Genomic DNA, 71062 nt, shown 5'->3' on the forward strand with positions numbered 1-71062 from the left:
CGCCACCATGCCTGGCTTGATACTCCTTTTTTTGTTAGTTTGTTTTTGCTTTCTGAGGCAGGGTTTCTCTGTGTATCCCTGGCTGTCCTGGAGCTCATATTGTAGACCAGGCTGGCCTCAAACCCACAGAGATCTACCTACCTCTACCTTTCAAGCATGCTACCAATTGGGACTCTTTAAAGTAGTAAATGCAAGGCCAGCCTGGTCTACAAAGCAAGTCCAGGACAGTCAAGGCTACACAGAGAAACTGTCTCAAAAAACCAAAGAAAGAAAGAAAGTAGTAAATGCTGGAGGCTCAGCTGTTGTTCTTGCAGAAGACATGGGTTTAATTCCCAGCATCCATATGGTAGCCCACAACTATCTCTAACTCCAGTTCCAGGAGACCCAACACCCTCTTCTGACCTCCATGGGCACCAGGTACACACATGGTGCACAGACATATGTGCAGGCAAAACTTTCTTATACATAAAGTAATCTAAAAAGTTTTTTTTTTTTGTTTTTTTGAGACAGGGTTTCCCTGTGTAGCCTTGGCTATCCTAGACTTGCTTTGTAGACCAGGCTGGCCTCGAACTCACAGTAATCTGCCTGCCTCTGCCTCTCGAGTGCTGGGATTAAAGGCGAGCACTACCACACCCAGTAAAAGTTTGTTTTTTAAAAATTTATCTTTTGTTGTTGTTTGTTTTTTTGAGACAGGGTTTCTCTGTGTAGCCTTGGCTGTCCTAGACTAATTTTGTAGACCAGGCTGGCCTCGAACTCACAGCGATCTGCCTGCCTCTGCCTCTCGAGTGCTGGGATTAAAGGTGTGCGCCACCACTGCCTGGCTAAAAGTTTGTTTTTAAAATAGTAAATAAACTTGTTACAATTGTGCTGATTTTGGCTATTAGGAGCCTGGCAGATGGGTGTCTGACTTTGAGAGCAGTTCAGTTTACACACTGAGTTCTATGCCCACCCAGGGTTACACAGTGAGTCTGTCTCAGAAACATCAACAAGATATATATGTATATATAAATATATATATATATATGCACACACATATAATTCTCTCTCTCTCTCTTTCTCTCCCCCTTTCCCCCACACATAATATCCTGGCCAACCAAGAGAGGTGGCTCACTAGTTAGGCGTTCCCACTGCTCTTGCAGAGGACCTTAGATTGGTTTCCACATCCATGTCAGGTGACTGTCCCTAGCTCCCAGGTCTCTAACCCTGCGCTTTTAGTCTTTCCCTGGGAGACACAACACAAGCATCTGCTCATCCCAGAAATGGAGTCATTGACAGACCAAAGTAAGAATTACACCAATGCCCAGCTTGGTGAACCATTGCGTTTTATTGGGGTTCTTTATAAGAACATGGGATAAGGGTTACTTACAGAAGCAGAAATGACAGAAGCCTTCACCCTAGCACAGGTGTCTGGAGCACACTGCACAACCTGCAGGCAGCTCAGCAGATGGGAGCGTCCTTTCCAGGTGCCTCCTCTAGGCAGCACGGCTGGTCCGAGAGGGACACTCAGCAGACTGCTGAGTGTTGCAATCTCTGAAGAAACTGCTACACATCATACATGACATAGTTTACACCTTTAAGTCAGGCGTGGTGGCGCATGCCTGTAACGCAGCACTGGGGAGGCAGAGGCAGGCAGATTGCTGTGAGGTCAAGGCCAGCCTGGTCTACAAAGTGAGTCCAGGACAGCCAAGACAGAGAAATCCTGTCTTGAAAAACAAAAAACAAAACAAAACAAACAAATAAAAACCCCCAAAAAACCCTGCCTCTAAAAACAAAACAAAACAAAACAAACAAAAAACCCAAACAACAACAACAACAACAACAAACAAAACCCAAACAAAACAAAACAACCCAAACCCAACCCAAAACTTGATTTTTACATCATGTACTTATTAATATGTGTGTGACTTCCACTTACAGGGGCCCAGGGGGTCCGGATGCGAGCTACCCCTGGATCTACAATACTCTGGGTGTACCCACTGAGTCACCTTCTCAGCCTTCTTGGTTTTGTTTTTTTTAACTTTTTGGTTGTTTTGGCTCACACTTGATCCTGGCTGCTTGAGAGGCTGAGGCAGGAGTGCTGTGAGTTCAAGGCCCGCTACACAGGGAAATCCAGGCCAGATTTGGCTGAACAGTAAGATCTATTTTTTTGTTGTTGTTTTTTGTTCATTGTTTTTGGTTTTTGATTTTTCGAGACAGGGTTTCTCTATGTAGCTTTGGCTGTCTTGGACTCACTTTGTAGTCTGGGCTGGACTCACAGCAATCTACCTGCCTCTGCCTCCCGAGTGCTGGGATTAAAGGTGTGCGCCACCATGTCCAGCTGGCCCTGACTTCTTGATCCCTCTGCTAGGATGACAGGCTTGCACCAGCACACTCAGTTCGCTTGGTGCTGGGGATAGAACCCAGAGCTTCCTGAATGCTAGGCAAGCACTCCACCAGCCAGCTGAGCATGTCCCCAGGCCCAAGTGTTCCCTGAAAGGGGGGGGGGTGCTCCTGTCCTAGCTGGTCCACAGGATGGGATGCTGTGAAATTGAGATGATGGATCAGGAGATCCAAGGTCTGAAGAGGAAGCAAAGGGACAGAGAACGTGCTCACAGATGAGATGCTCTCAGGATAAAAACCATACGCAGCACTTCTGCTGCACGGGAACTTTCCATTGCTTTCTCCTTTCCTTTCTTTTTGATATTTTGGTGTGTTTTTCCTGCTAAAAAACCTCATTAAAAAACAGCTGCCAACAACCCTCCCCCCTCCCCAGGATATACCCCATAAAATTAGGCACCTATGGGGCTGGAGAGATGGCTAAAAGGTTAAGAGCATTTCTTGTTCCAGGGCAGTGGTGACACACGCCTTTAATCCCAGCACTTGGGAGGCAGAGGCTGTGGATCCCTGAGTTTGAGGCCAGCCTGTTCTGCAGAGAGTTCTAGGACAGCTAGGGCTACACAGAGAAATCCTGACTAAAAAAAAAACCAAAAACCAAAACCCAAAACCAAACAAACAAAAGAATGGGGCGGGGAGGGCAGAGAAGAATGCTGTTGCTCTTCAGAGGACCAGAGCCCCTTCCCAGCACCCACACTGAGCATCTCACAACTGCCTGCAACTCCAGTTCCAGAGGCTCTCTTCTCACTTCCTGCTCTCTGTGGGTACCTGAACACGCCACACACACACACACACACACACACACACACACACAGTCACACACACACACACACACACCCCAAGACCCAGAGTATATATATCCCAGGCATGTGCTGGCATTTTTTCCTTAAAGCGTTTTTTGTTTGGTTGGTTTGGTTTTTCATTACAGGGTTTTTCTGTGTAGCCCTGGCTATCCTGGACTCGCTTTGTAGACCAGGCTGGCCTTGAACTCACAGTGATCCACCTGCCTCTGCCTCCTGAGTGCTAGGATTAAAGGCGTGCGCCACCACTACCTGGCTTTTTCCTTAAAGCTTTTATTTCTGTGTATCTGTGTAAGTGCATGCATATATAGGCGGTGGGAATTGAACTCTGGTCCTCTGGAAGAGCAGTAGGTACTTTTCCCCCCCTGAGACAGGGTTTCTCTGTGTAGCCTGGACTCACTTTGTAGACCAGGCTGGCCTCGAACTCACAGCAATCTGCCTGCCTCTGCCTCCTATGTGCTGGGATTAAAGGTGTGCCCTAGGAAGCACTCATAACTGTTGAGCCATCTCTCTAACTCCAGCAACATGTGCTTAGAAGGACAACTGTTCAGATCTCTTCAGGCTTCCTCCATCTGCCTGGCCCTGTGGGTCCTGGATTTAGCACCATTAGCACCTGAGAACTTACTCCCCAAAGCCTGAATACACTTGGGCAATGTCTCTAGGGTGGAGTCTGTACATGTGGTCTCCGGAATTCCAGCTGCTGGCAGCTGTCTATCCTAGTCCATGTTATATCACAGGGTCTCTGGAAGGGACCCATGGCAGTCACAAGGCTGACCAGATGACCTACTTCAAACAGGCCAGGGATGATAAAGACTCTGAGGACAGCGTCCTTGTCATTTCTCTTATTTTTCTTGAGGCTCAAACGGAGCTGGCTCAAACTTCTTTCTGATTTGTGTCAATAGATTTTACCTCAGCTTCCAAGACTGGACCTCTGGGCAGTCAGTCAGGATACAGTGAGTGTAGGCCAACCCATCCTACTGGCTCAGACAATAAATCAACTCAGGTAGTTTGCTCAATAAGAGGGGAGCCGCTTCTTCGGGTAGTGAATGGGAGGCACCTCACAAACAGGTGTCTGCGTAGAATGAAGGTGATCCTTAGGTGGGGGACATAAGACCCCATGCTGTTGCTGACATCACTCAGAGGCCCCCCTGGCAGAGCCAACTGCTGTCTCCTAGAGCTTGAGCCTAGCTAGTTACCTGCAGGGAAGGTCCCGTTATCTGAGATGCAGGGCTCAGAAGGATGATTCAGTGGCTAAAGACACTTACTGAGTAAGCGCAGTTCCTGAGTTTGCTCTCTGGCACCCAGGAAAAGGACACCAATCATTTTATGACTTCAAGGACCATAGTGTGCAGGTTGAAACATTTGGGTCAACACTACTAAAGGAAGTCAACTTTCCTGGAAAGGGCTCGGAACTGGAGCCCAGCTGGGCTTGCAAGCCATCTCCAGTGCCACCTACCCCAGCCGCGATAGTTCAACCTTTCAACCTTCCAGAATCAAGCAGACAGGTTTCATAGAAGCCTAGACCAGTCTGACTGTCCTTTATACTTTTTTCTTTCCTCAAATGAGACAAGGTCTTTGTATGCCAGGACTTCAAAGTCACTGAGACATGCCTCTGCCTTGGTGGATCACTGTGAGTTCAAGGCCAGCCTGGTCTACAAAGCGAGTCCAGGATAGCCAGGGCTACACAGAGAAACCCTGTAATGAAAAACCAAACCAAACAAACAAAGGGCTCAGACTTTAAGACTTCATCATACTAGGCTGGATTTCCTATTAAACAGAGCAGGGCTCAGGTTTTCAGCCCTCAGCACACAGTAAAAGCTGGCAACAGTACAGGCTGGGAAAGTGGTGCAGCAAATACAGTCTGTGGAGAGAAGCACACGGCTGGATCGGGATGGAGGGAGGAAAGCAGGCCAGCTGACAAGAAGCACGTGCAAGGGTTATGGATGGGAAGTTGCCCAGAAAGGAGCGATTGGAGCAATTGGCGTAGGATGTGGGACTTGGAGATAAAGGGTCATCAAGGAGGTTAGGATCTGCCCTGCCCCAGGTGAAAGGAGGCTTATTTAAAATACAACAGGTGTCTGTGTCTTTTGGTTTTCTGAGACAAGGTTTCTCTGGGTAGCCTTGGCTGTCCTGTATTTTCCTTGTAGACCAGGCTGGCCTCGAACTCACAGCAATTCATGTACCTCCAGAGTGCTGGGACTGATTGAAGGCCTGCGTCACCACATCCCGCTCATAGTTACAGGCTTTAATAATAAACATTATTAGTCATATTTTCTACAAAACACTTTGAACCTTGCATTCAGCCACTGGGACTCTACCTTTGAGAAGTCAAGTGTAACTCAGTGTCTCATAGTCCCAGGAATGTCTTTCAGAAGGTATGCTTCCAGTTTTTAGGAACACCTCTCTCCTAACTGGAAGCCAGGGTGGAACCTCTCCAGGATCTGACTATGGATGCGTCTTGGAGGCTGCCCTCCTCCAGCTCCAAGGCAGGAGAGCTTTCTGACTTCCAGACGGCTGGCCTAAGGACACAGCTGTTACAGAGCCCTAGCTGAGGCCTTTATTTCCACCACATTATTAGCCCCCTTTCCCAAAAGGTAACTAGTCTATCGGGGTATACATCTTTCTTCACTAAGACCTAAGGGTACATACGACTGTAAACTGCAAACACATGTGACATGGTCTCCTGAAGGTCAGATGCTGCACTGGAGAGGGGGAGGGATCGCATGAACATCATATCCGAATGCAAGAAAACTATAGTGATGGTGGCTTCTGTTTCTGTGCTTCTTGTACTTTCAAAGTAGGACCTAAGGATTCCCAGGATATTTCCACTACCTTTTACTTTCCAGCCATTCTCAACAAATTCCTGTCCACACTGCACACTACAGTAACTCTTGGCCTTAAGTTTAAGTTGTAGCATATGAAAAGCAGCCAAATGATTACTTGCCAGGCCTTCAGGATAGAACTGGGTGCCATCTGAAGCCAGCCAGCCATTTTAACACTTACGGCAGGGCTGGAGAGATGGCTCAGAGGTTAAGAGCACTGACTGCTCTTCCAGAGATCCTGAGTTCAATTCCCAACAACCACATGGTGACTCACAACCATCTATGTGATCTAATGCCTCTTCTGGCCTGCAGGTGTATGTACATGTAGGCAGAATACTGTACATATAATAATAAATAAATCTTAAAAACAAAACAAAACAACAACAACAAAAAAAACAGGCTCCAAGCCAGCCATGGCAGCTCACACCAGGGCACCACCTTAAGGCAATTCCTAATTGCTATGCTGGAATGGTGTCATAGGCAGTCTTCTCCCTTTATAGTTTTTCGGATTTTCCACATTTCCCACACCAATGCTGTATTGAACCAGGCTTCCAGCTTGGCGGGGGGGGGGGGGGGGCGGCGTTTAGAAAGTTAGTGGGTAGAACCAACCACTGCATGACATAATCTTATGTAAAGCTCAGTCAACTTTAAGGTTTTTCGCCAGGCGGATCTGAGTTCCAGGACAGCCTGGTCTACAAAGAGTCCTGGACAGCTGAGGCTACACAAAGAAACCCTATCTTGAAAACGTAACAAAACAAAACAAAAACGAATAACCAAACACCCCCAAAGCAAAAAACAAAAAAGCCCCCCAAAATATGCACCCCCATCACTTCAGGTCTTGGCTCCATTCCAAGGTCGGCATCTGGCAGTGAGGAAGAGGCAGAGGAAGGGCTCTGTTGTTCAAGGGAGAGATCACGTAACAAGTACCCAGAACGAGCAATTCTTTAGGTCTGTTGGCTGGTAAATTCCCATCTAAGGTACATTGATGTGCCTGGATTTAAACTGTTGGACTAGTCTTCCTTTTATGCCCCTAATGACAATGATGGGGGATGTGCAGAGAGAAACAATCATGAGCTAAAACTTAAAAGCCACAGAAAATTTCAAGTGCGAAAAGGCAAGGACCTCCAGCAGTAAGATTTTGAGAGAAAAAACAAAGCAAGACTCTGTGTAGACTTTGAGAGCCAGCTGCTGTGGCACACACCTTTAATCCCAGCACTCGGAGAGGCAGAGGCAGGATCTCTGAGTTTGAGGGTTCCAGAGAAATCCTGTCTTGAAAAACCTTAAAAAAAATTTTTTTTTTTAAGTTTTGAAAAATCTATAGAACCCTAGAGTTCCAGGCAGTTTCTGAAGTGTAAGGTGGCAGGCTGTATGGTTGAGCTGAGTGTCAGAGCCAGGCCAAAACAAACAGGAGCAATGAGGTTCTTTCAAAATGGCTTTTATTGAGACACTTCAGAGAGATTTCCAGTTGGGAACTCATTTCCACGGTGGCTAAAACCCTTTTGGTGCTGAGGGTTCACATCCATCCATTTGGCAAAGGAGCACCCTGACTGCTCAGATGTCCAGGCAGCACAAGCCCTACGTTGCTTCTCTGCTATCTGGACCAGTTTCATTAGTGGTCTTTGCATATCTTAGGTTAAATCTCCGTGAGTGGGGAGGTGGCTTCAGTATCAGCTGGTGTTTCTGCCTGGGTGGGTACGTGGAGATAAAATGGTCTTCTGGACCACAGCTGCTGTGCACATATCCTGGCAACTGATTGATTTAAAAAGGCTCCAAGCCATCAGTCATAGAGGAGGGAGGAGTAAGGGGAAAATGGGAGGGAGGGAGGAATGGGAGGATACAAGGGATGGGATAACAATTGAGATGTAATATGAATAATAAAATCTATTAAAAAAAAAAAAAAAAGGCTCCAAGCCAGCCATGGCAGCTCACACTAGAACTGAACCTTTTCCTTTACCGTTTTCAAGTCAGCAAACAGGTCTTTTCTCGAAAGAGGCTCAGGAGTGCTGAAGAGATGTTGCCTTCAGGAGGTGAACTATCTACCTCAGCATGGAGAAGTTCCACCCTACATGCATCCTTACCCCATTCTGCAATTATCCTGTTCTCAGAAATTTCTGCCCAGTAAATCTACCAGCTCCTCCAGTGCCAAGTGCCCCAAATGTGCGTGCTCTCCAGTCTTTCTCTTCAGAGCAAAATGCTCACAGGACTCTAAAGGCAGAGCAGCTGCCTGTTTGGTACAGCTGTGGCCGCAGGCAGGAATGAACAGTACACAAGGAAGACAGATCACCAGGGGCCAACGTGTTTATATCCTTCACCATGACATTTACATAGAGACCCAGGCTCTGCTCCATATCAAAAGGGGAACTGAAAACCTCAAGAATGTTCACTTTTGCAGCAAAAAGGCAACATACACACGCATGAAAACAACTTGCAGCAGGTGCCTGGAGAGAAAGCATGCTTTAGGCTAATGACAGGCTGTGAATTTCCACAAGTTTTCTTCGTGATCGTGGCTTCCATCTCTGCTCAGCGTGCTGTGGCATCTAACAGCAAACGATGTAATGGGCACACAGGACTATCGTGTAATAAAAGCAAATATTTACATTAAGCACAATACAGCAATTTATTTAGATGCTTAAAATGAATACAAAGGGAAATAAAGACCACAAAATCATACATACTACAACAGTGTGTCATATATTAGATGGTATAAATGAATACACCCAGTGGTGCTCAACTAAAGAGGAAACTAAATATCCCAAACGCAGCACCCAACTGTGCTTGCTGCTGACACAACACTCTTACAGATCTAAAAGGTGTCAAAATTAGTAGCTGTAAAATCAATTCTTGCATGTTACTTTAGCTTAAAAGGTCTCAGAAAGATCTGAAATACCATTTTTGACAACTGTAATGTCAAGGATACTCAGAACAAGAAAAAAATTCTATGATACAGGAGAGTCCAGATATATATCTTATGTTGCTGGCCTCTGTTGCAAGATTGTACAAGGTTATGTGCAAAAACTAAGTCTGTCCAAAGGTCCGTACTATCGCAGGGTCAAGCTTCTGCTAGGTAAACTAGATATAGCATTTATCACACAGCAAGGGCAACACTAGAAACCATCTATGACGGGCACACAGTAACAGTGTCATAAGCATCACTTGAAGTCTAAAAGACTGTACAAATATACATTTCAATTATTCAGAATGAATACATGAAAAAAGGTCCATGTTCCCAAGTCTACTAGACACACCTGACTGGTAGCTGTGTATGCCCGCCCTGTACTACTCTTGTGAACCAAGGTAAGGCTTTCCCGGGACATCCAACCCAACATCTTACTGAAGGAAACAAACACTGGGAAGGCAGGTAGGTAATGAACTACTTCTCCCTGTGTGTATTCACACCTCATTACTGAGTCTACCAGAGAAGGGTTTGAAACAAGGTCAACCAATCACATGTCATAGACTTAGAAATAACCACTGGGACTGTAGTGGTCACATGTCCCCACAAGCCTGCTGACTGATCAGTCCTTGCAAGGTAGTGCCAGTTAGAAGACAGCTTTGCAGTCAGACTGGAAGGAGAGCAGAAGTCCAGGATGCAACATGGCCCATGTGCCGTGGCTTGCCAGGCTCTCAGGCTTGCTGGCTGCTCAGTTTCACTCCAGTCAAGCTGCCATGCATAGGATCAGCAACTCCATCAGTCATGCTATCAAACTGCTCCCCATCCTCACTGTCAATTGTGCTATTCTGCCACTCAATCTGTGGGTTTGGTAAGCGCTCTGCATTCTCCGATGCATTTTCCCACTGTGACTGGTCCTTGGACCAAAACCCTTCAACTTTTCCATAGGAACTATTCTTCCATTTCAACTGCTCTGTGTCATCTTGCACCGTAGCCTTTTTTTGGGCAGCTGGCTTACTGCTCCTTGCATCTTCACTCTGGGAAGACTCATCAGACCAGGTTCCTGGTTTGATTTCACATGCATTATCCTCGAAGTCTGAGATCTGCTGGGAGCCAGGTCCACTCTCAGATGGCGAAGCTCCATCTTTCCACTCAACTACATCATCTTGGTCAACCTCACTATCAGAGGCGTCATGCATTAGTTTGGTTGGTTCCTCAGTCAAATGGATGGTTTCGTATTTCGAACCATCCTCCTCCTCTTTTTGGTCTGGCTTCTCCGATTCCAAAGCATCCTCAGGAATTACCTTCGGTACATGCTCCTCCGGATTACTACTAGGAATTTTAGGCTCAACTTCAAAGACAGGGTCAAAAGGGCTGCCACTTCCATTGGATTCTTCTTCTAAGTGTTCAAAACTATCTGAGAAGCTGTCATCTTCTTTCCCAAGGCTAAGCTTTTTGTCAACAGTCTTGCTAGCATTGACTCTTGAGTCCTTCTCATCATGATTTTCAAATAGCCACTCAGCATCAAAATCCATCTCGTGTTTGACTTTATTTAACTCTTTCATGTTAAAACCTAGCAACACCCCAGGCTTGTACTTCTCACAGTCACGGACACACTTCTTCCTTTTGTTACTGAAATGGGAAGCAATGTCGCTCTTCCACAGCCATAGGCTGGCGGCCAACTTCTCAATTTCTCTCCTGGTGGGATAGGGCTGTTTGTTGAAGTATTTTGTGAGAAAGCTTTTCCTAGCTTCGTAAGAATCATCTTCATGTCCCTTGGGGTCTAAAGCTAAAACAACAGGCTCTTCAGGCTTCTCTTCAAAGCAGCTGGGGGAATCACTATCGTCTTCCATCTTTCGCTTTTTTAGCAATGGAAACTCCACTTGCTCGTAGGTGCGCTTCACAGGGGCCAGGCCTGGAGACTGATTGAGCCGAGAAGGTGCGTTTGTCTTGTCCTGGCCATTCTGTGTCTTTCCAACGCCCCTGCAGTGGACTAGATGCAGGGTGATTGTTGAGGCTGTCATGTTGCTAGTGTACACACCAAGGCAATGGATACATTTGTAAGTTAGCTTTTTCTCAACTGGATGAACTGTCTGAATAACCTGGTGTCTTTCTCGTAAATGATGTGCAAGTGCATCAGATATGGGTCCTTTTAGGATTGAAAAGCAAAGAGGGCAAAGGGTTTTCCCAACATCTTTTTTATAGGGCACTGCAGCTTGAGGTGAACTTTTAACAGGGACATCTGCCTTTTCCTGAACTTTTGGTTGTGGCTTTGGAGGAACCGGGGCATTATTTTGGGCATGGTAAGCCACTGATTCAGCTGGGGCATCCCTCAGGTTGTATGTGGTTACCAGGAGATGAATATTGGTGTGACTGCCCTGTTGCAATGTCAAATCAAAACTCAAAGTCGAATCCGTCTTAGGCCCCATCTCTTCATCAATGTGAACCATTCGCATGTGTGCTGCCATCTTTTCCACATCATTGAAGGTTGAACGGCAATATGGACAAGACAGACCGTGAATTAACATATGGTTGAGTAGGGTATCTGTGGGCAAATAGCGATTACAGTAGAGGCATTTGCTAGTAAAATTGTGTATTTTCATAATGTAGTTAGCTACTGCTGGGACTTTCTCAGCTTTATGTTCCTTTTCGAAGTGAACACTGTAGACGTTCTCAGGAAAAAGCTCATTACAGATTGTACATATTTTCCACTTCTGAGTGGCACAATGGTTGCTTGGAGGAGGGCCCGTGGCTGCTGGTGGAGGTTTAGAACTGGACTGACCCAATACTCTAGACGCCTGTGACTGAGACGCAGAGGGAGACTTCACCTGGCCTGAGGGTAGAGAGGAGGTGTTGGCAGTCTGCAGGGAGTACCTGGCTGCTGCCGGGGGCCTCTGCTCAGCACCTAGCCCGTAGGACCTCCCATTTCCACTCGGAAGTAACTGTTTCACAGACTGAGACTGCTGAGGGATGGAAATTGGAGCATTGCCACCGAGACCCAGCCGCACCGATTGGCCAACACCATAGCTCTGGCCCACAGGCTTGACTCCATAGTTGTTTTGCTGTAGGTGAACATTGGACATCATGTTGACTCCTGTCGAATTTAAGTTGGGCTTTGGTATTGACAATCGATTCACCATCTGCTGTGATGGCAAAGACCGGACATTTCCAGAAGCAAGAGAACCACCGATTCTTGGTGGGAGTCCCATGCCCTTTTTCTCTTGAGGCTTGGGAGCAATCAGCATCAAGGGTTTGGCTCGGGGAACTACAACATTTGTGTGCCCGATCATGGCAGTGACCTGATAGCCTATTCTTTCATGGTCCTCAATGACATGCTGCACCAAAGCTTCGTAGGACTTGGGCATGAAAAGGCATCGCTTGCAGTGGATGTTACACTCTTCCCGGGCATTTGCACCTAGTGGCACTGCACCGTTGAGTGACTTTTCTCCTGCCTTTGCTATGTAGGGCGCTGCCACGTGCTGAAAATGTTCCCTGTAGATGTGCTTCCTGACGATCTCATAAAGAGGGTCTCGGTAAGTGCACTTCTTGCAGTAATACACGGCTTGCTCTACATTGTCAGCCTGCTTAGGTTTAAGGCCATCGTTTTTGTTTTTATCTTTGAAAGTGCTGAGGCTGCTACTTGGGGCGCTGGAGTTTGGAGCATGAAATATTTTAATGTGTGTTTCCAAAGTCTTTTTATCTGCATTGAAGGTACAATAAGGGCAATTAAGGAGAATCCTATTTTCAAAGTCTTCACTATGGACATTCCGGAAATGACTTTTGTAGGCAGAGAAGAACTTTGAGGAAAATGGACAAGCACTGCAGCAAAAAGGTTTTGTCCGATAGTCCTAAAAAACAAACGAAACAAAAGAGAACAGAAATGGGCATGAGAAGGCCACACTCAAGGCAGGCAGCCACCGGCCCAGGCACTCCCCCACACATTCCCAGAAACTCTGCCAGGCAATGAGTTTTGGAGGTTTCTCCTGCAGGAAAATTAAGAGAAAAACTCAAATCCATGTTTGAATAAAATATCTTTATTTGTGTCCCTGTAAATTAAAACTCAGTGCTATGTTCTTGCTAAATCTTTAAAACTTGATAGTTTATTTGCTTGCAGGTTTCAGAGGAAAGGCAAAGGCAGGGAGGGGGGGGAAAGCTATCTGGTCTTGGGGGCACACATCTTTAATCCCAGCACTTGGGAGGCAGAGGCAGGTCTATCTCTGTGAGCTTGAGGCCAGCCTGGTCTACAAAGTGAGTCCAGGACAGCCAAGGCTACACAGAGAAACTCTGTCTCAAGCCTCTCACCCCTAACCCACGCCAAAGCTTCAAGAAAACCGTTTTTTTCTCAGTAAAAACAAGAATCAACTATGTAAACCCTCATTTTGTGAATGAGTGATGAGTTTATTAGGCTTCAGACACAGGAGCTCACAGGCACCACTGCTGCAGTGCACAGACCTTTATGAGCACAGTGTATTTAGACCTCCTGTGGACCAAGAGACTCCAGATTGCAAACACTGGCTTCTTTCTAGTTCTTCTCCTGCAGAGCAACTCCACAAAGGCCAAAGAGGGCTGGAGGGCCGGCCGAGCATGGCTGTTTTCAAAGAGGCCCTGGGTGTGATTCCCAGCAACTGCAAGGCAGCTCATGACCATCCCACTGCAGTTCCAGGGTATCGGGTACTCTCTTCTAACCCTTGAGGGCACCAAGCACATACAAGGCACAGAAATACACATTGAAGCAAAACACACATTACAAAAATTTTGAAAAACATTTCCTTAAAAATTTCCAATGAAAAGCCAGGCATGGTTGTGCACACCTTTAGTCCCAGCACTTGGGAAGCAGAGGCAGGTAGAATCCTGAGTTTGAGGCCAGCCTGGTCTACATAGTGAGTTTCAGAACAGCCATAGCTACACAGATAAACTGCCAAGAAGCCAACAAACAAATGGCCAATGAAATAGCAGCTGCCCTAACCTTTTAGACAGAAGGCAAAAATCTTCAGAAGCCACTGTGTACCACAGAGCAAACTGACAGTAAAGATCAACCTTCAGAATAATGACCAAAACAGGTAAATATATATGTGATAAAAGATGATCATTTTTCACTAACTGTTTGGAACCAAAAGGAGACTCTCTCTGATCCCTCCAATCTCCTCAGATGGTGTAGTGGTACATGCCTTTAATCCCAGTGCTGAGGAGGCAGAGACAGGTATATCTCCAAGTTCTAGTAGAGCCAAAGTTACAGAGACCTTATCTTCAAACCCAAAGCTTTCTCTAGGAAAGCTTTCTCATGTAAGAACGCAGCTCAACACTATTCCCAGGGCATAAGTAGAGTTCAAAAGTAAAATTACAGAATTAGCTCAGGCGTGGTGGCACAACCTTTAATCCCAGCACTTGGGAGGCAGAGGCAGGAGGATCTATGTGAGTTTGAGGCCAGCCCGGTCTACAAAGAGAAACCCTCTTAACAACAACAAGAGTGTAGCTTTTCTCTAGAAGACAAGAGCAGCAATAGAGACAGGACAGCAGGCAGGTGGCCACATACAATGCTGGAGAGCACTGCTTAGATACGGAAGCAGGAAGGCACCATGGAGGGACACTCGTGCGCCACAGTCAACCCAGCTAGTTCAGCTTTCTTTTTTTTTTTTCTCAGAATAGCTGTTTTCTTGATACAACATCTTATTTACTCAAGCTGGCCTCAACCTTGTTATGAAGGATGCCCCTGGCCTTTTGACCCTGCCTCCAACTCCCAAGCTCTGGAATTAGAGTTGTGTACTACCGTATCTGGTCTATGTGGTTGGTGTTGGAGATTAAATCCAGGGCTTTGTGCAGGACAAGGAGTACTCCAACTGCTGAGCTCCAATCTTAGTTCCAACTTCATAAATGTTAAGAAACAAAATTTCTGCTTGTCAAGAAAAAAAAAATTCTGCTTGTCCTGTATACTTGAAGTTTCAGTCCAGGAACAACAAACTTTTCAGGTTTTACTACCACTCGGGAAAATGAGATCTGTAATTATACACTTTCCATATCAGGCCATTGCCTGGACAGAATTGCCACTATGAAAGGCTTGAGGGGAAATGGGGATACTTGGGATATCTCCTATGAGACTTACCTGATTTTTTGTAAGTGAAGGGTCCCACAGTCCTACATCCTCCCATGTAGTGTTTTTCAAATAAAAGTCATTAGGTTCAAACTGTTTAAAATCCTAGAAAACAGTGAGAAAAATTTACAAAAACATAGTGGTATCAACCCCAGCCTGATCTGATACATAGATTCTACCTCTTTAACCAGCATGGAGGTCCAAGAGAGTCAACCCACTGAGAACTAATGCAGTGGTACTGAAGACCTCAGCACATATGAAGGCACATGGCCAGGTCTCTAAGAAAATGCTGCAAGAGCAGATGGAAGGTTCCAGTCCCACAGCAGCTCCAAGTCACAGGTCACAACACTGGATGGAGGGATGTGTGCCAATAACCTTATAGGAGGTAAGTGTCTAGTTTGGTGGCATAAATAAATGGAAGGAGGGAGGTGAATCTGGAAAATTCAGACTTACAAACCTAGAAAGTAAGCAACATGCCGTTCAATTTATACTCTAATGTAAAATTGCAATGTTCCCCCTTCATGACTAAGAAGAAAGTAGGGGAACGGTTCACAGCTGTAGGTGGAAAGTTAAATGTGTGCAAACTTCAGAGTATGTAATGAATGGGTCTAGTGGGAGGAGCAAACCCAGTACAGGACAGGAAAGACACCTGGTTATTTGCATATTTATCTAGGAAGGATCACCCCGCGCCCCCAATACAGATCCATGTGAATCTGAAGGGCAGAAGAGTCACCTCCACCCCGGGAATAAACCATTAGAAGTCCACTTTTGAGAAGCTTCAGTTTCTAGGGCACACCTCTGACTACTCTTAGTGGGATTCAGGAGAAGAGAACTTGCTCCACGAATGAATGTACACCAATTCCACCCCTGACCTGTGTCTTCAGCACTGTTTCACGCCAAGCACTGTGCCAGGTTGTGGGATAAATGGCCACACAAGGCCAACTTTGGCCTGGTCAGGAGGAACCTAAAGTCTGTTGGGGAAATAGCTTTAAACACTTCAATGGGAAGCTGTGTCCAACTAATTGTAAGACCCGGGAGGAGCAAGGAGATCAGAAAAAGGAGGAGATGCCTCTATCTATCCTATGGGGCTTGAAAGGCTCAGAAACAGTCTGGAAAAGCCAAACTGTTACACGAGGGTAAGATAAGTCTTTGATGGGCCAGAAGGCTGACAAATGCTCAAACCCTAAGGAAAGAGATGACAAACACCCAAACAACCGTGCCCCAAACGTCAGGTCAACTGAACACTCAGGCCTATCAGAAGGAATCAGGCTCTGCTGTCCCCACTGCCCACTCCCTAGCTGTGAGCCCGATCACTGCTTTCCCAATTCCTCTTCCGTAGACTGGAGACAAGACTTCCTAGAGCCCCCTGAAGGTTACTAAAGGACAAAGCTCACATACAGTTTCTAAAGCACCTCGTGCAGTGTCTGACCCATGTATATTTTCCATGCTGCAACTGTTTTTGGCTCAGGATGCAAAGATGAACTTGCTTTTGGGAAAATGCAGTAAGCCTACCAAGTGAGAAGGCTTTGGTGAAGCTGATGGTACAGTTAAAGTTCACACGCTCACCTAACAGTGAACCATTTTTGCCCAGGACACAGTAATGGATCAGAAGCTGAGTTACATTAAAATTAAAAATGGCATGCTACTTACTTCTATATGTTCTTTACAGTATTCCAACCCAATGTCACTAAGTATTTTTTTCACAGTTTTCCGGGCTTTTCTTAAACTGCCAAGATTGTTGACAGGAAGTTGGAACATAGTTTCTATTGGAAAAAAAGATTTAAGTCAAAGTCAAAACATATACAACTTGGTAAAGTCACTAATTCACTGATGACAGGATCCCAAGCCCTAGCACCATCAGTTGAGAGGATGTCCTCATCTAGTATGTGGACACTTAGAGCAGGGGGGCAAAGGTGAGGGCTTGTCGGCTTTCCCTATTTTATAAGAGGACATTTTATACCGAGAGTCTAGGCAGGCAAGTCTGATTAGGCTGTAACAACCCATTAAGAGATGAATTTGAAGCTGGAGAATGAGGGCAACAATATCAATTAGCTATCTCAAACCAAATGAAGCATGCTGCTCTCCTTTTTTCTCCTTGTGATATTGATCCTATGAACCTGGAAGACCACTTAGAACTTCACAGTACCACACAGCTTCAGGGCAACGCAATGGCACTCTCAGAGAAGCAACAGAACATTCAATGACTGTTTCTGTTTCTTCCTCAAACCAAAGTCCAAATGGTGGTGGGACTTGCTCTTTGGGTGGCAACACATCAAGCCACAGAATAAACACTTGGATGAGGAGAGCCATGTTTGTGACATCAGAGGACATGTGACTGCTGTAGGCTTTCTAAGATCCTTTAAAAAATATCCCTGTGGATATGCATGCGCTTGTGCCTAAGGGAATCAAAAAGCTGCCGGTCACAAACACATTAAAGGTAGAAATGTAGATCCATTTTCCCAAAACTTCTTAAAAACAAAGGTACTTATGTTTAAGAAAACTGAATTGGTCAAGTTTGAGGTGAGATTTTTTTTTTGAATGTGATCTTGTTTTGACAATAATGTAAGTCGAACATAATATTGCAGAATAAAGTAGCTCTAAGAGCAAAGACAGGAAAAAAAAACAAAAAAACACCAAACTTCCCCCCAAAACAAACCAAACAACAACAACAACAACAACAACAACAACAAAAAGACAAGAAACAAAACAACAACAACAACAACAAAAACTCAATACCAAAGCACCAGCAACTGGGATATGACAAATCTGTTTCTTAAATGTAATTGTCACCTTAACTGGCTGTCCAAGACTCAATGTGTGGATGTTCCCATTAAGTCACAAGTCCCTAACACCCTATTACAACGTGTCAAAGTTTAGCTGGGTCTCCAACATCAAAACATTTACTGGGAAGGAACTCAGCACTTCTCAGCTCATCACTCTGCAGATGAACTCCTGTGAGCTAAAGGCCTGCGCCTAGAGTGGCCCTCTTGGGGGGAGGGGGCTGCGCTCGGCAAACCATTCCTCTCCCAGCCTTACAACAAACCAAGCAATAAGGTTTCACTACAATACTATGCATGTTTGAATTACTCCACATGACATGAAAAAGGAGTCAAAGGCCCTCTGGTTTTCCGTAGGCCACCACCTGCTAAGTATTAAGGGTCAGGCTGGGCTAGGTGGTAATCCATCTATCCTAGCACTCAGGAGGATAATGCAGGAGGCTCATGAGTGACTGCTCACCTATACCCTAAATGAAGTAAGCCCTGTAAAGGGACGCCTTCACTCAAAAACAGGAAAGGCAAGTTCAAGTCAGTAACTGGCTCCAGGATTCAACAATGTCACCCACCAGATTTGTTTGTTTGTTTGAGACAGGGTTTCTCTGTGTAGCCTTGGCTGTCCTGGACTCACTCTGTAGACCAGGCTGGCCTCGAACTCAGATAGATCTGTCTGCCTCTGCCTCTCAAGTGCTGCTGGGATTAAAGGCCTGTACCACAACCGCCCAGCACCCGCCCCCACCCTGCACCACAGGGTTTCTGTGTAGTCCTGGACTAGCTTTGTGGACCAGGCTGGCCTTGAACTCATAGAGATCCACCTGCCTCTGGCTCCTGTGCTGGGGTTAAACACCTGCGCCACCATGTCCAGCTCCAGATTTTTTGTTTAAATATTATACTGCCTCTAGCCTCACAACCCCTCTGAACTAGAAACCTCAACAAAGAGAGAGAAAAATAAAGCACCCAGCAGTGCAGAGGAACAGGGGTGGACGGGTTATGTCCCTCCCCCATCCTTTGGTCACCAAATTCCTCTGCTGGCAGTTTCTAACAGGTCCTTGCTGAGATCTCCTTTCAACACATGGCACAAAAAAAGGCAAATTGTCCAACTTAATGGAACTGTCCTCTTGTTCAACAATCACTTCCAGGACACCTAAGCTTTGCAGGTCATGATGCTGGGAGCACACAGTAGGGCCCCAGGCAGCAGGTTTTATACAGTGTTGCTGTCCAGCCTCAGTTGGAAACCACTCCTGACACAAATGATGTGTTGAGGTGAGGACTCAGGCAGGCAACCTGTTTCAGCTCTGCAGACACTGATTAATACACAACTGTTCACATGCTCCAAACATGGCTGTCAGGTGTGCTGGGAAGCAGAGAGGGAAAGATGCCTGAGGCAGTAAAACAGGACTTTCTCTGAGACTCCTAACTCCTAAGGGATGAAATATTGACACAGAGGAGTATTATACTTACTACAAGCTTAGGTGATATAACTGGGCAGCTTCTCAGCTTTCTAACCCAACAATCTCAGCCCATAACCTCTCCATCTTAGTCCCAGCACCTACTTCCTCCATATCTGCTGGTGACTCCTTCCCCACGATTCCTATCTGCCTTTGCTACGGGCTGTTCAGCTCTTTAATAAACCAATCAAAAGGCGAGGGGAGTGTTTGTTTACAAAGTATGATGCAGCCATAGGACTAACAGTACCAAAGTCGGGCCTGTGTTCAGCTCTCTGCTGGGACAGAAACCAGCATTTGAGTATCACAAAGACAATCTGTACAAAGTACAAAAAGATCACCCCAACAAGGTAGCATTCTCCTCATTGTGCCCACATCCCTTTCTAGACACACAAGCAAATGTGCTTAAGCTTTGTTGCAACCAAAAGTCTTGGTAGAATCAAATGGGCAGGGGGATACAGAAAAGAAGTGAGTGAGTCAAAAGGAAAAAATGGGATTGATTAGAAAGAAGTTTGTCCAAACATTTAGTAATTCTACAAAAATCCCCTGACCTCTACAACCAAAACTAAAACACAATATGGAAAGAAGTCAATTGGTAAATTCTAAAGTAATATCAGGAGCCCTCAACACAAGTGCCTTATTCACAGCCATGCACAATGGGAAAAGTTCCAGCCAGGCTGACCGCCAGCTCTGAGAGACCCACTTGCTTCTGTCCCTGCCTCCTGGGCTCTAGACTAAGGCATGGGCAACCAAGCAATCCTAGCTCACAATCAACCTTTGAAGAAGACTTAGATTAATTCTGAATGAGTGAGTCACACCTTATTCTCAATCACACTCACACCTAAGGAGGAGGGTAGGAAAATCACAGTTTAACCCAGGCCAAACTCCTACTTTCGTGTTTTCTTAGGAAATGAGAGTCCAATGGCTGCAATGAAAATCTGATTTATCTAGACCCCAAGGCTAAAGATGAATCAAAACTATGTATACAGTATGCCTGATCCCCTCTGCCCTTCAGATACCAAACCCAATTACTTCAAGCAACAAGAGGGTAAATAGAAAATAGCCCAGCTCTATGTCAAATGTTTACAGGGGCAAAAACCACAATGCACTGTCAGCACTTGACAATACTGAGCAGACCCTGTGAGCCCAGAGACTAACTGAGCCAGTCTGCCTCACACCTCATGTCCCAGACTCATTCAGAGGCTGAGTAGGCTCTTACGAGGACCCCAACAATGACAGCGACAGTTCAGGAGCTCAAGGAAAGTACCAGTGAGGTTTGTCTATGTTAGTGTTCCTGCAGAGCTATGAGGTCAGGATGGCACCATTGACCCCTATTTTAGAACTATAAAAGATCAAACAATAAAACCCAGGCAAGGGTTGTTAATTCCACAGTAAAGCAGCTGTCTGCCATCCAGGAAGCCAAGGTTTTGAGTCCTGTATCTCAAAAACAAAACAAACAAAAACCAAAACACACAAACACTTCCACCAAGTAAAACAAACAGAAATGAAGGAAAGCTTTTGGAAACTTTGAGCATAGAAAAACACAAAACAACAAAAAATCCTCAAATCAACTTGTCCAGGTTAGACTAAAGCCACTCAGGACACAATAGTGCCCTTAAAGGTAAAGCCACCTTGCTTCAGTATGCACTCCTCCTTGATGTTTCTAGATCTCTACTGAACTCGTTCCAAACGCAACAGTAAATAGGATAGCCAGCTAACCACAAGCATCTATTTCTGCCACTTCCCAAAACTATTTAGGAACCAAAATCTGAGCATGTACCAAATGACAGCTAATGAATATATTACTTACAGGAGTGACGTAACACTTTGGGTTTAAAAGACCAATCTAGCACCACAGGAAGCACCAACAAAAAAACAAAAGAAGGTTTCTTCTTCATGCAACGCCAAATACAACAGAAGGCATTTGGTCTAAATCAGTGGTTTTTAAACAGTTAATATTTTCTTGACACAAGGTCTCATATACGCAAGGCTGGACTCGAACTGAGCCTTTTGCCTTCATGTTGCAAGTCCTAGGATCACAGGCCTAAGCCATCCTCCCCATGCATTTTTCTTTTTGCCAAAGTAGCAGGCGATCCTCCTATATCTGCATTTGTACTTTGCTAGAACCTTTTGTTCAGTAAGCCATCTTTTCAAGAGGCTTCTTTCAGTCTGGAAGTGACCACTTACATACTCTGCCATGAGGAAGCAGCTAACCCTTTCTTCCTGTCATGGTGGGAAGGGGCCCTTCAGGATCCCCAAAGAAGGGCTGTCTCTGTCTCTCCTCCCGCCACCCCCCCCCCCCCAACCACCATGATGCTAATTCTGGCTGCCCAGGGCAAAATGCTTTGGATTAGATAAAACTACAACAAAACAGAAGAAAATGAAGTCTAAGGGCTGGAGAGACGGCTCAGACAGAGCAATGGCTACTTTTCAAAAGGACTGGATTCAAGAGGCTGGATTCTTAGCACCTACATGACAGTTCACAACTGTCTGTAATCCCAGTTCCAGGGGATTGGATATCCTCTTTGAGTTTGTAAGGCCACTAGTCATGATATAGTGCAGACAATATGCAAAGTATCCCATATATGCTGGGTGGTGGTGGTGCACGCCTTTATTTTTTTTTTTTTTTTGGTTTTTTGAGACAGGGTTTCTCTGTGTAGTCTTGGCTGTCCTGGACTCGCTTTGTAGACCAGGCTGGCCTCGAACTCACAGCGATCCGCCTGCCTCTGCCTCCCGAGTGCTGGGATTAAAGGCATGCGCCACCACGCCCGGCTCGGTGCACGCCTTTAATTACAGTACTTGGGAGGCAGGGGCAGGTGGATCGCTAGGAGTTTTTGAGACCAGCCTGGTCTACAAAGCGAGTCTACGACAGCCAAGGTTACTCACAGAGAAACCCTGTCTTGAAAAACAAAACAAAATATCCCATACATAAAGTAAAAATAAAACTGAAGGAAAAAAAAAAATCAGGTCTAGGGCCAACCAACTTTAGTGGGTAAAAAGGGACACTTACCATTAAAGCTGGTGACGTGATTAATCCCAGCATTCAGGCAGAGTTCAAAGCCAGCCTGGTCTACAAAGCAAGTCTAGGACAGCCAAGGTTACAAAGAAAAACCAAAACCAAAACAACCAGCCAACCAAAACCAAACCTACATACCTACCAAACAAATAAACAAAACCCCCAAACTCCTGGTGACTTAAAAGTTCAATTCTTGGGACCCACATGATGGAAAAGAAAACAATTGATTCCTACAGGCAAGTCTCTGACCTCCACACATGTACCACGGCACCCCCAACCCCACAAACAAATGCATCTGAGCAAATGATGACACAAATGTACTGTTTTCAGAACCACTGTCAACATCAAGCCTTTAAATTAAAGACATTTCCCCCTTTCCCCAAGTTTTCTCCCTCTCCCACCTAACTATGATCAATTATTTTTGCCATCTCCTCAGTGATCTTCAAGTCATTCGTCAATGGATAGGCTACAGTTTGTCAATCTCCCTGGTTGGCCCTGTGTGAACTGATGCCACATCCTGGATGTGACAAATGCAGGGGACAGAGAAGCAACATTAATTCTGGACATTATTTTTAAATTAATGCTAAAGTGTGCATGTATTTGTTGGAAAGCATTTCACACTCCATACAGACAAGAGCATGCCAGAACGCCACCAGCACAGGGGAAATGGTCTGAAACTCAAGAGCCCAGTCAAGAAAGAGATCAATAATCTGCACACAGCTGAAGTAAGCCAGATGACCCCACAACACCCAGAGGAGAAACAAAGACTCAGCTGAGAGGACAAGGCACACTCTCACCTTAGCTCCGATGCTAGTGGCCACTAACTAACCACACTGAAGGTTCTTTTCCTTTTTTTTTGTTTTTTTTTTTGTTTTTTTTAAAGGAAAGCTGGGTGTGGTGGCACACACTTGTGATCCCAGCACTGAGGGAGGCAGAGGTAGTCTGGTGGTGGCGCATGCCTTTAGTCCCAGCACTTGAGAGGCAGAGGCAGGCGGATCGCTGTGAGTTCTAGGCCAGCCTGGTCTACAAAGCGAGTCCAGGATAGTCAAGGCTACACAGAGAAACCCTGTCTGAAAAACCAAGAAAAAACCAAAACAAACAAACAGAAACCAAACCAAAACAACAAAAAGAAAAAAGAAGGAAGATAAAAAAATTAAATGTGGGCACACACGTGTAGGTCAGAAAACTTTTAATAGTTCTCAGATGGGCATGGTGGTGCAAGCCTTTAATCCCAGCAGTCGGGAGTCAGAGACAGGCAGATCACTGTGACTTCCACGGCAGTCAGAGCTACACAGAGAAACCCTGTCTTGAAAAACCATGGAGGGAAAAAATTAAGAGTTCTTTACCATGTACATCTTAGGAATGAGCCATCTTATGGACACTAAAGAATCTTTTTATTCAATTTGCAATGCTATTGTTACACAAACAGAAATGGTATTCCTGACAGCTTTTTTCTGCTGGCTAAAATCCAACGTTCTATGCAAGACGAACAAGCACTCTACTACTGAGCATTACACCCTTTCCCCCAAGTACATGATAGCTTTTCTCTTTCTTTTTCTTTCTTTTGAGACAGAGTTTCTTTGTGTACCCCTGGATGTCCTGGAACTCACTCTGTAGAACAGGCTGGCCTTCAGCTCAGAGATCTGCACATACAGACACACATTAAAAAACAAAACAACAATTTAAGGTCAACAGTAACTATGAAGTATAATATACGTATATGCATAGCCCTGACTGGTCTTCTACTCAGAGACTGACACCCTCTGCCTCCTGAGTGCTAGTCCTAGAGGCATACACCAACACTGAAAGGCTGAAGGAGATAGGGCTTCTCTGTGCTGTCCCGAAACTCACTCTGTAGACAAGAGACAATTTTTAAAAGCAGTTGGTGTTCAAAATCAGGGGAATTTATCACTGATGAGTCTTAGCCAAAATGATGATTACTGTACCTGTTAAGATTTTCTAGACTAGGAGCTAGGTGTGATGGCAGTTCCAGCACTTGGGAGGCAGAAGAAAGCAGATCTCTGTGAGTTCAAGGCTATACACAGAGAAAACTCAAAAAAGGAAAAAAGATTTTCTAGACTAGCATGAGTCTCTAGAGCAAGTTCCTGGATGCAATCTAGATGATCTTGGCATACTTCCAGAACATTCTAGACACTGTTAGTGAGTTACTTAGTGGTAATACAGTAAGTGGAACCTATCTGGGTGGCCCCAAAACTTTTAAGCACTAAAACAAACCCCAAAGAACCAAAACAAAACAAAAAACCCCCAAACCAACCCATAAATTTATTAGATAGCTTTCTTGGCAAACTGGCTCCACTTCTAGAAGACAAGAGCTGTGCAGTGTATCATTAACAACGAAGTCTTAATGGACTCTGCTTCAGATGACAGATTACAAGTTCAACTGCACTTTTGTTTGGCTAAATTGAGCATGTGACATTGCACAGAGGACCTTCAGAAAAATCCCATGTATTAACTTTAAATTTTGCATTTCAGCCTGGCATGGTGGTGCATGGCTTTAATCCTAGCCCCCAGGAGGCAAAGGCAAGCAGATTCCTGAGAGTTCAAGGCTAGTCCATAACAGCCAAGGCTACACAGAGAAACCCTGTCTCTAAACCAAACCAAACCAAACCAAACCAACCACAAAAGCCTTTCACTTCTTTCTGGTAGTTTTAAGAGTTTAATGCCGGGCTGGAGAAAGGGCTCAGAGGTTAAGAGCACTGGCTGCTCTTCTAGAGGCTGAGTTCAATTCCCAGCAACCACATGGTGGCTCACATTCATCTGTAATGGGATCGGATGCCCTCTTCTGGTGAAGACAGATTACTCATATACATTAAAATAAATATATTTTTAAAAGTTTAATGTCAATTGAAGAGACATTTTAGGCAAAGGCAAACTAGAACATTCTCAAAAAGGGAAGAGAACCCGACAGTTGCTGTACAGCATTTAGGTTACCAAGAAACTTCCTAAAGATCAACAGCGTGTTTCTCATATCACCAACTACCAAAATTATAAAGATAATCTATGATTTAGCAGCTTTCATTCTAAATGCTCACCACAGAAAATTCAGAAACATGGCCGAACATACTGATGCAACTGAGAGAGAGAGATAGAGATACAGAGAGAGATGATTTGTGTCTATGCACTGCTAGCCTAACATGCTATCTTTCAGGCATTTTTTTTTTTTTTTTAAATTCCAACACTGGAGTCAACAAAGATCTTAAGATGGTGATTCTTGGGGCTGGAGAGTAGTTTTAAGAGTTTAATGTCGGGCTGGAGAGAGGGCTCAGAGGTTAAGAGCACTGACTGCTCTTCCAACGGGCTGGAGTTCAATTCCCAGCACCCACACGGCAGCTCATAACTCCAAGATCTGACACCTTCATACAGACATACATACAGGCAAAACACCAATGCACATTTAAAAAAAAAAAAAAAAAAAAAAAGTGGTTCTCATCCTTCCTAATGCTGCAACCCTTTAATACAGTTCCTAATATTGTGGTAGCTTCCCAACCATAAAAGTATTTCATTGCTACTTTGTAACTGTAATTTTGCTACTGTTAGGAATCTTAAGGTAAACATCTGATCCATAGGATATCTGATATGCAACCCCGCTGGGGTCTCAACCCACAGGTTGAGAACCAGTGTCTTAAGGTATAAGGCACTATTTTTCTTATTTAAGATAAATGATGTCCATTAAAAAGGAAATTGTTGGCCTCTTCACCATCTATATCACTGGCTGCCACAAAGCAGGGGCTCAAAACACAGACTGAATAAGGCCCTGTGCATGTAAGGCTCACCATAGGACAGCCACAAACACCAACAGCAAAATGTGTGCTATGTCAGGTATGTCACAAAAACCTTCAGATGTAGCTGCTGATGGGGCCTGGCTCCAAGTTAGCAATTATGGCCATGGTGCCAGTAGCAGTGAAGCCAAGCTCTAGCAAGTCCTGTACTGGATTCAAATAGCCACCATGTAAAGGCAAAGTTGGAAAAGTAGGTTGATAAGGTAGGGGCACTGAATGTAAAGCTACGGTCTGTGATGACTACTTGCAGGAGTAGAAAGAAGTCATACACACAGACAGACACACCAATATGGGTGCGTGTGATTACACTGAGACACACCAGCAAGGACCACCACACTAAGTTATATTCCTGAGACCTGAGAAGTGGCAGTTTAAAGCTATGTTAGTAGATTTTTATTCTGGCTGTGTGTTTATTTAGAAAGGTCTGAAGACATCAAGACTCACTCTTCTCTGAAAGGTCTGTGAAGCCACCAGTACCTTAGGTGTGAAGTAGACAGCGGGGCTCAGCAAAGGAAGGGAACAGAACCATTCCAGGAGCACAACTTATAGCCAAATTTAAAAAATGCTTTCTTTTTCTTGAGACAGTTTCACTACATATCCCTGGCTGTCCTGGAACTTACTTTGTAGACCAGACTAGGCTCAAAATCTCAGAAATCTACACAACTATGCTGAGATTAAAGATACACTTGTCTTCAATTAAAAGACAGTTGTATTCACAGACCAAAACATACCTGTTTTGATATATAGACTTCACTGTCAAACTTCTTGAGAGGTAGGGTTGTCAGTAAAGCTGCTATTTGCTAGAAAAGATGGTAAAATGCAGTGAGTGACTGAGAATCTACCCAGGAGTAAACAGACCTGTGCTGAGTCCCTTGCTTTCCCACAGACCAGCTAGCTTTGTGACCCTCAAGTCTTGTTACTTAGCCTCTAGAAGTGTATTTCCTTGTGTGTTATGGGGGGCCTGAGAGATGGCTCTACCAGGACTCAAGTTTGGATCCCAGCACTTATGGAATTCAATGTGCTCTTCAAGATTCCAAAGGTATCCACACACATGTAGCATATACTCACATAGACATACAAACACATTAAAAATAAACAAATCTAAATTTTAGCACACACCTTCATTCTAGCAAGTGGATCTTTGTGAGTTCAAGGCCAGCCAAAACTACAGTGAGACCCTGTATCAAAAGAAAACTATAGGATCCCACCGTCCAAATGTCAGGATTAAGCCAGGTAATGAGTCAATGCCAATGCAGCTCTCATTATTTCCTGAAGCCAGATCTAATGACCTTGTAGAAAGCTTAGGTTATCTTTTTCCTGAGAACCAGCTGTAGTTGCCATGGTAACATCTTTCCATATAAGTATAATGTGCATCTGTACTCACAGACACACTGGAGTGGTTTTAGCAGTAATTTATGTACACTTAGTTGAGCCATTCAAATTAGCACACTCTAGTCTTTATGTAAATTCAGTGGCACTTCAAGTATTTATCTTATGGGACTCTTGCAAATACATCACACCTAAACGAGCAACTTGTGTTTTGAGACAGGGCTTCTCTGTGTGGCCTTGGCTGTTCTGGACTCACTTTGTAGACCAGGTTGGCCTCAAACTCACAGTGATCTGCCTCTGCCTCCCCAGTGCTGCGATCAAAGGCACATGCCACCACGCCCAACTTGAGTAACTTTTAAGACTCATATTCCTACTCCCATGTCCAAGGAACAAGGGTGAAAGCTGAGACACGAGAGGTCTGACCCCGTAACTCTACAACAATTTAAAAGCTCTTATTGTACTTGAAAAGATGATGTCTTGGTGCTATCATCTTTAAAAAGAAAATAGGGATGAGGACACGTGTAAAAGATAACTAGATTCAGAGTACATGATGAGGAAGGCACTTCTCAATCCATCTCATCGTAAACATGACTATACAAGGCAGGGACACACACTAAGAGTGAACAGCTTCTTGTGAAAGAGCCATTTTCTGTCAGTCAAGTATGGTGGACAATCTGGCTTAAAAGGAATCTTAAAAAAAAAAAAAAAAGCAAAGCAAAGCAAAGCATCCTTGTATCTCAATGCTGTGTTATTTTAACCCAAAATGAGAAATTATTTTCTGCACCATCCTTTTTTTGGGGGGTTGTTTTGTTTTTACAAGACAGATTTCTCTGTGTAGCTCTGACTGTCCTGGACTCACTCTGTAAACCAGACCAGGTTAGCCCTGAACTCAGAGATCCGCTTGCCTCTGCCTCCAGAGTGCAGGGATTAAACCTGTACGCCACCATGCCCGGCTTCTGCACCATTTTTTTTTTCTTCTTTTTTTAACTTCTTTTTTTGGTTTTTTGAGACAGGGTTTCTTTGTGTAGCCTTGGCTGTCCTGGACTTGCTTTGTAGGCCAGGCTGGCCTCAAACTCAGAGATCCTCTGTCTCCTGAGTGCTGGCACCATGCCCAGCAAATAAATATTCTTAAAAGTGTCCCAAGCACAGGTCCAGACATCTGTAGAGACCGTGGCTCACTGTACCGCTTACTGTACATAGTAGAGTCCTGATTTCTTTATTTAAAAAAACAAAAACGGAAAACGAAGACAGCACTGACAGAATGGTTTCTAAAACCAAACTGATGAGGTATTAGATTTATCAACCCCCCACCTAAGACAGGGTTTGTCTGTGTGGCCCTGGCTGTCCTGGACTCTCTGTAGACCAAGCTGTCTGTGAACTCAGATCCACCTCCCTTTGCCTCGAGTGCTGGGCTGAGACATTAATCTTTTACTTGTCCTTTCTGGTCATGTATTCAAGTGTGTGTGTGTGTCTGTGTGGTATGTGCTTTAGCGCATGTGCCTGTAGAGGCCAGAAAACGATGCTGGACACTATGGAGATAGAGGTGGTTTGGAGCCACTTGACATGGGTGCTAGGAATTTCAGTTCTCTACAGGACATATTCTTAACCACTGAACAATCTCTCCAACCCCAATCTTTTTTTTTTTTTTTTTAAAGACAAGGTTTCTTTGTGTAGCCCCGAACTCATAGCCATCTACCTACTTCTGCCTCCCCAGTGCCGGGATCAAAGGCGTGTGCCACCACTCCTGTCTCCAGCCCCAATCTTAATACTCTAAAATTGAGTAACAGTTATCCCTACCAAAGGCTCCTAGCCAAGTCACATGAAAAGTGACACGTAAGTCAACAACAACAGGCACCAATAACAAATCTACACTCTAGCCTAAAGAGAAAGTATCAAGATGTGTTAAGACTCAGCTTCCCCTTCTACAGCTATCTCCAAAGTCCTTTATGCATGCCTCTTATCTCCCAAAGGTATTTCTGGCACAGTGCTGGTCCTCTTTCCAGGCTCCATGATTGTTCTACCATCTGTCTCGGAGGAGAAAGAAGAGGCAAAGGATTGCAGTCACACACACTAAGATGAAGGATCTTGAATAGGACAGTCTTTATTTTGCATTTTTCACTGTCAAGGACAAGAATGTGACTCATATTCTGAGACCACCCCCTCTACCCCATACATCCTCTGTGCAATCAAGTTGATGAAGCCACCCCTACTTTTAGGGAACAGGCCAATATAGGGATGTCTTTCTTTGTAAAGGGACTAAATACAGTCTTAGTAAAAACTGGAAAAGAAAGGCAGGTGTAAGGAGTACTAAGACACCAGAAACAAAGGAGGAAAAACTAAACTCCTATCTCAGCAAGGAACAAAAGCCCATGGCCACAAATGCTAAGACATGGATGGCTTACTTACATGGCATTTCCACACTCAAGATAGGAAATGTCAATTTGCCAGCAAGTTCAATAACCCTGCTGAAGCACCCATTTGGTTAGGTAGCATTAGCTTATACTGGCTTCAAAACCACATGTCCATATTGACAGCCTGAAAAGCACACAAACTCCACTAAGTGATGACACTAGCTGCAGGGGCAGCAATACCACAAGTTTATGTAATAGCAACAAAATGTCAAGTTCTTTGAGTCTCACTAACACTATGCCCATTAGGAAGCAATTTTCTCCCTACATGTCTCCTGGGCAGGCCAATGAAAACTGAAGTCTTACTGAAAAGTATTTTACCTTCCAAAAGGTACAAGAGGTTTTATACCATTCATATTTTGAAGTTCTTTACAGACAAGATGAACAAAAAGCTTACTGTAAAAGTCATGGTCACTATGGGAAAATAACAACCTTCTAATAATAAGGAAATGAAAAAAATTTCTTTAATATCATGGTAAAAGTTACCATAAACTATATTTCTAAATATTTTATTTGTATTGACTGTAACAATCATTCTCAACTCTTAAAAAACAAACAACCAAATGGGCGGATAAGAACACATCCATACACACCCAGTTAATTAAGTTCAAAATCTCAGGGCTTCAACCACAATAAAGCAACATCCGAACAACAACAAAAAGATACCACTTAAATTTTCAAGTTTTTAAATTTTTTAACCTACCAATATTAGTTCTTACTTCTTCACTTATAATAAACTAGCTATTTCTCAAGTTGCAAATTTCCCCAACTCAATTGGTAGAGCAGACACCAGCATTAAGATAATTAATCAGAGTATAATTCTGAACACTTCTGCTTTCCAAAGACTGAATTCTTTTTACGATTTAAGAAATGTGCTACAAGGAACTTTTTTTTTTGAGACAGGGTTTCCCTGTGTAGCCTTGGCTGTCCTAGACTCACTTTGTAGACCAGGCTGGCCTCGAATTCACAGAGATCTGTCTGCCTCTGCTTCCCAAGTGCTGGGATTAAAGGTGTGCGCTACCACACCCAGCTTGGAAGTTAACAATTTTATATGTGGTATATTGTATATATCTACACTTTCAGTAATTACTTATTGATCATTTACTTTAAACCTTTGTGGAAACAAAACATGTTCAACATTGTGAAATTAAAATGCTACCAGAATTTTTTTCCAAACTCTGGTTTAAGAATAAAAGAAAAGTTCTAAGAAAAATCAGTTCACAGTGAGTGTTTCCTACATAAGGTCTTTAGAAAACTAAGGATCTGGTTATTTTCAATGTCTAATAGACTATTACAACAGTAGTCAGAAGAAAAACTTTCAACAAATCAAGATAAGAAGGTTAACTAAACAGAACACCCACTTCCCTACTCCAGTTAACCAAGGTTGTTAAAGAATTCTAGTTCATATGCTACAAACCTCAGCTTTCACTGGGCTAGAGATGTCTAGGCTGTTAAGTGCGTTGGCTGCTCCTGCAGAGGACCAAATTTGGTTCCCAGCACCCACTGGGCAGCTCAGAACCATCTACACTCTCTTTTGGTCTCCACAGGCACTGCATGTACACAATGCACTTCCACACATACACATACAGTAAAAGCAAATTTCCACTTTCAAATTCAACTGTGCCTACCCTCCCCTTTCTGTACCAAACCCATTTAACTGTTGAAACTGCAGAGTATACACATTCTCACAGCCCACAAAGTTCCCTGAAGAAAAATGATCACCACCATAAGGATACCAGCTAACACTGTCATTTCATGGATTAGAATGAACAAAAGCACATTTGCAAGCTCTACTTCAAATAGGAAATTGTCCTGATACTGTTCACTTTAAGAATTAGGTAACTATCAAACAGATCATAGGTCAAAGTTTATACATCTGACAAATACTAATACCATAGCATTTCAAGACTACAAACAATCCTACTTGTATTTAATACTGGATTGTGTAAATACTAAAAATATATAAATAAAAAACCGTGAATCCAATGCAGTCTCTTAGAGCAATACTGGTACCAAGGTGCCTTTTTACTCAGCAAAATGTTACTTGGTAACAATTTAACAAAAAAACAACCAAAACAACAACAAATCTTAAAGCATCAAATGGTTAACTATGTATCTTTGTATCTTGCACCCCATAAGTATGTCTAAGATGTTTGTAACAGTAGGATAAAGTATCCACAGGTGTCAACACCCACTGTCAATCTTCCCAAGCAAGAACAAGTGTGTGGCGAGGCACTTTCCAATCAAACCCAGGGACTCCAACCAGGCTAGTCACATCTCTGCCAATGATCTCATTCATCCAGCCCCCTCTAATCAAGTAATTAAGGCTTTCAGAAGCTTAGTCTTGAGTTAGACTTAAAAACTTTATGCTCAATAGTGCAGAATGCAAATGATTATAACACTATCAACTATAAATCTTTTTCTAAAAAGATACATTTCTTAAATGTTCAGAACCCACCTAGTGCAACCAGCTCTAACCAGTTCCTTGAGGGATGTGGCTAGGCTGAAATCTTTGAAATATAAGTTTTGCTGGTGACCAAGAAGACGAAGTCTCTGGCTTCCCTGATGCTGCAGTCCCCATCCTCCAAAAAGATATACCCACCGGTGTGAATTGACAATGTAGTCCAAAGAGCAAGGCAGGGAACGGAGTCCAGATCCTCAAAATGGCAGTACAGGGAATAACCACTAGGCCACCTATCAGTTCAGTACAAAAAGTGCAACCCTGTGCATCACGGTGTAAAAGTTGGGGCCTAGGTTTCGTACTGTGCATCTCACACCTATGGAAATAACAACAGGAGTAAAATCTACAGAAATCAACAGACCCTAAGAAAGTGGGTGCGCACACAAGACTGGTGTCAACACTTGCAAAGGCAGTTGGCTACTAACATTGTATTTCTGGAAGGCTGAAGTTGGAAGGCAACACAATTTTGCAACCAACTCTATTAAGTTTGACAAAGAAGTCAATGGGGACCTGGTGTTTACCAACAAAGCCTTGCAAATCATGACAACCATCTCTCATGGCTCTCAAAATCACCACCCCAAAAAACTTCTCAAGAATGACACTTCACTCTCAAAAGAGTTGGAGAGATTTGGACTGACCAGTGATACCCCAAGCCCATTCTTTTCATGTTTAAACAGCACCCCCCCCACCTGGCCTAGGAAAGAGATACTGATACACTCAAACCTTAAGGTGGAAGGATTCTTGAGAAAAGGAACTCATGGCCCAAAGATGTGCACCGAGGTGACTGATCAGCAATCTAGAGTCTGAGGGTGACTACTTTTGAAAAGTAAAAAAGACAACTTTCCAAACGGAAAGGTGGTGTTCTTAAATAAAATCTCTCTCCAGACTCACTTAATCCTTCGCCATGTTGCTGTCAGCTCACCAAGTGCAAGTCTTGCTGGGCCCATTTTCACATGGTCTGTAGAAGGCGCTGTTAAGCACATCCTGTTCTAGTTCTGGGGCCCTTCCCCCCTCTGCAGCCTTACCCAGTGCAGAGAATGCGCCCCCTACTGACTCCAACACTCATTGCCTTTAACCGACTTGGCTGCGGTGCATTTTGGGTGGGGGCTGGTATTTTCTTCATGGCCATAAACCAGAAGCAACAATGCAGATTTATAAAGAAACTGCAGAAAGCTATCCAACAGACACCCCCCACTCCACACCCCACTGTGAAGGTTCAAGACACAGGCACAAGAAGCATCAGGGATGGGAACTGGGCGTTTGGGGCTGGACAGCATGAAAATGGCTAACACAGGAAACAGTTTGGTTCTTTTTCCCTCCTAAGCCTTTGTCTGTGAAATGGGGTTATGATAAGAACTGTCCAGAGGAACTGGTGACTACAAGAACACTAAGAAGACACTTGGGGTGTGTGGCAGGGAGTGAGGCTAAAATGGTTATTAGACTTCAGAGCCCTATCTTGGACAGAAGAGGAAGAGAAGCAATCGCGCCTTTTCTGGCAGACAGGCATCCAGGTTGGGGTGGGGGAGGAAAAGGACAGGCAGCCCAGAGGAAAGAAGAGGTGAGTAAGAGGGTGCTCAAAGAACTACTCCCCATTCATTGCATTCGGGGGAAAAATCTTTTCGCGGTTTTCTGGATTTCCATTTTCTGACTGCAAAGTTGGGGACCAGAAAGCTCTGAAGAGGCAGTGCTGACCAGGCAGCGGAGATTGAGAGAGCAGGGCTGGTGAAGGACTGTGCTGGTTAGGGTGGGAGGGAAGCTGGCATGTTGTTGGGGAGTCACAGACTTTCACTCCATGCCATGCACGCTCCCCGCCCCCCAGGCCTTCCCCACCACCCCGAAGTCTAGGGTGGGCAGACCTGGCAGAAGGGTGGTTCCGGAGACTGCGGGCGTGCGTGTATGTGTGTGGGGGGGGCATTAGTTCTGGGGATGAGAGAGCGGGGTTCTGCTGGGGGCGGGGTGGGTGCGGGAAGATGCCACCAGTCGCAAAAGCCCTGGGTGGCCCGCGGCCTCCCGAGGCGAAGGGGGTCGGGCTGCAGGAGGGCAGCGGCCCGTTCAGAGCAGTGTGTGCGTGCGGAGCACAATGACCGCGCCCGGGACCTGCGGCGGGCAGGGCAGGCTTACCTTGGCTCGGCCTCGAGGCGTGCGCGGGGCCGGCGTGCTGCGGTGCCCGGCGGCGGGCGGACGGCGGCACGGCGATGGCGGCGAGGACGCGCCCGGGGCCTCGTCGCGCTCGGGCTCCGGCTCGAGCCGCGGCCGCGGCTGCTGCCGGGGGGCGCGGCGGACGCTGCAGAGCGGCGGGCGGCGGCGCGAGCAGTGCAGACAAAGGAGGGGCGGAGGGCGTGGGGCCGCGGCTTCACCGTCGCGGGCGGGCGGCGACAGCCGCGCGGCTTCTCCGCGGCGGGGACCGAGAGAGGGAGCTGTGTCAGAGGAGACGCCAAATCCCCCCGAGCGCGGCGTGGAGGGGGAGGGGGCCAAGATGGCGGCGAGCGGGGGGCGGGGGCTCAGCTCATGGGTCCCGGAGGCGGCGGGTAGACCGGGCCGGCGGTGGCGGCGGCTGCGGCGGGCGGGGGAGGGGGTTGGTCCCGCGTCTCCCCTCAGTAGACAATACAAGCGCCTCGGAGCAAGTCCCCGAACCTGCCCTAGCCAAAATGGCGGCCGAGAAAGAGCGGAAGTGACGTAAGCTGCTAATTAGCATAAGAGGACTCATTGTCCAGCTAAGCAGGGGGGGTGGGGGGGCCAGCACCCCCTGCCCGGCGACCCCCCAGGGAGTGCTCTCGGGTTCTCAGCAGCGCCGACCTCTACTCTCCTTACGGGAGGGTGCCCCTAGCACCCCCAGCCTTGCCTGGGGAAGATTATATAATCCCCACTGAGAGGAGCTCTCGCGAGAACTTGGAGGATTTGCCATTGACCCACTAGGAGGCGCCGTGGATAATGGCCGCAGTGCGCTCCTGGGTGCCTTCCTCTGGCCGCAGCGCCGCTGGCGGAGGCAGAAGCAGCGGGCCGCAGCACGCCCCGACAATCAGTCAGGTGGCTGTGCTGGGGATCCCTGCGCGGGCCCATCTGGGGCCTGGACTATATCTGGCAGGAGGATGAGCGGGCTGTCCCGAAGCTCCACGTGCTCACAGTGTGTGCTTTCACAGGCTGGGAGGCAAGGCGAAGGGCTGAGCCTGATGCCTCCGCCTCCTGCCTTAAATGAGGTGTGATGCCCTCGTGCTTCACACATTCTCTTGAGATGACATAGCTCTGAGGCCATGTCAGCTCTTCCAGCGGATTGAGATAATAGATGGACAGGGGCTTATCTTTACAGTTCTGTTGTTCCTCGAACTCAAGACAACTCTTCCAAGTCATCAGATGGCCACTTCTCCTTGACTTTAAAAAAAAAAAAAAAAAAAAAAAAAAAGGATTTGTAGAGTTGAGGCCATTGGACTGGCAATGCCTAAAGATAAGTACCTGGGAGGTAGAGGCAGGTGAGTTTGAGGCCAGCCTGGTCTACATAGAGTTCCAGGACAGCCAGGGCTATTACACAGAAAAATCCTGTCTCAAAACAAAACAAAAATTCTGGCACTCACCCTCTGTAGTCCTAGTGTTCTCACAATTGAGACAAGTGACAGCACAGGCACTATTGGCTTTGTAACTCTGGATCAGCCCCAACCACCATACTATGTCCACATCAACACCCTTGGGTCCACTTTAAACGAATAGTAGTTACCCTAGAGTATATGGATTGCTAAGTGCTCTGAAAAGCAGCAAGTGAAGTTGTGAAGGGTTGGCCACCCTCCCCCCACCCCCAATATGGGGCTGCTACAAGCTTGAAAGGATCTGATAAACTATGTACAGCTTATATACAAAGTTTGGTTAGGAAGTTGAACAAACCTTCATGTGATACTATTCTTTTCCATTATTACAATATGCATTTGAATGATTAATCAATACCTCAATGGAAATCAAGGAATAGAGCGTGCTTAAAAAGAGAGCGGCTGGGAGCAAGGCCTTCAAAGGACTAGAGATTTAGTTTACATTATGCAGAAGACAGGCAAAGGGAATATGAAACAGGCCAAGTAAGTTCATCTCTAGTTTTCTTCTGTCACTCAGATTTCACAGTGATAACAGAGGCATGAAGAACATCTGGATTTCATCACTGCCTTCACTTTGAAGCACAGAAGGTGCTGGATTCAGATGGAGAAGCTTTTTTTAAAATGCATGTTTATGTCACCAGATTTAGCACAAAAATGCAACTTAAAAATTAGGCAACATCCTTCTCTATATGACTTCTGAATGGTGGTGTCCACTGCTCAAGACATGCCCCGTGACACTCCAACAGCGACTGGCTGCACAAGGCTAAGTACTGAGGTAAGAGAAGATGAAAAGACCACAGTTCTCTGTTCCAGTGAGGTGTGAGGCAGCAGTGCTGTGTCTACAGTGACCTCTCGGAGGGGCCTACTGAACTTCTGCTCCATGTACTTGACACTGAAAACTTAATGCTGGATTTCAGGAGGACAGACAGATTGTTCAGCACTCAAAAATCAATTTGAGAATATTATAGGATAACTGGCTTAAGACAAAATTTATTGGACACTAATAAATTATCTAGTTATTATAGATGAAGAAGTCACTTCGCCATGGGCACTCTACAGGTTTTGGGAACACAATCATACCCTTATTGGAAGGTTATTGCAACTATGGGTCCAGCTATTAGTCCCTGGCAAGGCTTCAGTACTCAGAAATAAATGAAGGTTTTATCTAATGTTTATCTTGTTACAATTAGCCAGAAGGATGGAAACAAAAATTTAAGATTTCAATTTCCTTAGCGGTCAAAGTAAGATAATGTAAAACAGGAAAACAAGTATACAGGCTGAGGGTGTGTGATGGTGCACACCCATAATCCTAGCACTAGCAAGGTAAAGGAAAGCGAGCAAGTAATGCAAGAGTAGCCTCAGCTACAGAGTAAGCAGGAAGTCAACCCGGGTTATATGATACCCAGACTGTTCACTAAATGTGATGCTGCAGTAAGTTAGAGGCACATGCCTCTTCTCTTTTCTTACAAAGGGCAGCTAGATCTCAGGTATTTACTCAAAACCTAAAACATACTACATGTCTGAAAGCTATGGTATAGATAATAATTCACTGACTTTTAAGAGTTAGAGAAGGTTGGTAAATGGAGTATTTGTCCAGCTGCGTGGAGCAACTTATCCTTCATTTTAAGAAGCAGAACATTTCTTTGGATGGAGAAAAATTGTATAGAATTTTTTTGTCATGGTGACGACAAGTTTGTTGAGGTATTGAAATAATGTAAAAAAGCATTTTAAGGTAAAATACATTTCTTTCCAACATGTTATTGCTCAAAAGGAAAAAACAAAACAACACAATAGCTATGTGCCAACAATTGCCAAGCTGTTTTTCAACTCACAAAGTATACTTTGCTTTAATTGGAAGAGCATTCTCACCAGGCTAGCTCTTTTAAGTCTGCGTGCAGTGAGCACTGCCTTATCTAGGATCAGAAATCTGAGCTATACTTTAAGGTCAGAGATTTTATTTCTTTTCATACATGAACTGCGCTTTGTAAATTAACATTCCCTTTCTAACATCTAGGTATAAAGAACTAACCATCTAGTTTTATGGAGAATTTCCTATTCTTTCTCACAAGAAACTCATATCTAATAAAAGCAGCAACATTGTATGGAAAACCTATACATTTATTTGTAGTTATTAATACAGTACAATGTACATGAAAATTGAGGACATTGCTCATCAAACCAAGAACTTTATATTTTATATTGAAATATAAAATGGAGTTTCTCCAGAGAAAAGACCCATATGAAATGCACCTTACCTTTGGCTCATGTGTTAAGGAAACATTTGACAAAAACCAGTGACCCAGGCTTCTCTTACTTTTAATTGAAATGAACACGGTAAGCATAAATGAATAATTTCTTTTATGTAGTAGCAAAGAGAGTCAATAATCCTTTCAGGAAAGAGACTATTTCATTTCCTCCCAACTTGGATTCACCATAAACTCGATCCACAAATGATATTGGAACCTGGTTAAAATATACATATACATTAAAGTCAGTCTTCAAACAATGACGACAACAAAGGCAGCATGCTCAGACTACAGTACAGTACAGTCCCAATACAAGAGCAAAGCCTCAACCCACAGCACCAGGCCTACATACACACTGACAATCACATTAAAGTAATTGTCTTTGGACACATTTATTATCTCAAAGCCAGTCATCTGAATCAAATCTACCACTGTATGGAAATCATCACCTGAACATTATGTTAGTCCATTCAAATCTAAGGTTGTATTTCCAGTTAAAGTGATTTTTCACTTTTTTCTTCCTTCAGTTTGTTACATTTAATGTCATAGTGGAGTTAAATTACAAACCACTGTTCATAAGTGAAGAGGCATTCTGGGAGGCAGGTATTTTCTTGCTGTGAGTGTTTGGCATTACATGTGGGGTCATCTTTAATTACTCACCACTCAGCCTGGGTTCTGTACCCCTGAACATTTACAAAGAAGAAAACTGGCCAAGTGCTAATCCGAAGAAAGAAGTCTGAGGTGCCAGAAACCTCATTATTTACAAGGAAACATGGTTCAGTATAAATCACAGTAGGCCAAATACTCTCATTTGAGTGTTCACCTTTTAGTGTGTGGACATTGCAAATCATTGCAGGTCTAAGACCCTGCTAACTCAGCAGCTGGGAAAGCTGGGCTTGTGTAAACTGCCTCCCTTTCTTGGTAGTAGGACATAGGACTTAGCTCACCTCACCAATGGTGTAATTCAACTGTCTTGCTCGAACAATCATCTCCATCTGAAAGACATAGCCTTTGGACATACATTTTTCTATTAACTTCTGTAGAACGTCTTTTCGGTATAATCTGTAAGAAAACAGAGTATTTAAGAACATGTGGATGCCGGTCTGTGTACGTATGTCCTGAACTTTGAGAACTCGCTGGTTTCCAGAATCTGTAACTCTTGGTAGTTACTGTTTACAGACAAGTTCTCAGAGCTTGAGCATGTATTTTGGCCATGAAATACATGCTAAGAGCTAGGAATAATCTTGAAAATGAGTTTAGAATCTTCTTGAGATTTCTATTATCAGAAGTTATAAGAATATGGCAAATTAGCTCCCTGATACACAAGTACTTTTGGTTTTGAATTAGCCTTTGAACCAGACATGATGGAATGGCAGAACTGACAAATAACATGATGGTGACAAGCAGCCCAGCCGTTAACAGGCACCTACTGCTTGACAGCATGGGGTAAGGTCCTGAAGACAGTTAGGTCATTCAGGGAAACAGCTGTTAAGACTATGGAGCGCTAGTTAGACCAGGACAAGGTATCACAGGATGGAGACCCTCCTTCTGACTTCTATGAACTGAAGTTACAGGCACTTGTGGTAGGCAAATCTACCTTGTCAAGCACACCTCCCCAGTCAAGCACATGGCTCACTCAGTTTAAAAAGTAAGGTGGGAAAGGTGAATGGGGAATCCAAAACTTTTGTTCAGGAAATCCAAGCAGCAGCAGGAGTCAATTTTTAGAAGGAGATTTATTTATTTAAAACAGCGGGTAGGAAGACTATGATTTCCTTTTAAATTGAGTGTATTAGTCTATGTCTGTCTGCCTGCCTAACCACCGCCCCCTCTACCCCCTCCCCTCCCATATGTGTGTTAGGAATCATTTTCTCTCCTTCTATCATGGGTTCCAGGGATATGACTCAGGTTGTCAGCATTCGTCTCTACCCACTGACCTGGCCTTTTTTATTATGTGTATGTACACTTCTAAGCTAGAAGTGGAAATCTGGCACAGCTATATTTTCATGACCAATGGACGTTATGGCAAAGGTGTTATTTATCTGGAACTCAATTCTTCTTCCAAACTTTTACTGAGGCTCTTGTAACTTTATATATATAATTTTTTTTTTTTTTTTTGGACGACACAGGGTTTCTGTGTAGCCTTTAGACCAGGCTGGCTTTGACCTCAAGAGATCTATCTGCCTCTGCCTTCCTAGTGTTAGGATTAAAGGCCTGTGCCACCACTGCCTGGCTATTTTTAGCTTTTTAAATGTGGGTAAAACCAATAGCACAGACTCATTTATAGTGAGAAGAAGGTAACTGAAAAGCAGAAATAGTAAGGAACTTGGAGGGTGCTATGGCTGAGATATGCTCATTCTCTTCTTCAGAGCAGTAGGAGCAGCCATTTTCCCAGTGGCAGCCAAGCCCAGCACTGAAGTGAACAAGCAAGCCAAAGCCCTGCATTTGACTTGGAAAGCAAGAGTCTAACATAATGCCTTTCACAGGGTTCTCGGGAGCTTTAGCTTGCTGATCATCAGTATGGGAGTGTGACTAAGTCAGTGTGGAAGAAAAGTAGCTCTTTATGGGGGGTGGGGGACGCTGAGACAGTATCTGTGTAGCCCTGGCTGTCCTGCAACTTACGATGTAGACCAGGCTGGCCTCAAACTCAGATATCCCGCCTGTGTCTGTCTCCTGAGTGCTGGGATTAACATGCCCTGCTGGGAAAGCCACTCTCTTTTAACAGCCTCTTAATACAAGGAGTCTAGGAAAAAGTTCCAGATACAGAAACACCATACCTGAAGCTTCCTGTTAAGTCCGATGCTCCTGGTCTCAGCAAAATCTGAGTTAAAAAGTTGGCCCCACGACTGCCAAATTAATCAGATTTTCTTTATTAAATATAAAACAAGAGAAACATATACAAGAACATAATGTAAAAATACTAGTCATTAATAAATGTGATACAAATTTCACACACACACACACACACACACACACTAATTCTCTAGAGCAGATAGTGAAATGAGGCCTGACACTTTTCAGAAAATAGGCAATTTTCATTCTTTGCAAATGAATAGAGAAGAGACCTGAAAGTAACCATCTTGTCAAACTTTGCTAAGAAACAAGGGCGGTTCAGCTAGTAGAGTGCTTACCCAGCATGTACAAGGGCCTGAGTTTAGTGATTGACTGGGCCACATGAGACACCGTGTGTGTGTGTGTGTGTGTGTGTGTGTGTGTGTGTGTGTGTGTATGTGTGTGTGTGTGTGTGTGTGTATGCGCACGCACACACATACTTCAAACCAATTTAGCTAAGAAGAAAAAGCCAGTCATTTAAACCTATACATTCTTTGGCAGAGAGACAAGGGATTTGATAAGAAATGTGTTCTTCAGATGTCAGCAGACAGATCAACTGTCCACTTAGCAGGGTGGTCCAAGGCTCCAGTGCTGGGTAGCCCCAGGAGGCTGAAGCAGGAGGATCACACACACCTGGCCAGCCGGGGGAGGAGACTGTCTGTAGGAAAGCAGTAGCAGGGGAGTAGGGGAGTGCTTCAGGTGTGGGTGTCTGGAACCTGAGTCTGCTTTCCTACTGTAACAAAACATTACACACTGGTGTAAACTGGAAATGTATTCTAGTTTCAGAAGGTGCAAGACAAGTGAGAATGGGGGTGGGGTGGTGACTCTCACATCTCTTAGAAGGATGCTAATCCCATCAAGGGTTCACCCTATTATCTTCCAAATTAACCTCTTCCCAAAGAACAAAGACCCCAAAACACTGGGGATTCTCACTTAACACAGGCATTTGTGAAGCACAAACATTCAGTTCATAACAATGGCTCTAGATTAACAGAATCCAGCACAAAGATCTGTCCCAGGATATTAGAGACTGCTACGCTAACATTTCAAAGGGGGTCAAGGGTCTGAAGAAAATGGCTTTTACATGGTGGCCATTTTAGCAACACAGTTTTAGAACTTCAAACCAAGGCTTCCTTAATTAAGATTTTTTAAAAAAGTTTTTCGAGACAGGGTTTGTCTGTGTATCCTTGGCCATCCTGGACTCACTTTGTAGACCAGGCTGGCCTCGAACTCACAGCGATTCGCCTGCCTCTGCCTCCCAAGTGCTGGGATTAAAGGCGTGCGCCACCACGCCTGGCTAAGATCATTTTAAAAGACAACACATCACAGGGTTAGAGACTGCAGCTGGGATGATGACTAACATTTTTCCAATCTTCAGTGGTATCTAAAAGCGGTGAAACTTCAAAGATGTAGTGCCCCCTCTAAAACAAGCTTCAGAAAACATACATTCCGTGTTTGTGGTAGCTTCAATGAGAAGGACCTCGAGACATAAATTTCAGTACTAGGTTTCTAGTGGATGGAACTGTTTAGGAAGTGTGGCTCTGTTGGAGATGAGTGTCACCAGGGGTGGCGGGCTTTGAGGTTTCAAAAGCTCAGGCCTGGCCCAGTCTTACTCTCTGCCTCCATTGTGATCAGGATCAGCCTGTCTGCTGCTGCCATGCTGACCATGGATTAAGTCTTTGACTGCCAGCCAGCCTTCACTTAAATGCTTGCTTTTATAATTTGCTGTGGTCATGGTGTCTCTTCACAGCAATAGGATAGTAACAAAGACAGAAGAGTCTACTGAGCCCTGACCCCACTTCCAGCGTGCTGCCTTACAGAGGGGGTTACTGCAGCTAGTTGGTGTGATGTGCTGGGAACAGGGTTCCCTACACATCAGGCAACCATCCTCAAGCCCAAACAATGTGTTTATATTTTGTTTCATAGTTTTATTTATTTAAGATGGAATCTTGCCATGTTGACCAAGTTGGTCCCAAAAGTCATCCTCCTGCTTCAGCTTCTCGGATATGGGGGCCAAAAGGCATGTGCTTGTAGGGTTCTGCTTCAGTCCACCTACCCGTGATGTCATTGCCTACCTGCCACTGTGAGGTGGGGGGGGGGGTGGCGGGGGGGAGACTATATAAAAGAACAGATGCTCCACGTGGTCTCTCTCTCTCCCCTCTTTCTCTTTCCCTCTTCTCTCTCTCTGGGGTACCCTTCCCCCCTTTCCTTCTCCCCCATACTCAATTAATAAACCTCATATACTATCTGTTGCCTGGCATCTTATTATCTTATCATCTTATTTTCTTTTTATTAATTCTAACAGGCTACCCTGCCTGGTGATGATGGACCTTTATTAGGTAGGTAGGTAGGTAGGTAGGTATGTATGTATGTATGTATGATTATATATACAGTGGTCTGTTTGCATATAAACCAGCATCAGATCACACTATAGATGGTTATGAGCTACCATGTGGTTACTGGGAACTGAACTCAGGATCTTTGGAGGAACAGTCAGTGCTCAGTGCTCTTAACCTCTGAGCCACCTCTCCAGCCCTGATGATGGATTTTTAACTGAATGGATGGTATGAAATCCTATGTGGTTCAAACTGACCTTGAATTATAGTGCATATGGTGGCAAGAGAATCTCTGAGTTCGAGGCCAGCCTGGTCTACAAAGAGAGTATAGGACAGCCAAAGCTACACAGAGAAACCTTGTCTCAAAAAACCAAAAAAGAGTCACTTAGTCTGGGCTTCAGTTTTAGTTAAGGGCCACACTAGTGAGACCTACAACCTATATAGTGCAGACAGTAACTACTGTCACCAGGCAAAACTAGATGCAACTAAATGCCATAACTAAAAGGTCAGAATGTGCCTATGACTACACCTCTTTAATTTTAATTATTAGGTGAATGATTGGCCAAGTTTAAAATAAAATGCCTTTCTTTGGAGGTTAAGAACTTGTTTTCAACCTCAGATGTCTGCCTTCAACCGCTGGAGAGCCTCAGTCACATGGTCCTACAATGGGTATGAGAAGGGCTGTATGTTCCCTGGTTTACCAGGATGGAAAAACACTACTTATCCAATCTCTTCTATCATAGAAGACTCAATGTTTTAAATGACTATCCAAGATTCCACAACTGAAGTGACCAGAACCTGCAGTTGAATGAGGCAGTGACAGAAGACATTACTGGTAGGTGCAAATCTAGCAAATCCCATCACCCCAACTGTATCCCAGGGTCTTTACACCAAGTGCCAGACTATACCCCCACTATTTGTTCATGGAAAACACCCATCTTATGGGCACCCTATCAGCCCGTATGTGTGTGTGGTTTCTATCTTTGTTTCTTCAAAGAAGTTGTGAGAAGAGGCTCAGACAGTAAAGTGCTTGCCTTGAATGCCTTAAAGACATGAGTGGAATCCTCAGAACCCTTGAAAGCCAGGCGTGGTGGTGTGCCAGGGTGGCTAGCCTGCCTAGCCCATCAGCAAGTTACAAACAACGAGAAACCCTACCTCCACATACAAGCGCAACTGTTTGAGGACTAGCACCTAAACAACTCCTGAGGCGTGCATTCCTCCTTCCTCTCTCCTTCCTGTCTCTTTATCTTACACACACACACACACACACACACACACACACACAGAGCAATTACTATACTTGTCTGAGGAGAAGCTATCAGAACTGAGATGCCCAGCCAAATACCAGCACTAACTGCTAACTGCCTGGTTTGGGACCTGCGAGCATGGCCGCTTGGGATAAGCTGCAGGGCAAAGCTAGCTCCAGGTGAATGTTGGCTTTACAATGAGCAAAGTAAAGCTTCGAAAAGGTAAACATACAAGATATCACAATAATGGGAAACATAGTTTTAACCAAGGTCTGTTTGGCTTAAAGGCTACAATCATAAAGTGCCCTATTTACTTTAAATGATTATTCCAAAACTGAATTATTTAAAACTGTAATCCAAACAGTAACTCTGATTGATGCAGACCAATGCCATTAAGGGTTCTAATATTTGTGTTGATTTTTCCCCTAACAGCCAAAGTAAAACTCTTGGCAAAGGAAATATTGTAGGTAATATGCTATGTAGAAAGTTTTATTGGCAGCTATAACCTGATCCTACAAACTCAAAGGTCCTGACTGTGGTAATATAATCCTAGTACAACTTGTATTTCTAGTAGATCCCCTGTAGAGAAAGCACACAACACACACACACACACACACACACACACACACACACACACACACACACACCTACACATACCTGATTATCTTCCTTTTCAAATCCCAGCCATAAACACCCCCATTTCCCTTGTAGCGAGTTCCGGAGACAATATCAAAATTGCCCTCCTTTTGTTTCCTGTTGGGGGGAAAAATAACTCAATTAGAAAAAGCTCTTAGGCTTTCACCAGGCATCTTCATAAACTACACAATCAAATTTTAAGGGGAGCAGTGGCAAAGCAGATGACTTGACTGTCCAAATGAGTCTTTCAAACCTGACTCTGATGTTGCGTTTTAATTAAAATTTTAGAACATTTTATGTGTATGGGTATTGTGCCTGAATGCACGTCAGTACACCATATGTAGGCTGTATGGTCAAAGGCCAGAAGAAGGTATTGGATCTCCTAGAACTGGAGTTACAGACTGGTAGTGAGTGCTGGTAATTGAACCCAGGTCTTGAGGAAGAGCAGCCAGTGCTCTTAACCATTGAGTTATCTCTCCAGCACCTTTATTTACTTTTCTTATACTGGAGCATGAACCCAGAGTTTCTATCTGCTGACTCTACCACATGCTAACCCCAAGCCCTCCTCTACTGTCCAGTCCTCTTCTGCAGAAGCCTACACACATCCAGACTGGTGTTTCTTTTCTTTTCCCTTTTTTTGGGTTTTTCTGTGTAGCCTTGGCTGTCCTGGACAGCCTCGCTTTGTAAACCGGGCTGGCCTCGAACTCAGAGATCCGCCTGCCTCTGCCTCCTGAGTGCTGGGATTAAAGGTGTGTGCCACCATGCCCAGCTCAGACTGGTGTTTCTTATAGAAAACACCCAGACATCCTCTCACTTAAGAGTTTTGTTCCGATTATAAACTTGAATCCAAGTATATATCCCCATATGTCAATAGATTCTTAAGACTGGTGCAAAGACAACAACATTGACAATAGTAACAATAGTTCCACTATGTAGTCCAGGATGCTTGAATTTACAGCACTCTTCCTGCCTCTGTTTTAGAAATGCTGAGATTCCAGATGTTGCCTATGCCTAGTACCCCCTCCCTTTTTTGGGGACAGGATCTATCTAACCCTAGCTGTTCTGGAACACTTTATGTAGACTAGGCTGGCTTTGAGATCACAAAGATCAGTTTGCTTCTGTCTCGCTAGTGCTGGGATTAAAGGCACAGGCAAAGGGTTTGGTCCAGGGTGCCAGGATTCTAGGCTCCATAGTGTAATCCTTCACTGCCCTGTCAAGCAGCAGCCACTGCTTAAAAGAGGAAATGTGCCACTATGTCTAGTAAGCCCATTCTCTCAATCTCTCTTTTTCTTGAAACAGGGTTTCTCTGTGTAGCCCTGGCTGTCCTGGACTCACTCTAAAGTCCAGGATGACCTTGAACTCACAGAGCTCCACCTGCCTCTGCCTCCCACATGCTGGGATTAAAGGCGTGTGCCACCAGGCTCACCTCCTTCCCCTTCCCTGAGATAGGGTTTCTCTGTGTAGACCTGGATGTTCTGGACTATGTAGACCAGGGTGGCCTTGAACTCAGAGCTCTACCTCCTTCTGCCTCCCCAGTGCTGGGACTAAATAAAGGCTTGCAACACTACCACCTGGTTTATTTCATCTTTCACACAGACAAGGCATGGAGGGATTATTACACTGAGGAGTCATGAAGCCTAGAATCCTGGGACCCCTGGACCAAACCCTTTGTCTGTGGTCTTTGACTCTAACAAGTCAAGCCAATTCTAGACAGCAAGGGCTTCATCTTTTTTGTGTTCTGAAAGAAAAGAGATTAGAACCATTTACTGATGGTTCCTAAGGGCTCCTAAAATAAGTCATTTAGTCACAGACCTGTTTCTATGAGTCTAGAGTCTCTATGCTAGTTAAAATTTGACAGAAAAGTTAAGAGTAGCATGTATATTTCAAGTTAACAATCTGAATTTTAAATTTCTAATATTCGAAATATTAGAAACAGCACCTACCTGATAAATTCAGGAATAAATTTGGGCTGAAATTTGGAAAGAATAAACAGTAAGTCAGCACATTCTTGCTAATCTTGACATTCAAAAGGCTAAAGCAGGGGGCCTCACATTCTTCAGATCAGGCTAGACTACACAGTAAAGCCATCTCAATGTAGAATAGAGCAGAGTTGGGAGGCCACTTACATGGTGTGAGAGATCAGCATCCATAATGATGACATAGTTTCCTGTGGCATGTTTTATCCCATGAATATAGGCAGTTCCTAAAAAGTATTTAGACTCATTAACAAAAATCACCAGAGGGGCTGGAGTGCTGGCTCAGTGGTTAAGAGCACCTCTTCCAGAGGACCCAGGGTCTATTTCCAGCACTGACATGTCAGCTCAGAATCACTGTAGCTTCAGGGTATTTGGTGCCCTGTTGTGGCCTCTGCAGGCACTTCATGTACATGGTACACAGACATACACATAGGCAAAACACTCAGACATTTAAAGTTTGAAAACAATCAAACAAAATCCCACCCAAAATGCATTTGGGTGCATTTAAATAGGAAAAGAAATCACTCAGCATCCTAAAAGCAAACATGCATCCTCTAAAAGTAACCATGACCAACATAACTCTCCATACTCAGGAGCACTGTTTACAAGTATTATACAGTCAGGAAGGGAGCTGGCCACCCATCCTCCATTCTGATGCCAATTTAATTAAAAGAACAAAAAAACTCCATCCTTATATTTAAAACTACTAAAGAGATGTCTAATAGCAAAGAGTCCTTTTTTTCCCCTTTGGTAGCAGGTGGCAGGTCAAGACAAGGTTTCACTCTGCAGCTCAGGCTGACCTTGAACCTATGAAGAACCTTCTGCCTCAGCCTCCAACTGCTAAGAACCATCATGCCAAGCTTCCAAAGTCTCAGATTATATAAAAATCACTACATGCTTATGTTCCCTGGTCCAACAAAAACACCAAACCTTGCTGGTACTTTAGTGTCTTACTGAGACAGAGGAGGCCAGGTTTCTCTGAGCTCCGTATTTATACACCAGCTTTCTGGCCACTGCCATCGTCACTTATCCTTTTCAGAAACCTCAAATGTGCCCCCCAATGATCACTCCCCCAATTCCTGGCCTTAAGAGGCTACTGCTCTGGAAATGGTACCAAGTGTCTGACTATGCTACTCATGCTCAGGGAAAGTTATGAGTGTCTGCCTCTGTCAGTGTCTCCCCACTGTTGACTACAAGGCATACTGGTTCTATAGCCCATCCATCCATATCTCTCTCTTTAATTTTTTTTTTTTAGATTTATTTATTATTATTATACAGTGTTCTGCCTCCATGTATACCTGCAGGACAGAAGTGGGCATCAGATTACATTATAGATGGTTGTGAGCCACCATATGGTTGCTGGGAATTGAACTCAGGACCTCCTCTGAGCCATCTCTCCAGCCTGCCCATCCATCTCTTAGGCCGATACTATCTCCATCCTACCTTGGCCCAAACATTATCTTCTGATCCCAGTTTCATTTCCCAACCAGTTTCCCCCCTGCTCTTCACTGCACTCCTAGTCAGGTTCCACAGATCTGTCTGAAGGCCAGCTGCAATTTGCCTGGTATACTAGGCCCTAATAGAGTGTATGTGGCTAGAGGTCCAACTATCAACTGTTCTGCCTGTTACCAGCTGAGCATTTCAGAATGAGAGACCTTTTCTTTTTCTTCTTTTTCTTTGAGACAGGGTATCATTACATAGCTCTGTCTAGCCTGGAATTTGTTATGTAGACCAGGCTGGTCTCAAATTCATAGAGATCCACTTCTAGGGTGCTGATATTAAAGGGGTACACCACCAGACCTGGCTAGAGAAAACTTTTTTTTTTCCAAGACAATATTTGAAGTAGTTATGAAAATAATTCTATGGTTGGCAGTCACCACAACATGAGGAAGTATATTAAAGAGTCGCATACAGCATTAGGAAAGTTGAAAACCACTGCTCTAGAATGTTGTTTAAGGTGGGACTTTTTCATTCTTAGAAACAATCACCTTTAAGACTTACTATGTAAAAAATTTACAAAATAGATACTGATCCAAAATGTCCCCCCTTAGACTAGTCTTTGAATCTTCCTTCATCTAGGCTACATTATAAGGAACCTCATTTCCTGGGTTCTCTTGTCACTAGTGCTCCAGACAGGTTTTGGAGGCACAAGTGAAGAGTGCCAGGGGGAAGCTGGGAAAACTGAAGTAACCCTCTCTGCACGGCATCTAGCTGCATGGACGCAGCACCTCCCATGGCCCCGCCTTTAGCTCCTTGTTCTCCCCAGCATTCTGCTCCCTAAGCCCACCCCAGCTCCACAGTAGTCAAGAGTCCTTTCCTAGTAGCTCAGCTTTCTGAACAATTCCTTTCCCTGTTGACTAAAATCCTACTGAAACAGAACTATAGTGGTTTCTGTTTTGCTGAGTGGGTCCCGACTGATACAGGCTACCAAGTTAAACCATTAGGATATCATGAAGATCACTAAAGGCCATGCACAGCAGCTGACTGAACTTGGGCCTTTTTCAAACTGGGAAAACCAAGTGGCAAGTATGACTAGGGCAGGTAATAGGAGACCCTACTTACCGAGGCCCAGCTTTTTTTCCCGTGGTCTTAGGAGCTGCAAGAAAAAGAAACATGTTAACACAAAAAACCAAAAATATTAAAAAATTTTTTTTACTCCTATAAATGCATACTCATTTTTTTTAAATGCATTAGTTGAATTTATTAGACCTTCAAGGAGAGTGTGTTCAACATTTCCACCCACAGCCAAAAAGGTGTTTGGGGGCTAGAGACAAAACCCAACATGCATGAGCCCTCAGCTCTCTCCTCAGCACTATATAAATTGGTACAACGCCACCAATGCCAGAATTTGGGAGGCAAGGCCAAGAGCTAGGAGGCCAAGCTCCGCTAGTCGGGGCCAGCCTAGACTTCAGGACGCCAGCATCTAACAACAACACGAAGATAGCAACCAATTTAACAAAACTTGAAAAAATTAAAAAACAAACAAACAAAACCAAAACAAAACAGGGTTTCTCTATGAAATCTTGACTGTCCTGGAACTTACTCTGTAGACTTGGATGGCCTCGAACTCACAGAGATCTGCCTTCCTCTACCTCCTGAATGCTGGGATTAAAGGCACAAGTCGTCACCACCAGACACAAAACTATTTTTTTTTTTAGATTTAAAATTTTTATTTGATGTGTATGAGTGTTTTCCTGCATGTATGTCCGTGTACTATGTTGGATTCCCTAAAATAGGAGTTAGGGATTGTTGTAAGTCACCATGTGGGTGCTGGTAATCAAACCCAGGGTCTCTGTAAGAGGAAATTTTAATCCTAATCCTACAGGTATATTTCCCCCACTTCTGGTTCCATTCTTATAAAACAGAGTTATCTTTGTATCTATCACACTTTTGTTATGTGTATTGTTTTTGGAGACAAGATTCACTGTGTATCTCTGGCTGGCCTGAAACTTCCTACATAGAAAAGGCTGGCCTCTACCTCCTAAGTGCTGGGATTAAAGGAACATGCCACCTCACTGAGCCACAGCTGAGCAGCTAACCAACAGTCCTATGGCTTTCCAAAGCACTGGGTTTTGTTATTTATCTTTGAAACCTTCAGCACTGCTGTCACTGCTTTTCCTCTGCCATCCCAACATAACTGTGCCTTAGTTGACTGGCCTTGCTCTTTACTGCTCCAATAACACAATCCATTTACTTTAAAAAGATATTTGCTTGCCTATGTGTCTGCCACAGGGGTGCAGCTCTTTCTACTTTCCTACATATCTTAGAAAAGCACCACTGTTTCCATTTTCATCTCTTTCTATTCATATATTTGCTGAGACCTAGGCATGCTTCCTCAAGTACTCTGGGCTTTCTCAGTCTCTCTGAAGCTCCTCTCCTGCATGCGCTTGCTTGTAAGAGGCTTTTCTGTCTTGTCTTCCTTTTCTCCATTTTCCTCTTCCAGGTATCTGCCAAGACTTACGGCTTGCCTACACTGAAGTCTTCCTTTTAAACCCTTAAAAAAAAATTGTCCTACAAACAAACAGCTACAAAATGATGAATAAGTGTTAGGTATAGTTGAGTGGTTCATGCCTGTAATCCCAACATTTGGGAAGCTGAAGCAGGAGGATCATAATGAGTTTCAGGCCAGCCTGGGACCCTATCAATCAATCAATCAAAAAGAAAAAAAGAAAAGAAAAGGAAAAAGAGAGAGAGAGAGAGAGAGAACAATCTGGCTGTACAGAAAACAATGATATTATAAATGCATTTTTCTTGTTTTTGATTTTTAAAAATATTTATTTACTTATTTTTATATATAGTATGCTGCCTACATGTGTGCCTACAGCCAGAAGAGGGCACCAGATCTCATTATAGATGGTTGTGAGCCACCATGTGGTTGCTGGAAATTGAGCTCAGGACCCTTGGAAGAACAGCCAGTACTCTTAACTTCTGAGCCATCTCTCCAGCCCCGTTTTTTTATTTTTATTTTTTGCTGAGACAGAGTCTAACGTGGCTTGCCTAGAACTTGTTATGTAGATCAGGCTGGCCTCCAAATCACAGAGGTCGCTTGCATCTGTCTCTTAAGTGCTGGGATTAAAACAGTATACCATCACATCCAGCTTTTCCTTGTTAATTTTTAAAACATTTACTTTTTATTTTTAATTTTGTGTATTTGCCTGCATGTGCCTGCAGCTGCCTATGGCGGCCAGGAGAGGGCATCAGATCCTTTGGAGGTAATTGTGAGCTGCTGGTAACTGAATTTAGGTCCTCTGCAGGAGCATCAACCTAAGTCATCTCTCCAGCCTCCTTAATTTCTCAACTTTCCTGCTTTCCTGGGGCGATAGGGAAAATGGAGTTTTAAGATCAGCAGTGTTTTAAAATCTTAGGCTACAGTTTTGTTTTTTAAAGATTTATTTTTTATATATTATTATTATTATTATTATTATTATTATTATTATTATTTTGGTTTTTCGAGACAGGGTTTCTCTGTGTAGCCTTGGCCATCCTGGACTCACTTTGTAGACCAGGCTGGCCTCGAACTCACAGCGATCCGCCTGCCTCTGCCTCCTGAATGCTGGGATTAAAGGCGTGCGCCACCACGCCCGGCCCTTATTTTTTATATAACATTTGCCTGCATGTGTGCCTGCCCACCAGAAGAGGGCATCAGATCTCATTATAAATTGTTATGAGCCACCACGTGATTGCTGTGAATTGAACTCAGGACCTCTGGAAGAGCAGCCAGTGCTCTTAACCTCGAGACATCGCTTTAGCCCCTATGCTACAGCTCTTATAGCAAAACTATCCAAAATGCTGTCACATTTATGTTCCAGATTACACATATAATTGTGACATACACTTAAGTAGGTTTCTATGTATAACTACTGTGAACCAGTAGTCTTGGCCTGGGCTTCTAAGAAAACTTTAAAAACTATAGGCCAAAAATATGAACCAAACATGAAAACCTGTCTCAGGATGAAATGACAAGACATGAGCTATGGCAGGTGTGGGACTTCCCCTACAACTTCCCCATTGGCAATATCTAAAACTCTTAGAAACACCACATACCCATGGAAACCAGTTCTAAGCAGGGCCTAAGGGCAAGTTTACAATACCAGCTTCTCAGGAGCAAAGGCAGTGTGAAGACGGAAATGTCAAGGCCTGCCCGTGCTACCAAGGAAGGCTGAGGCCAATGGACAGCACAGCAGTAAGACCCTGTCTCAAAAAATAGAAAGAGAGCTGGGAATCCAGTTCAGCAGCAGAGTACCTGCTTACACGTGCAAGGCCCTTGGCTCAATTCTCCAGTGCCACCGGGAAAACTCTGGGGTTTATTGGGGTCACAACAACAGCCAGAGTTGGTTTTCTTATGGTGAAGAGTTACCATTGCTTGAAAGGCAAGTCTCCAGAGACTTCCTGTTCTCTATCTGGAGAAGAAACAATGTTATCCCCAAGGGGGCATGTAGCAATATCAGGTGCATTTCAGGTTGCCAAGAAGGGAGGAACACTGTTACTGGCATCTTGTGGATAGAGGCCAGAGATGCCACTAAACACAGGTCCCTACAGCAAATGAATCAGCAATGTGTGTAAACCAAGAAACCCTGAATTGCAATGAACTGCAAATACAAATGACATATGCACAGCTAATACCAGAATGTGTTTTGTAGTTAAATCTGTATTCCACCGTGTACTTTTGGACCCCAAAAATTATTCGTAGCTGAATTCACAAATATTTTGAAACATTTATAAACTCAAACCAGTAATAAAAAATAAACTCACACCAGGGGCAGTTGCACACACCTGTAATCCCAGCACTCAGGGAGGCAGAGGCAGGCACTCTGTGAGTTCTGTGAACTCTGTGAGTTCAAGGCTAACCTGGTCTACAAAGCGAGTCCAAGACAGGCAAGGCTGCAAAGAGAAAACCTGTCTTGATAAACAAAACAAAACAAACTCACAGCAACTGCTCCAGAGGCCCACAGCTATGTTCTCAGCTACATCTTTTTCTTTGAATGCACACATGTGTACATGTGAGCTGTGGGGCTGAAGGCGCCTATGAGTTGCCTGGTGTGGGTACTAGGATCTGAACTCAGGTCCTCATAGAGCAGCCAGCGCTCTTTCCTGCCCAGACATCTCTCTCTCACTCCCATGCCTAAAATCTATACTGAGAATATTTTCTTCTCTCTCTCTTTCTTTTTTTCCAAGACAGCATTTCTCTGTGTAGACTTGCCTGTCCTGGTCTCACTTTGTAGACCAGGCTGGCCTCAAATTCACAGCGATCTGTTTGCTTCTGCCTCCCAAGTGCTAGGATTAAAAGTGTGTACCACCACCACCCGGTCCTGAGAATATTTTCTAATAAGCTCCAACTCTGCTTCAAAAATAAAATCTAATTCATGAAGCCACTACAAAATTGCCTCTGTACCTGCCCAAGTCACTCCTACAGGACAGCGCAATGGTGCAGTGAGAATGTCAAGTATGGAATTTAAGAGCTCAAGCACTGAAGTCACTCCTGTTCTTCCAGAGCAGTCATCTTTCCTACCTACAAGCTTAGAGCTGCAGGCAGCACTGTGTACAAAGTACACAAGGGCCCAGAGAAGGGATGGAGCAAGACAGAACCTGGAAACTCTTTTCTGATCAGCTCTATAATACACCTGCCAAGACAGTGTCACATTTCAGTATTTTCAAGAAAATTTATCTGCAGAATCCATCCTAAAGCCAGAGGTCAACCAAAGGCCCAATCCTTGGTTGGCTCACAAACCAAAGATATGTAATCGATCTCAGGAGGGTCTGCTGCCTCTTATCTTCCCAGCCTTTACTCTTTACTACACTTCTTCCCACAGAGAACAGGAAAGGGTCTGACTTACAATTCTGTCTGGCCCATAGATCTTTTCCAGTTGTTCAGCAACTTCTCTTGTCCCATCTGGGCTTCCATCATCTATGATTATAATTTCATAGTTGAGCGCACTAAAATAAAATTTAAATTTATATTAATGTTGGGTGATAATATCTCAAATTTTAAAGTATCTTAAGCCATAAGCCAGGAGGATTAGGATGTTCAAGGCCATTCTACACAGCTGCAATGACTTCACAGACAGCCTTCAGTGCCGGAGATCCTATCTCAAAACAACAAAGCAAAACAACACTTTAAACGGCACTACCAAATTTAAATAATCTGAAATTTATCTGACTTAATTTCACTCTTAAATTACTTTGCATTATATTCACACAATAGTCTCTACTCTAAAAACCATTCAACATAATTGTCTGGTGGAAAAACACCACCATCATGTTCCACCCCTTTACTGTAGGATATAAAAAGGAAGGAAAAGGAAGCAACAGCTTCACCTTCCTCTTGACCCTTCTGTGGAACCAGGAAACTAGACTGTTAAAGTCGGTAAAAGTTACCCCCACCCCCCAAACGTTGCAGGAAAGAAACATAACCCAGCCCACTTTTCAAGGTACAATGGGGACTGGAAGCCCCTTAGTGGCAAGAGCACTTGCTATGCATGCAGTAAGGACCTGAGCAGCCAGAAGAATGGGCCTGACTAGGCATTCCTGTAACTCCAGTACTGAGGAGTGTGAGATTAAACTTCCAAATAACGGCAGCTCAAGAACCCAGCAGCCTAACAGGAAAGCTCTAGGTTGAGAGAGAGCCTGCTTCAAATAATTCTACCTGGAGAGCGAACAAGTAAAGTACCAGATGGTCTGGGCTGCTGTGTGTGCATGCAGCCTGCCTCCACAACATATACAAAGGTCAAGTGCCGTGGCCAGCTCCCTCTGTTCCTTCTGGGATAGGGGTATAGAGTATGTCCAAACACAAAAGACATTGACTTTGAAAAAGGTAATTCACAGCCAGGCATGGTGGCGCATGCCTTTAAATGCCTTTAATCCCAGCACTAGGCAGGCAGTGGCACGTGGATCACTGTGAGTTTGAGGCCAGCCTGGTCTACAAAGCCAGTCCAGGACAGCCAAAAGCTACACAGAGAAACCCTGTCTCGAAAAAACTAAAAAAAAAAAAAAAAAAAAAAAAGGTAATTCAGTAAGTGAAGTCATTCTTAAACAAAATTCTTCCCCTTTCTGGCTTCCAATCAGTGAGATCTCACCAGAGGAACCAAAGCAGAACTAGAGGGATCTGAGAATTAGCTATTCCCATTAGGCCTCATTTTGGTCCCAGAATATTCACTGCAGGATTCAGCTCATTGACAGAATTCCATCCTCCAGTACCCCAAAACCACTCAATAAAAAATAACGCAGAACTTTAGAGGCTGGGGTGTTCCAGGACAGCCTTGGTTACAAAGGAAAGAGAGAGCAGTGAAGTAGGGTGGTTTGGTAGAGGGTTTTAGGCCCATAAACTAAACAGAGCAAAAGAACTATAAAAGCAGTATACAAATCCAGAGCTTTTTCTACTTTGGAAAATGCTGGCAGAGTCCATTTAAAACACAAAACAAAAGATATGCACTAAACCTCGAGGGCTCGTTTTTATTCAGAGATGCAATCAAAACAGCAATCCTAAACTGGGCGGTGGTGGCGCACACCCTTAATCTCAGTACTTAGGAGGCAGAGGCAGGTGGATCTTAGTTTCAGTCTCAACCAACCAACCAAGACAGTCTCTGGCTTTCACCGATTAGTACTGCGAGGTTGTGCTTTGCATAAAGAGAAACTATGTACCAAGTATTTCGTTTTGTTTTTCTGAGACAGGAGAGGTTGCGAATGCAGTAGCCCTGGCTAGCCTCAAACTTGCTACAGCTGGTCTGCAACGGCATCCCTTGCATTACCAACCTTGGCATCAAGTACTTTTTCTAGCCGCTAGAAATTATGGGCACAGCATTATCACTCTGATGTGAGAAGCAAAAGGCAACGAACAAAAAGCTCTGGAAACAAAGCTCCCTGACACAGTTATGGCATCCTACCTAACTTCAAAATCACGCTTCTGTACGTAGATAGGAACAACTCGTAAAACAATTGACTCCGTACTGCTATCAGGACACATTTTGTTTACTGTTTACTTCGGACACACCTTTAAAAAAACGCGTAACGCTTCCAATGTCAAAATTCCCGTTCCTAAGGGCTGGAGCTCAGTAGAACTCTGCCTGGCATTGCACAAGGCCCCGCGCTTTTCAAAACAAACCAACAAGACCCAGTGTCTAATCACCGTGTCAACCTCGGCGAAAGTGCTCTCTCTCCAGCGCCTGCTCATCAGCAGTTCCCTGACAGCGCAAACATCAAGCTTACATAAGAGCTCAGCCCCGGGGCGGTGGTGACAGCGCTGGCTTGGGGCTCCCGGCTCTGGCGGCAGATCGTGACCGCCTAGAAAGGGATGAAGTCAAGCTTTCAGCCTTGCCCCAGAGTAAAAATGAAGTTAGCCTTTTCAAGAGAAAGGCGGGGGACGGAGAACAGAGCGAACTGTCACCAGATAAACACAGGTCTCGCTGGAGACCTAAGCAACAGCGAGAGCGAGCCGGGAGACAGACGCAGGGCTGTCCGCCTTGGCTTTCCCCTGGGGAAAATCCTCAAGCAGGCTCGGGAAGGAGCGGAGGCAAGGCCTCTGTGGGTCTCCTCGCGCAGCCAACCGCCGACATGCTCGGCGGCGCCCGCGCGAGGAGCTTCTTCTACCTCTCGGAGAAGCTCTTCACCAGCAGCCACACGATGAGCGGCAGGTTCTCGCGTTCGTTGTAGGTGGGCAAAAGCACCGAATACTTGTCCTGTCGTGAGGAGCGACCCTGCGGCGGCCGCTGAAACGCAACGTTGCTGCGACTCGCCCCCGTAGAGGCCATGACGGGTCTGCGCGAGGCGCCGGAAGCGGAATTACGTCACCTGACGCGGATCGTACCAATTCCCGAAGCACGAGGGAGACTTAGCTCTCCTAGGCCTCTGTGTGGTTTCCTGGAAATACTCAGAGTCTCTGACTGTTTCAAGTCGACTCTGGAGGCTTTTTAAAAAATATAAAACAACCATTAGTTTCATTTTTAAACTCTAGGAAGCGTTTTAGTCTTCCGGTCCCTAAGAGACAAGCAACCGGAAACGGAAGTCACTTCCCGGATATTTCCGGAAGAGGCTGTCATGGCTGCCCTGGAGGACATAGAGGCCTTACAGGATGAAATTGCCAGGCGTGAAGAAGAGCTGGCTTCGCTGAAGCGGAAGCTGACTGCAGCCCTGGAGGCCGAGCCGGAGCCCGAGCGTCCGGTCCGGGTATCACCGCTGCTACCCCAAGGCCACGCTGTCGCGGGACGAGATCCTACGCTACAGCCGCCAGCTGCTGCTGCCGGAGCTGGGCGTGCGCGGTCAGCTGCGCCTGGCGGCCGCTTCTGTGCTGGTGGTGGGCTTGGGCGGGCTGGGCTGTCCGCTGGCTCAGTACCTGGCGGCGGCCGGCGTGGGCCGTCTGGGTCTGGTGGACCACGACGTGGTGGAGACGAGCAATCTAGCCCGCCAGGTGCTGCACGGCGAGGCGTTGGCCGGCTACGCCAAGGCTCGGTCGGCGGCGGCCGCGCTGCGCCGCCTCAACTCGGCGGTGGAGTATGTGCCGTACGCTCGCGCGCTCAGCGAGGCTTGGGCGCTCGACCTGGTCCGCGGCTACGACGTGGTGGCCGACTGCTCCGACAACGTGCCCACGCGCTACCTGGTGAACGACGCGTGCGTGCTGGCGGGCCGGCCGCTGGTGTCCGCCAGTGCGCTGCGCTTCGAGGGCCAGATGACCGTCTACCACTGCGACGGCGGGCCCTGCTACCGCTGCGTGTTCCCGCGGCCGCCCCCGGCGGAGACGGTGACCAACTGCGCCGACGGCGGCGTACTCGGAGTGGTGCCCGGCGTGCTGGGCTGCGTGCAGGCGCTGGAGGTGCTCAAGATCGCCGCTGGCCTCGGGACCTCCTATAGCGGCAGCCTGCTGCTCTTCGACGGCCTCGGGGGCCATTTCCGCAAGATCCGGCTGCGGAGCCGTCGGCTTGACTGCGTCGTGTGTGGTCAGCAGCCCACCGTGACCAGCCTGCAGGACTATGAGGCCTTCTGCGGCTCCTCAGCCACCGACAAGTGCCGTGCCTTGAAGCTCCTGAGCCCGGAGGAGCGGATTTCTGTGACCGACTACAAGCAGCTTCTGGATTCTGGAGCGCCCCACGTGTTGCTGGACGTCCGGCCTCAAGTGGAGGTGGACATCTGTCGCCTGCCGCACGCTCTCCACATCCCTTTGAATCAGTTGGAGCGCAGGGATCCCGACAGCCTGAAACTCTTAAGGGATGCTCTCCGGGAAGGGAAGCGGGATTCACAGGAAGCGGCTGTTGCCCCTGTGTATGTGATTTGCAAACTGGGGAACGACTCCCAGAAAGCCGTGAGGGTCCTGCAGTCCTTAACGGCAGTGTCAGAGTTAGACTCTTTAACCATTCAGGATATTGTGGGGGGGCTCATGGCTTGGGCTGCCAAAATTGATGGGACATTTCCACAATACTGAGGGGGACACCTTGTGATCTGCGAGGATGGTTGTGGGGTCTCGAGGATTTATTAGCAAATTTATTGCTATTTATTAGCAACTTCTCAATGTGGGGAAGAGTCTGGATCCATAGTCTGAATAAATGGACTCTTTTGCAAGGAGCTTTTAAAGAAAACAGGACACAAAGTTTCTGAGAGAAGCCTTGTGTTCTGGGCACTTGTGCTGTACCTTCGACATGTGACATGGAATGTGACATGGCACTGCGTGCTTCCCACCTGTTCCGATCAAAATGCTCTCGGGGCCATCATTTTATATTTAGAATTAAGATGCAGTTTTACTACATCTTAGTCTAACTGAGTTAGTCACAAGTAGTACATGTACCTTCAGCCCATTTAAAAAATATTTTTTTAATTTATGTGCATTGGTGTGAGGGTGTCAGATCTTAGAGTTACAGACAGTTGTGAGCTGCCATGTGGTTGCTGGGAATTGAACCTGGGTCCTTTAGAAGAGCAAACAGTGCTCTCAACCACTGAGCCATCTCTCCAGCCCCCTTTAATTAATGTATTCTTTCTTTCTTTATTTCTTTTTTGGTTTTTCAAGACAGGGTTTCTCTGTGTAGCCTTGGCTGTCCTGGACTCATTTTTGTAGACCAGGTTGACCTCAAACTCACAGCAATCCATCCGCCTCTCCTTCCCAAGTGCTGGGATTACAGGCATTTGCCACCATGCCCAGCACGGCACTAACGTTTTCTTTGGGAGGTTGGAGAGATGGCTTAGCACTTGCTGCCTTCTGGGGTTCCTGGTTTGACCTCTAGCACTCATGTGTTGGGTCACAACTGTAACTATAGTTCCACAGTCAGATGCTGACTCCTTTCCTCCTCCAGCACCAGGCAGGGCCATATACACCCAGGCAAAACACTCATAAAGTTTTAAATTCTAAAAAAAAAAAAAAAAGTAAAAACATACTATCTGAGTCTTAGTTCTACTTCAGATAATAGGAACACATCATAACATGCAGTGTTTTCATTGTCAGGAAATTGGTCTGTTGTAGAGCCTACTGTGAATGTCAGAGCGCAATCTTGACAGTTTAGCAAAATAAACAGAACCGCTTTGTGGCCCATCAGCTTCCCTCAGAAGTTGCTGGCATTTTTCCTGTGCTTAGCTTTAGTGTCCTCCTTATGCTATACCAGTGGTTCCCCCATCTCGACCCCTTGGCAGTCAAACAGTCCTTTCACGGGGCTCAACCTGAGACCACTGGGAACCACAGATATTTATACTATAATGCATAACAGCAAAATTAGTTATGAAGTAGCAACAAAAATAATTTTATGGTATGGATCACCATAACGTGAGGCACTATTCCAGGGTTGCAGCTGTAGGAAGGTGGAGAACCGCTGGGTTTGTTTAACTACGTTGCGCCTGCTTTGGAGTCAATCCAGGTTCCAGCCTTTGCTCCTCTCCCTTTGTTTTCTGTTTTGATTCTCTCTGCTTTTTCCCAGCATCTTTTATGTAGGTATTTTTATGTTTATTTACATAGTTAACAGTTGCACCAGGCCTATTGTTACAGCTGTGACTTCCCGGCTACTCCAGGCTGAGGCAGGAGGATCACAAGTTTAAGGCTTGTCTGAGCTACAGAGTGAGTCCAAGTTCAGTCTGGCCACCTAAGCAAGATCTCTATTAAAATACAAACCAAAAAATGAGTGTAGGGCAGTGGTAGAGCAGTTGCCTAGCAGGCAGAAGGGCCTGGACTTCATCTCCATGGCACAAAACAGTTCAGCGAGCAGACACCCCATCCTGCTCCCTGTAGATAGCAAAGTTTATGTGTCTCCCAAAAGGGTGTTAGGAATTGAAGCTGGTTCCCCTGAAAGAGCAGCCAGCGCTAAGCTGTCTCTCTGGGCCCAGGCTTCTGTTTGTTAAAAAGGACAAAAACACTAGTCTCAGAGCAGCTCACTGTCGGGATGCACTGAACAGCACGGAGGACAGGTCAGCAGGGCTCTGGAGCAGGTGTCTCCCGACCACTCCAGGTGCCGTGCACCTGCATATCCTTGTTTCCTAGCCCTTTACTTACTCTTCAGGCAGGGTCTTGTTTGCAGCCAAGGTGGCTTTGAAATTCAGTTAAATTTGGTTTTTCAAGACAGGGTTTCTCTGTGTAATAGCCTTGACTGTCCTGGAACTCACTTTGTAGACCAGACTGGCCTTGAACTCATAGAGATCCACCTGCCTCTGCCTTCTGAGTGCTGGGATTAAAGGTGTGTGCCGCCATGCCTGGTCTTCCCTGGTATTTTGTTTTGTTTTTTTATGGTTTTTTGAGACAGGGTTTCTATGTATTCCCTGGTATTTTGAAGAACTCGTATTGCAAGTTATTTTTTTTTTTCTCCAAAGAAATGTTTGCAACTGCCTGGTAGACCAGTCAGAATGAAAGTGGAAGAATGGGGCAGGGGAGTCACAAAGGTAGTTTTGGAAGATTTGCCACTTGTGTTTTAGGTTGGATTAAACCCACGGATTAATTTTTGGCAGCAGCAGGAGAAAAGTACCGAACGGGTTAGGTCTAAAAACTGCTGAAAAATGGTTCAGCAGAGATGGCTCAGAAGCCAAAGGAGCTTGCTGCCTTTGCAAAGGTCCCAGGTTCAGTTCTCAGCACCCAGATGGTAGCTCACAACTGTAACTCCAGTACCGAGGGATCCAACACTTTCTTGTGATCTCCAAGATCACTGCACAAAGAGGGTGTACAGACATATAGTCGGACATAGACTCATAAAATAAAAAGAGGAAGAAGGAGGCTTTTCACTGTAGTTGGAACCTGAAACAGTCTGCAACAGGGAAGCTATTTGTAAGGATGGTAAAGTGCTGGTGTGGACACAGTCCTAGACAAGACAGGTGGCGCCCTCAGCGTGTGCTTCCACTCTAGAGACGATCCAGCTGCCATCACACTGAGGATGTTCAGAAAAGCACACCAGGAAGCGCTCTTCCACTCAGCCTCCTTTTCTATTGTGTCATTTTGAGCCTGGCAGTGGTGGCACATGCCTTTAATCTCAGCACATGGGAAGCAGAGGCAGGCAGATCTAAGCATTTGAGGCCAGCTTGGTCTACAGAGAGTTTTAGGACAACCAGGGCTAAACAGAGAAACCCTGTCTTGGAAAAAAATGCTGGGGGAAGAGGGGCTGGAGAGAGGGCTCCGAGGTTAAGAGTGCTGGCGGTTTTTTTCAAAGGTCCTAAGTTCAATTCCCAGCAACCACATGGTGGCTCACAACCATCTATAATGAGATCAGGTGCCCTCTTTTGGCCTGCAGAATAGTGTATAAATAATAAATCTTAGAGAAGTAGGAGGAGGAGGAGGAAGTGGGGCTGGGATGTGAGACCCAGGGTTGGGGAGCCGAGTTAAGGAACACTTACTGCCCTTGCAGAGCCACAAGGCTCACCACCATCTATAACTCCAGTCCCGGAGCTGCAACGCCTTCTCTGACCTCTGAGGGCAGCAGGCAGGAACACAGTACACAGATACACATAGTGCACAAATACATACACACATGTAGTGCACAGACACATGCAATGCACAGATAGACATATACACATAGTGCACAGATACCCATGTACACAGTGCATAGACACACATTACACATAGTGTGCAGATACACTGCATAGATACATATAGTTCACAGATACATATATACATACAGTGCGCAGACACATGCAGTGCACAGATAATACATATACACACAGTGCACAGATATATATGGTGCACAGATAACACACAGTGCACAGATACATATGGTGCATAGATAAACAGTACACAGATAAATACAGTGCACATATACATATAGTGCACAGATAACATACAGTGCACATATACACAGATACCTATAGTACACAGATAACATACAGTGCACATATATGTAGATGTATTTGTTTTTTATCTATTTTATTGGGTTTTTATACCTCTACCTCCTTTCCAAGTCTTATTCCTTCCAACCCCCCCAATACTTGGACAGAAAATGTTAGAGTGGAAAAGGCATGTAGGTCTCTTTAAGCTACTTCCTGCCTATAGGGTCGCTGAAGTCCTTGGGGCAAGTCCACTCTTTGTAGTCAGGATGTCTCCAACTTCTTATTGAACTGCAACAGTGGCATGGGGAACAGCAGCTTTCTTCTTCCTCACAGTGCCCCCTCCCTCTCCTCCAGAGCCCCCAGAATTAGACTATCTGCAGCTGCCAGATCATGGCCCTGCTATTGTACGAGACAATCGTAGTTAACAGCTGTGGACCAACTGAAGCACATCCCACCCCTGGGATTAAAACAACACATTCACATAACATACCTGGGCTTTTTAAAAAAAGAAAACAAAACTCTTACGACACATATATACATGGTGCACATATCCATAGTGCACAAATATAGATGCAGGCAAGACACACATGTACACAAATGAAAATAAACTGTCTTAAAGTGCAACAACACCACTTCAAGGCCCGCCCTCGCTGAGAGGAAGACAAGTCACCCAACCACACGCTCCATCTCCTGAGGTTTCCACAACCTCCCAAACGGTGGTCCCCTCTGGGGAACTACATGCTGATGCAACTTCAGGGCACATTGCCCATTCAGACCACAACACTCTCCATCCAGGCCTACAGATACATCTGTCCGCAGAGCCCAGAGCTATTCAACACACCAGCCCTGCTCTTCGGTACAGGCAGTAGTCAAGCACGATGGCTTAGGTCTGCATACCCCACCACTTAGGAGTTAGAGGCAGAAAAGTCACGTGTTCTAAGCCATGTCCTGGGCTACAAGGGGGGGGGGCGGGTGGAGCTGGAGAGATAGTTCAGCAGTTAAGAGCACTGGCTGCTCTTCCAGAGAGAGTACTCAGGTCTGATTCTCAGCACCCACATGGCAGCTCATAACCATAGATGACTCCAGTTCTCTGGGAATCCAATGCCTTCTTCCAGCCTCTGTGGAACCTAGACACACATGTGTTACATAGACATCCATGAAGGCGAAATGCCTATATACATTAGAAAAAAAATTAAAAAGAAAAGTCAAAACTAGAAAGCCCATCTGTTTAAGTGAAAGTTGATGTGTCTTGTGTGTACTGGTTCGTTCTATCCTTTCCCTACACCCCTCCTTTCATTGGATATGCTCATTGAAGGAGATGGCTGTTGGTCCCATAGAACATTTCACAGCATATGGAATGGAAGTCTTTTTTTTTTTTTTTTTAAGATTTATTTACTTTGTATACAGTGCTCTTGTCTCCATGTATGCTTGCAGGCTTGAAGAGGGCACTCGATCTCATTACAGATGGTTGTGAGCCACCATGTGGTTGCTGGGAATTGAACTCAGGACCTTTGAAAGAGCAGTCAGTGCTCTTAACCTCTGACCGTCTCTCCAGCCCTGGAATGGAAGTCTTATGGCTTGTAGCCCCATGGGACCATACAGCAAGCACCTGTGTGAGGTGGTGTGCATGTTTTTCCTCCCAGCCCAAAACTCTCAAAATAATGACTCATGAGACTCAAAATATATTTATAAATACCTAGGCCATATAACTAGGCTCTTCTCTGCCTAGCTTATAACTTAAAATAACTTATTTATACTAATCTACATTCTGCTATGTGGCTGGTTACCACTGCTCAGGTGCCATGTGTCTGGCCTCCTCACATCTTCCTAGGTGAATCCTCCACACATGAGTCTATCCCAGAATCCTTTCTGTCTACTGGACGTGCCACCTTCTATTCTACTTTTTCCTATATCCCATAGGCGTTTTTCCCATAGGCTTTTTAAAATTGACAGGTGGTGCATCTATACAATACACAAGATTTTCTCTCTATAATTCCCCCCGTTAGTCTAATAAAAGGCTCTTTTTTATACAATAATAAACTATATGCAATAATAACAATGTGAAACAATTAGGTAAGTTTTACATTCACAATATCCAGTCTATATACACTTGGAAACTTTGGAGAAAGCGTTCTATTATCTATCCTATCATGGTGAGTTCAGAGTTCAGAATCTAAATAATTTTCTATCATGACTTGCATTACCAACCTAAAAACATCTTCATTGAACTACAAACATCTTCTTCTTCTTCTTTTTTTTTTTTTTTTTTTGGTTTTTCGAGACAGGGTTTCTCTGTGTAGCCTTGGCCATACTGGACTCACTTTGTAGACCAGGCTGGCCTCGAACTCACAGCGACCCGCCTGCCTCTGCTTCCCGAGTGCTGGGATTAAAGGCGTGCGCCACCACGCCCGGCTTACAAACATCTTCTTAAGTCCTAAACAACTTACATTTAATTGTAAGACTGTAACTATCTACTCTTGAACCTCGTCAGAGAATTCAGAAAAAGTATTTCCTGAGTATGCAGGAAGCACAGGCAAGCAGCTTTCAATACTGCTGAATTGACAGACAGCTGGCAGCCTGGACAATGACCCAAAGTTCTTCCATAATGTTGGAGTATCATCTTCAGCCTTCTGGCCCAGTATATCTGACAGACATAACTGTGAGGCAGAAACTATGAAGGACTCACTTGCCCTGTCTTGGCAGAGCTTGGTGTTCAGCTTCTCTGCATCTGTTTTGCCCATTTCACACAGTATTTTGTCTTCAGAGGGAGCAAGGGCGGTTTCTTCCCAGTGGCTAGTTTGCTACATATGAAGCAAATTCCATAAGGAGATTTTCAATGCTCATCATCTTCCAAGTCAAATGGGATGCTGCCAGTAGCTGACATGTCTCATTGCCAGGAAAACCTTAAAATAATAAAACATCTTTAAATGCCATTTTTTGTAGGTCTCTGAAGTTTCTAAAGACCACCTATCTATCTGTACACATTTACATAATCATTATCTATCCATAGTGTATATGAGTAGACATTCTTGTTTCTAGCTATTCACTATCTGTTCAACCTAGGATGTATATTTCCGTGATAAACTAGACTAGTACCTGACATGACCATGAGTGTGATTAACTACCTATTAACTTGCACTTTTTAAAACTATCCTAAAAGTTTGTAATAGAAGCTTTTAAAGGACTGGAATTAAACCTTGTATTTATAAATGAGTTGTATAGGTCCAATACCTTATGCAAGAGTTGAAACATATATACATGTGTGTATCAAAAACAACTTTAAATTTGTATCAATTTACAATAATCTATACCAATGAATAAAAAACAACTTTAAATTTGTATCAATATACAATAATCTATACCAATGAATAAAAAATAACTTTAATTTTGTATCAATATACAAAATCTATACCAATGTTAGATTGTTGATTTATAAAATGTTCTTTGGTTTAAGAGTAGATCCAGTAATCTATTCTTCTTTTCCTATTATTGTTATATGATATTCTTATATTTCCCCTTTCCTTCTTAACCCTTTCTCCCTTACCTAAGAATAAAGAAAAGGAAAGAGAGAAATCCCCGAGTCTAAACTCCTATATCTAGTTTCCTCATTTATCAAGACCAGCTAATAACTTGTAACCAACACCTTTATTTATGTGCGTTAGGGTTTTGCCTGCACACATGTCTATGTGAGAGTGTCAGATCTTGGATTTACAGACAGTTGTGAGCTGCCATGTGGGTGCTGGGATTTGAACCCAGGTCTTCTGAAAGTGTAGTCAGTTCAGTGCCCTTAACTGCTGAGCCATCTCTCCAGCGCCTTTTAAAAAATAAGCATTCATCATCTGGGTGGTGGTGGTGCACACCTTTAATCCTAGCACTTGGGAGGCAGAGGAAGGTGGATTTCTATGAGTTAGAAGCCAGCCTGTTCTACAGAGCAAGTTCCAGGACATTCAAGGCTACACAGAGAAGCCCTTTCTCAACAACCAAAAATCCAAAGCTATAATCATTCGTCATCTGTAGAATGATCATCGCTCTCCAACGTTGCTTCCTGATGATTTGGGGTATAGTATTCCTTTTTGCGGACCCACAAATATTGGGAAATAGTTAAGAAATATAGCAGTGACATTTGTTGTCCAGTCTCTAAATATTGTGAAAATTCAGGCTTAAAAGAAATCCTGTTTCGAACAGTGTCGGGTTCCAGCCCGCGGGAAAAATTGAATCAGGGTTCACCTGAAAGAGGGAGCGGGGATTGAAAGTAGGATACAGAGAGGAGAGATATAGCCAATCAAGTCAGGAACTTTCTGATCGAGATTCACTTTATTGCCGACTAGCAGGAACATATATAGAGCAAAGTCAATAGGATCTATTTTAATCTCACCTTAGTCCCCGGGCAAGAATACAATAAATAGCCTAAATCGCTCTCTGTAGAACTTCTTAGTTCTCTGAGTAGTTCCTTGTAAGAACTTCCTAGATCCTCTGGGTGGTTCCAAGTTGAGACTTCTCTACTTCTTTCAAAGGTAAATTGTCCAGGGATAGCCTAGAACACAAGACCTTGTGGTGAGTTAAAGGTCAGCAACTCGAAGGTCACAGCATGCAGCCTAAGCACAGGATTTCTGACATGGCAGAATTTGGCATGGGTCCCCACAGAACAGTCTTGGGATGCTGGATGGTTTGAGGTAGCCTTTTTGAAGCTGTCCTGCAATTAAGTTTTGATGAAACAGCAATTGAAGAGGTCTGAGTGTGGATCAAGCAGGATGCTGGTACAAACATGTCTCAGCATCCTTGTAGGTGAGTCCCATCAAGTCCGCCTCCATTCCACTTGTGTTTGGTCCCTTCGTTCTGCAAACATATAAACTCTCACAAGTAATATACAGTGCTGCAACTGCATAGGTATGGGATGTGCAATGTGCACAGACCAGCTAAAGATAATTCTCTGCTCTTTGAGCAGGTAAAAGACGTTTGCCCTTTTCTGTAAGCTAGTTTGGACTGTATAACGAAACTGCAATATACATCTCCATTCATGCCATATGAAAGGATGGCATGTAAGAGTAAGTCTTGAGGACTCTGTAGCCAACAAGATCTATTGGTTATGCGTAGATATTAATGTCTCAGCGAGTCTCAAAGCTGTTCCCAAGTAGAGGGGTCAGTACATACATTACTACACTACCTGTCTTGGTCTTTTTTATTTCCATCTTCCTGTCTGTAGCCAAGACTTTCAGGGGGGTCTCCCTCTGTCAAATCTGATTTCTAACCGTTTCGATGGAAGACATAGCTTCTCTTCCTGTTGGTACAAATGTAAAATCTCCTCCCCAATGAGACACATCTCCTTCTAGTCCATTGAGGTTATGTTGACATAATCCATCAGTCCTTTCTAAATTCCAGTGCTTTTTAATAGCTGTGCTACCTGTCTCCTTGACTTTTAAAAAATTAAAAGGCAAAACGAAGCACCATTTAATCCATCCCTGGATATTCCTTATTCCCCTTCTATTTTATGATCACCTCTTTTAAATTCTTGTTAGATCTCTCCATAACTGCCTGACTTGTTGGACTGTTATATCTGTAACATTTTCCATGCCATAGTGTCCAAAAAAAAAAAAAAAAAAACCCCAATCTTCAAAAGCACCTCCAAGACCGTCACCACCTCTAATAAATGGGCAATCTCAGAATCATCCTTTTCAGAATTAAAGGCAAAAGCCCACTGGAATTCTGAGTACGTGTCAATAGTGTGATGTACCAACATGTACACATTAATTTAGTCTCCAAAATGATGCACGTGGCTTATTGTATGGCATTGCTGTAGGGTAGCACCAATAAGCATAGTCTGGATTCCTTTTTTTAAAATATATTTTACTGATTTAGTCATATTACATCTCAATGGTTATCCCATCCCTTGTATCCTCCCATTCCTCCCTCCCTCCCATTTTCCCCTTACTCCCCTCCCCTATGACTGTGACTGAGGGGGACCTCCTCCCCCTGAATAGTCTGGATTTTTAATTCAACATATTGTATCTCGATGGGTTGACATTCTAATTCCTCAAGATATTGTGGATTTCTCTCACCTGGAACTACCTCTTTTGGTGTTATTTTAGGTCCCAGTTCAGATTCCTCTGATGGTTCCCTACTTTTATTTAAGGATTATTTCCACATCTGTTCTTTGGCCTCTGCTCTAGCACCTTTTTTTTTGGTTTTTCTAGACAGGGTTTCTCTGTGTAGCCTTGGCCATCCTGAAATCACTTTGTAGACCAGGCTGGCCTCGAACTCACAGCGACCCGCCTGCCTCTGCCTCCCGAGTGCTGGGATTAAAGGCGTGCGCCACCACGCCTGGCTTTCTACCCTTTTTATAGCCTATAGATTTTTTTAATTGACAGATAATTCAGCCATACAATATACAAGATATTCTCTCTACACCTAATATTGACACTAACATTATGGCAGGGTTGGATTCAGGCTGGATTTTGAGGCAAACTCTTTGCATAGGTGGCAGGTGAACAGTTGTCTAGGTGTTTCTTTCTTTCTTTCTTTCTTTTTAATGAAGTACACATATGCTTGTAAGAACTGCCCACGTCCACAGTTTATGAGGGGCTGCTGTGTGGTGGTGGCTTGGGCTGCACTTCACTCTCCCATGGACCTTCTGGGATGTCCAGATCGCCTCATCACTTACACCTCTCATCTCCCAAACTTTAGTTTGGGAAGCAAGGGCCAGACTGAGTTCGTTCTTGTACCTCACTGACCTTTCAATTTACCTCTGTTTCACAGAGTTACTTCTCTTCTTCTGGCAGAGAGGTCCACATACTACCCAACAAAGCCCCCATCTCTTTCTCTCAACTGGCTTATTAGTAAAACCCACCACCTCCTTTGAATGGCTGCATGGCATCTAAAGTCACAGGTAATTAATATATACAAGAGAGGGGCTGGGGATGTAGTTCAGTTGGTGAAGTGCTTGCTTAGCAGACACAAGGTCTTGAGTTCCATTCCAATGCCATGTAAAGCCCAGCATGGTGGCCAAGATCTGTGATCTCAGCACTTGGGCAACGCAGCCTGGAAGAGCAGAAGTTTAGGATCATTCTTCAAGGCCATCTTGGGTAACATACAACTCTGTCTCAACAACAATAAAATATCTCCAGAGGACACGTGAATGGTTGTACCCTTATGAATCTAGGAACCCCAATGAGTTCCAGAAATGTTTTCATTTGGTCCCCAAGGCCATCAAAAGAACACCATCTCCTATCAAGATAGGAACACAACTTGGGGGTAGCCAATTAGGCAGAGCCCACTTGGACTTGATGGCAATTAAAAGCCAGGTTCATTAAATGTTCCTGAAAGAGACTTGGTGAAGATGGGGGTGGGGGTGGGGAGCCCCAGTGACATCAGCAACTTGTTATAGACCTCCCTCAGATCCCCTGCTTTTTAAAGGGAAAGTCTTTCTAGGATCAAAAGACAGTCCCTTCTAATGTGACTGTAGACAGGATGCAGATGTGACCCACACTCAGTACCTTCTCTGTTGTTACGTCACAAACCATGGCCTGCTGGAGGCTGAGTCTCTTAGAAGTGAATGTGCTTAAGCTTCTGTGTAGTAGAAGCTTTGGTTTCTTTTCCTTTTTTTTTTATTTTTTATTTTTTGGTTTTCCGAGACAAGGTTTCTCGTGTAGCTTTGGCTGTCCTAGACTCACTCTGTAGACCAGGCTGGCCTCGAACTCACAGTGATCCACCTGCCTCTGCCTCCCAAGTGCTGGAATTAAAGGCGTGCGCCACCACGCCCGGCTCAAGCTTTGGTTTCTTTAACAACTGTTATATGTTTTTGTTTGTTTGTTTGTTTAATTCCAAGTGTGGGATATGGGACTGCCTTAGTTTATCCACAGTTGACCATTGCCTCAGGGGGTTCAGGGAGGGGCATAGTCTTTGCCAGTTGGAGACAGCTTGATTCTGAGAACTCAGAGAGGGCATAAATATAAGAGCCCAGAGAGAGAAGGCAACGGTTTCAAGGGGACAGATGGAGGAGGGAGAAGGCCGCTGGCTCTTCCTGCTTCTGATTTTTCTGTTTGCTGCTGCTGGACTGCTGGACATTCTGATGACCGAGATTGGTATTTTTCCAAAGAACCCAATGACCCTAACTAGCTGGAATTAAGTCTAAAGAGGTCTGTGTCCCCTTTCCCTTATAACCTTCTTTCTCTCCTACCTAGGATTGGGGGATTGGAAAGGAGGTAGAGGCTTAAGGAACCCCAAATAAAATAGAGTAAAAAGTAGCACCTACACTTCTGGCCTCTCACCTGCTCTGCCCTCTCTAAGGCCCTCGGTGGGGTTCAAAT

At 44.7% G+C, this 71062-nt stretch overlaps 3 protein-coding genes across 10 annotated transcripts; 1 reads left to right on the plus strand and 2 right to left on the minus strand.

Moving 5' to 3' along the window:
* Positions 1 to 9389: 9389 nt before the first annotated feature.
* Positions 9390 to 34397, minus strand: Adnp (activity dependent neuroprotector homeobox). 6 transcript variants are annotated; one of them, XM_051143839.1, is made up of 5 exons: positions 34328 to 34372; positions 32348 to 32522; positions 16624 to 16736; positions 14986 to 15078; positions 9390 to 12733 (listed from the first exon to the last, which is right to left on the minus strand). In XM_051143839.1, the coding sequence occupies exons 3-5, from the start codon at positions 16729 to 16731 to the stop codon at positions 9620 to 9622; spliced, it is 3315 nt and encodes a 1104-aa protein (XP_050999796.1). In that variant the 5' UTR covers positions 16732 to 16736; positions 32348 to 32522; positions 34328 to 34372; the 3' UTR covers positions 9390 to 9619. The 6 variants fall into 6 exon arrangements, with proteins under 6 accessions (XP_050999796.1, XP_050999794.1, XP_050999797.1 ...); XM_051143837.1 differs by lacking the exon at positions 34328 to 34372 and adding an exon at positions 26740 to 26808 and having other exon boundaries at positions 32348 to 33570; XM_051143840.1 differs by lacking the exon at positions 32348 to 32522 and having other exon boundaries at positions 34328 to 34397.
* Positions 34398 to 37878: 3481 nt separating this feature from the next.
* On the minus strand, positions 37879 to 57337 carry Dpm1 (dolichyl-phosphate mannosyltransferase subunit 1, catalytic). Of its 3 annotated transcripts, none has more exons than XM_051143852.1 (11): positions 57135 to 57283; positions 56754 to 56828; positions 54386 to 54485; positions 52795 to 52951; positions 49614 to 49647; positions 47202 to 47278; positions 47019 to 47044; positions 45097 to 45192; positions 40802 to 40870; positions 38975 to 39089; positions 37879 to 38244 (listed from the first exon to the last, which is right to left on the minus strand). In XM_051143852.1, exons 4-11 carry the CDS (start codon positions 52909 to 52911, stop codon positions 38140 to 38142), a joined length of 639 nt encoding a protein of 212 aa, XP_050999809.1. In that variant the 5' UTR covers positions 52912 to 52951; positions 54386 to 54485; positions 56754 to 56828; positions 57135 to 57283; the 3' UTR covers positions 37879 to 38139. The 3 variants fall into 3 exon arrangements, with proteins under 3 accessions (XP_050999809.1, XP_050999808.1, XP_050999807.1); XM_051143851.1 differs by having other exon boundaries at positions 56674 to 56828; XM_051143850.1 differs by lacking the exons at positions 52795 to 52951; positions 56754 to 56828 and having other exon boundaries at positions 57135 to 57337.
* A 105-nt stretch (positions 57338 to 57442) lies between these two features.
* Mocs3 (molybdenum cofactor synthesis 3) lies at positions 57443 to 59188 on the plus strand. Its single transcript, XM_051143844.1, is given in 2 exon segments — positions 57443 to 57718; positions 57720 to 59188. Coding segments are annotated over 2 exon segments (1377 nt in total). The 5' UTR covers positions 57443 to 57581; the 3' UTR covers positions 58960 to 59188.
* Positions 59189 to 71062: the final 11874 nt, after the last annotated feature.

This window comes from Acomys russatus, chromosome 4, assembly GCF_903995435.1.
Source record: "Acomys russatus chromosome 4, mAcoRus1.1, whole genome shotgun sequence".
Classification (NCBI taxonomy): domain Eukaryota; kingdom Metazoa; phylum Chordata; class Mammalia; order Rodentia; family Muridae; genus Acomys; species Acomys russatus.

What these genes read in the sequence shown, in the direction of transcription:
- Adnp (XM_051143840.1), bottom strand. Translation starts at nt 16,731, where the DNA reads ATGTTCCAACTTCCTGTCAACAATCTTGGCAGTTTAAGAAAAGCCCGG. An exon ending in ACTGTAAAGAACATATAGAA is followed by an intron (nt 15,079 to 16,623) that starts GTAAGTAGCATG and finishes ACTGTTTTCTAG; the next exon opens with GATTTTAAACAGTTTGAACC. An exon ending in CTTCACTTACAAAAAATCAG is followed by an intron (nt 12,734 to 14,985) that starts GTAAGTCTCATA and finishes TTTGTTTTTTAG; the next exon opens with GACTATCGGACAAAACCTTT.
- Dpm1 (XM_051143850.1), bottom strand. Translation starts at nt 57,295, where the DNA reads ATGGCCTCTACGGGGGCGAGTCGCAGCAACGTTGCGTTTCAGCGGCCG. An exon ending in TCTATGGGCCAGACAGAATT is followed by an intron (nt 49,648 to 54,385) that starts GTAAGTCAGACC and finishes TTTTTCTTGCAG; the next exon opens with CTCCTAAGACCACGGGAAAA. An exon ending in GGAAAAAAAGCTGGGCCTCG is followed by an intron (nt 47,279 to 49,613) that starts GTAAGTAGGGTC and finishes AATACTTTTTAG; the next exon opens with GAACTGCCTATATTCATGGG.